This window comes from Coregonus lavaretus (genome assembly GCF_964263955.1).
Source record: "Coregonus lavaretus genome assembly, chromosome: 20".
In the NCBI taxonomy this organism is placed as follows: Eukaryota; Metazoa; Chordata; class Actinopteri; order Salmoniformes; family Salmonidae; genus Coregonus; species Coregonus lavaretus.
This window is the reverse complement of record NC_140007.1, coordinates 2092556-2164644: the sequence shown is the minus strand read 5'-3', so window position 1 is coordinate 2164644 and position 72089 is coordinate 2092556. Positions and strand designations below refer to the sequence as shown.

The 72089-nt window shown below is 42.1% G+C and overlaps 1 protein-coding gene across 1 annotated transcript; it reads left to right on the top strand.

The window, feature by feature from the left end:
- Positions 1-45015: 45015 nt before the first annotated feature.
- On the top strand, positions 45016-67628 carry LOC311148047 (solute carrier family 26 member 6-like; the record flags this gene model as incomplete). Its single annotated transcript, XM_084184935.1, has 19 exons — positions 45016-45155; positions 51357-51496; positions 52221-52343; positions 52466-52806; positions 52917-53069; positions 53842-53924; positions 54794-54941; positions 55407-55520; positions 55630-55707; positions 55793-55888; positions 56031-56137; positions 56621-56690; positions 57143-57235; positions 60945-61055; positions 61142-61273; positions 64045-64251; positions 64716-64770; positions 66460-66608; positions 66765-67628. 19 exons carry the CDS (start codon positions 45016-45018, stop codon positions 66789-66791), a joined length of 2367 nt encoding a protein of 788 aa, XP_084041061.1. The 3' UTR covers positions 66792-67628.
- Positions 67629-72089: the final 4461 nt, after the last annotated feature.

Here is a 72089-nt window from a genome sequence, read left to right as displayed (position 1 = left end):
TGTTAACAATATGTGTTAACATACAGTATATGTTACGGGAGCATTATTTCAGTGATACTTGTAGTAATGGTAATAAAACAGAACAAACAACACAAAACAGCAAAAACTAAATGTAATCCTATTAATTTAATTTTTTTCTCTCATGGCTTCTCAATTCAGCCATTTTACTGTTTTAAGCGGTTCCCACTTGTCCCGTTGTTGCAAACGGGAAGCGCTTCATGACAGCATTTATGGAGTGAAGGCAACAAATATATACTTAACAAAAGTATAAACGCAACATGCAACAATTTCAATGATTTTACTTACTTTCAATGAGTTACAGTTCATATAAGGAAATCAGTAAATTGAAATAATTTCATTAGGCCCTAATCTATGGATTTCACATGACTGGGAATACAGATATGCATCTGTTGGTCACAGATACCTTAACAAAAAGGAAGGGGCGTGGATCAGAAAACCAGTCAGTATCTGGTGTGACCACCATTTGCTTCATGCAGCGCGACACATCTCCTTCACATAGAGTTGAACAGGCTGTTGATTGTGGCCTGTGCAATGGTGTCCCACTCCTCTTCAATGGCTGTGTGAAGTTACTGGATATTGCCAGGAACTGGAACACGCTGTCGTACACGTCGATCCAGAGCATCCCAAACATGCTCAATGGGTGACATGTCTGGTGAGTATTCAGGCAATGGGAGAACTGGGTCATTTTCAGCTTCCAGGAATTATGTACAGATCCTTGCGACATGGGGCCATGCTTTATCATGCTAAAACATGATGTGTTATGGCGGATGAATGGCATGACAATGGGCCTCAGGATCTCATCACTGTATCTCTGTGCATTCAAATTGCCATCGATAAAATGCAATTGTGTTCATTGTCCGTAGCTTATGCCTGCCCATACCATAACCCAAGCCACCATGGGGCACTCTGTTCACAACGTTGACATCAGCAAACCGCTCGCTCACACAACGTCATACACGTGGTCTGTGGTTGTGAGGCCGGTTGGATGTACTGCCAAATTTTCGCCTGCCCAGGGCACCCGCCTGATCCACCACCGGCTGTCCGTCGGTGGTTGTTGATTGCTGTTCCCAGGTTGTTCAACTTCTCCCTCGATTTTTCCATGCAGCTAACCAGCTAAAGATAGCCAAGCTCGCGAGTTGCTGTTAGCTAGTTGACGTGCTGATCCCACCGCTGTCACCAATTTGTAACGAACCTGTAAGGCCACCGAAACTCGCACGTAGTTTGTTGTCTGGCGTAAACAGTCTAGGACACTGATTTCCCATGAAATAATCAGGTTGTATTTTATTTGGATGAACACAGACAGTGCACCCCAGCACTGACCCGCCACACAAACGCCTTCCCAAAAACTCTCCCTCAGCATGCCCCAGCATCCTCACATACGGCAACTCATTTGCATAACATTGTGTGATAGGCTGAGAGACTTTCGAATGTGTAAAACATTACAATATTTCACAGCGGTTTAGATGGTAAAATGATTCTCTACACTATACTTGCTTGTTTTGTCACATAAACTGAAATTAGGCAAACTATCAGAATTTTAGCAACCAGGAAATGGCGGGACAGTAATCTGCACCGCTCGGTCATGCTGTCAACAATGCATGGTGCATAATCAAGAAACATACAACATTTATTTTTCATAAAATATGTTTGAATTTTTTTATTAGTTTTCATTGGGAAGGCAGATAAAGTGTTTTTATCAAAAGCAATCCATTTTGCATGTGAAAACAGAATCCTACTCATTACTCCACATGCTTAATTACGTCACTTTTTTGATCCGACTTCGGTGCTTTGAATGGGGCACCTGGCTCAAGCCCTGGAGGCAACCCGGTTCCAAAACTAATGCAATCAACTTGAACCTGGTACAAAAAATGCCTCAATGTAATTGTCTGCATCACTTCCAATCCCCCATATGTTTTTTTTCTTCTCGCAAATATATATATATATATATATATATATATATATATATATATATACACACACATATACATATATACATATATATACATACATACATATACACATACATGCACATACACATATACTTTTAAAAATATATTTCCCTTTATTACTTTCCAACCCCACCACCCCTTCCCTAATTGGAGTAAACTAGTGAACAACAATGCTTAGGCCTCTACTTCCAGCTTATACATACAGTGGGGAAAAAAAGTATTTAGTCAGCCACCAATTGTGCAAGTTCTCCCACTTAAAAAGATGAGAGAGGCCTGTAATTTTCATCATAGTTTGAATTTATTTGCAAATGATGGTGGAAAATAAGTATTTGGTCAATAACAAAAGTTTCTCAATACTTTGCTATATACCCTTTGTTGGCAATGACACAGGTCAAACGTTTTCTGTAAGTCTTCACAAGGTTTTCACACACTGTTGCTGGTATTTTGGCCCATTCCCCCATGCAGATCTCCTCTAGAGCAATGATGTTTTGGGGCTGTCGCTGGGCAACACGGACTTTCAACTCCCTCCAAAGATTTTCTATGGGGTTGAGATGTGGAGACTGGCTAGGCCACTCCAGGACCTTGAAATGCTACTTACGAAGCCACTCCTTCGTTGCCCGGGCGGTGTGTTTGGGATCATTGTCATGCTGAAAGACCCAGCCACGTTTCATCTTCAATGCCCTTGCTGATGGAAGGAGGTTTTCACTCAAAATCTCACGATACATGGCCCCATTCATTCTTTCCTTTACACGGATCAGTTGTCCTGGTCCCTTTGCAGAAAAACAGCCCCAAAGCATGATGTTTCCACCCCCATGCTTCACAGTAGGTATGGTGTTCTTTGGATGCAACTCAGCATTCTTTGTCCTCCAAACACGACGAGTTGAGTTTTTACCAAAAAGTTATATTTTGGTTTCATCTGACCATATGACATTCTCCCAATCCTCTTCTGGATCATCCAAATGCACTCTAGCAAACTTCAGACGGGCCTGGACATGTACTGGCTTAAGCAGGGGGACACGTCTTGCACTGCAGGATTTGAGTCCCTGGCGGCGTAGTGTGTTACTGATGGTAGGCTTTGTTACTTTGGTCCCAGCTCTCTGCAGGTCATTCACTAGGTCCCCCCGTGTGGTTCTGGGATTTTTGCTCACCGTTCTTGTGATCATTTTGACCCCACGGGGTGAGATCTTGCGTGGAGCCCCAGATCGAGGGAGATTATCAGTGGTCTTGTATGTCTTCCATTTCCTAATAATTGCTCCCACAGTTGATTTCTTCAAACCAAGCTGCTTACCTATTGCAGATTCAGTCTTCCCAGCCTGGTGCAGGTCTACAATTTTGTTTCTGGTGTCCTTTGACAGCTCTTTGGTCTTGGCCATAGTGGAGTTTGGAGTGTGACTGTTTGAGGTTGTGGACAGGTGTCTTTTATACTGATAACAATATCAAACAGGTGCCATTAATACAGGTAACGAGTGGAGGACAGAGGAGCCTCTTAAAGAAGAAGTTACAGGTTTGTGAGAGCCAGAAATCTTGCTTGTTTGTAGGTGACCAAATACTTATTTTCCACCATAATTTGCAAATAAATTCATTAAAAATCCTACAATGTGATTTTCTGGAAAAAAAATGCTCAATTTGTCTGTCATAGTTGACGTGTACCTATGATGAAAATTACAGGCCTCTCTCATCTTTTTAAGTGGGAGAACTTGCACAATTGGTGGCTGACTAAATACTTTTTTTGCCCCACTGTACTATATACATTTTATGGACACAGTCAATTTTACAATAATTATATTTTGTTTGTTTTTACTCCTGAACTTCCTCTACCCTCAACCTCTCCGATCATTTGCATGATGTCCATCCGGTTTGCTTCTATATGCCATATATTTCTAACTGTGCTCTTTCAAAAAAAATCTATAAAGTTAATTGCCTTTATAGTACAAATAATATTATAGCATTGATATTATTGTTAACAGCTTTCAAATGAATGATTATTAGATAGTTATCATGGTAACAACAGTAACACAAATAACAAAACATTATTTACACTCCTACTATTAATAATACTACTAATAATATTAATAATAATAATAAATCAACTTTTGAAAACATTTTAAAATCACATTGTTAATTAGCCCAATCTTATTGCACAATGTTCAGTACATTTTTCATATTGGACATACTGCACCATGGTACATATTTTCCTGTACATTGTGGTGGATATTTTAATCAATAATGAGGAGAGACAAGGTCAACCACCAATCAGGATATTAACTTTATTAACCTCTACGGGATCGGTGTCTTGTATACGGGACAGTTGAGCTAACGCGTGCTAATGTGATTAGCATGACTGTTGTAAGTAACAGCAAACTTTCCAGGACATAGACATGTCTTATATGGGCAGAAAGCTTAAATTATTGTTAATCTAACTGCACTGTCCAATTTACAGTAGCTATTACAGTGAAAAAATACCATGCTATTGTTTGAGGAGAGTGCACAACAACAAAAAACGTATCACGGCAACTGGTTTGATACATTCACCTCTGAAGGAAAATAATGTACTTACATTGATATTGTGGACCTAAAAATGCTTAGTCATGGCTGGTTCCACCCCTCCCCGGCAGATCAGGAGCTACCTTGTTTTCTTCTTATGGCTATGTGTATCGGGTCATAGCGCACAAACAAGTGATAACGGGGTCCCGAGTGGCGCAGTGGTCTAAGGCACTGCAGCGCAGTGCTAGCTGTGCCACTAGAGATCCTGGTTCGAATCCAGGCTCTGTCGTAACCGGCTGCGACCGGGAGACCCATGGGGCGGCGCACAATTGGCCCAGCGTCGTCCAGGGTAGGGGAGGGAATGGCCGGCAGGGGTGTAGCTCAGTTGGTAGAGCATGGCGTTTGCAACGCCAGGGTTGTGGGTTTGATTCCCACGGGGGGCCAGTATAAAAAAATAATGTATGCATTCACTAACTGTAAGTCGCTCTGGATAAGAGCGTCTGCTAAATGACTAAAATGTAAATGTAAAATAACCTTAGTTCCGTTTCTGCTCATATCTCCACACAGCTGTGCCCTTGGAAGATAGCAAAAGACAGGATGAACTTAAAAACTGTGGTCACTCTGAAGCTCTTTGTCTTATGCCATGTAACCTGGTTACTCAGAAGCAAAGAGAAATTGAAACAATACAGGTCTATCTGTTCCTCAAGTTTATCTCTATCCCATCTCCTTGACTACACGCCCAGACCAGCTGCAGGGAGTGAACGTGGAAGAGATTAACCATCCTTTCTCAGAAGCACAGCATTGGCACTTAAAGAAATGTCTCTACTATTGTTAAGCATATAAAAAAATTGAAAACCTTCCAGATGTAACATATGAAATGTATATCATCCTTATGAGGAACAACCCTTCGGGCTTCTGAGTCTCAAACCTTTTACCTTCTACACATATACAGTTATAACTTGCCAGTGTCTGCTGATGATTAGGTATAACAAAGATAGCCAAGTGGATTCTTTCTCAGTAAAGCGTTTGCTCCAAGAGTGCGGCTGCTCAGGAGAGAACACCTGGCAATCACAGTGTCTGGGCGTTCAGCCAGTATTCCACTCCTACTGAGCTGACCTTGTGAGCAAACCTCTGTCTACAACAGGCTCATTTCTAAGTATGCAACAGGTCAAACATCACTGACCTCAGACATTATTTAAAGACATTTGAAACATTGTGTACCAGGTTTACACTGGGTTATTCAGTACATTTGTTATCAGGATAATTTACATGTGTGCAACCAAAACTCTGGCAATAGAAAATTCAGAAAATGTCATTTATGTGCCCTTTAAGGTGTATCATTTCCAACCTGTGAAAAATACACTAAAACCAAAATAAAAAACACACAATAAATCAAACACGGTATTAACACCATTAACAAATATTCATAACATAAACATTTCATTAGTTTTACCTTTGCTAAATCTTAATCAGTCCAAATCATTTAAAATGTGAATTCTTACTCTAATTAACTTCACCTTCATATGGTGCAAAACATTTTTAAGGGAATCATTTAAACAATTAAGAAGTTATACAGAAGGAAACTCTTCATCTGTACAAAGAGGACAATCATCACGTTGATGAATCGATCTCAGTCTTCTTAAACAATGGGGCGGCTATTGTTTGCTGGACTCCTGTCCTGAGCCTGCTGTTGGCTCGAGCTGGAGCGGCGGGACTATGCTGGTATTCTTCAGTTGCATTGTGGCCACTTCTCCCAGGGCCCATACAACATCTGCAATGAGAAGACTGACCACGAAAACAACAAACATGATGCGTTGAGGCCGGTCCTGGTCCTTCCATGGCCAATGGGGTCGCCTATGACGATTCATCGGCTGGTACATCTTCATCTGGGTTGTGGGGCACCTTCCTGCAGTGGCTGGCATCAACCCACGTTGACCTCTCTGCAACCGTCAGGAGCACCTGGAATGGACCAGTCCAGCGCTGTTGGTGCCAAGTCTTTCTGTGGAGGTCCTTGACGACCACCCAATCTCCTGGCTGCAATTTGTGGAGTGTCCTCCCTTTGGTTCAGGCAAAGACGCTTTTATCCTGGGGAGAATAGACTTCAGAACACTGTAAAGTGCAGCACAGTAGCTTACCATTTCATCCTCGCAACCCATCTGTGTCAATTTGTTCTGTGGAAAAGGGGGGTTTACACATTTTGCACAAAATTGTGTATGTACATTTCGTGTTTCAGAGACAAAATTCCACTGGCCCTGCAGTAGACTGCAGGTCAGACACATCCTGTAAAGAAAAAAACATGTTTTTAACAGAGACAGGAAGTGCAACAAAATAGCCTCCAACAAGTTTTCAACCAATTTAGAATGTGAAATTGTCTCACCAGATGAGGTGAGGAAACCATACTGCTTCCAGAGTGTACCGAAGTCATGCACAACCCCAAATGCATACCTGCTGTCAGTATAAACCATAACAGTTTTATCCTTAGCCAAAATAAATGCTCTGGTAAGAGCAAACAATTCTGCAGCCTGAGCTGACAGATGGGGTGGTATTTTAGCACTTTCTAAGATAGTGGCAGCCGTGGTTATTGCATAAGCCACTAATGGTTTTTCTTGAGGTGATTTTTGAGTGGAACCATCAACAAATAGTTCCAAATCAGCATTAATTAAAGGCACATCTGATAAATCGGGGCGTGGCTTACATACCTGGTCAACTAGGACAGCACAATCATGGGGCTCACCCTCATCGTCAGTTGGTAGGGACATGGCACATTGACATTGCTACAGCTCTGAGGCAACGCACCAACCCTCTCTCCACACTGTCAAGTCTCTTAGAGTAGTATGCAACGGGCCGCTGCTTCCCACTGTGATCCTGTATAAGGACAGAGGACGTAAAACCATTTTATTTTTTTCAAACACCAATAGATGAAATGGTTTAGAATGATCCGGCAAACCTAAACAAGGAGAAAAGGTTAGCAACTGTGTCAAATTTTGTCAACTGCCTGCAAACCCTCAGGGTCCACTTTATATTGTCCTTCATCGCCATCTTGTGGCCATGAGTGAAATCAGAAAATGGTTGAGTGATTTCAGCCATTTCTGTAAGTGTCAACATGTGTTAAACAGTTCAAACAGTTCATCATTATGCAATCATTCATTCACAATAATTCTGTTATTGCATGCGTCCACACATTAATTCATAGGGGCACCCCTCTTTATTAGTTTAGTTCTCTAACGGTATCTACATTTCTTAACTGCAGTCAAATGTTAGATCTATCAGTTAACTAATTCCAGGCCTATTTTAAATTAAATTAGGTTAACTTAAATTCAATTACAAAGATCAGTCAACACAATTCTCACTACTTAAACTCAGTTCCCGAAAGTACAGGTATTCTTACTACACGTATCAACTCACTTGAAAACCAGGAATCGGTTACATCAAGAACACCTTTTTCAAATTTTGTACGCAGGCCTTCTCTACACTAGACTCAAAGCATTTAACTTATAAAACTTAGAATTCTAAAGTCTTCACCGGTAGTGCTGTGAAAGCAAAGGCTAGCGTTTACAACACTGCTACAACTAGCAGGCAGACAGAAAATGGTATTGTTGGAAATCAATCATAACTCCTTCAGTCAGTAACTTAGTTATAATTTTGTAAAACTACAGTCTACCGCAATTGTAGATCTTATAAAATGTAGGAAGATCTAAAGGAGTCCACGGAGTTAAAGGTACTCATTCATTCCAATACCAAATTAATTCCCCTTTAAAAAAATCATATATTTCAATGCTAATTTTCTAATAATCTTCAAATGTATAATTTCAAAACAATTCAAATCTTTCTGGGCCATCAATCTTAAATAAAAACAACAGCAGTAAATGCTTTTCAAGCAGTACATTTCCCTTACAAAACAATCATCAAAAGAAATCACATTTAAAGCAACCTTAAACAACTATAAACCGCTAATTTAACCGACAAATAATTTTCCCAGAGCAGTAATTTTTCTACATACCATCGCCATTAGTTTTTTTCATCACAACGCCCACACATTTTTTTACGTTTCCTAAACTTAATCCAGCCAATTCCGTCTGTCACCTTGTAATTGTAAATGGTGTCCACACGCATCCCAGTTAATGAGATACAGTGCCTTGCAAAAGTATTAATCCCCCTTAGCGTGTTTCGTTTTATGTTGCATTACAACATGTAATGTAAATTGATTTTTATTTGAATTTAATTTAATGGACATATACAAAATAGTCCACATTGGTGAAGTGAAATGAAAAAAACTACTTGTTTCAAACAATTCTAAAAAAAAAAAAAACGGAAAAGTGGTGCGTGCACCACCTTTGCTATGAAGCCCCTAAATAAGATCTGGTGCAACCAATTACCTTCAGAAGTCACATAATTAGTTAAATAAAGTCCACCTGTGTGCAATCTAAGTGTCACATGATCTGTCACATGATCTCAGTATATATACACCTGTTCTGAAAGGCCCCAGAGTCTGCAACACCACTAAGCAAGGGGCACCACCAAGCAAGCTGCACCATGAATACCAAGGAGCTCTCCGAACAGGTCAGGGACAAAGTTGTGGAGAAGTACAGATCAGGGTTGGGTTATAAAAAAATATCTGAAACTTTGAACATCCCACAGAGCACCATTAAATCCCTTATTAAAAAATTTAAAGAATATGGCACCACAACAAACCTGCCTAGAGCGGGCCGCCCACCAAAACTCACAGACCAGGCAAGGAGGGCATTAATGAGAGAGGCAGCGGAGATTGGAGTATCTGTCCATAGGACCACTTTAAGCCGTACACTCCATAGAGCTGGGCTTTATGGAAGAGTGGCCAGAAAAAAGCCATTGCTTGAAGAAAAAAAATAAGCAAACACGTTTGGTGTTTGCCAAAAGGCATGTGGGAGACTCCCCAAACATATGGAAGAAGGTACTCTGGTCAAATGAGACTAAAATTGAGCTTTTTGGCCATCAAGGAAAACCCTATGTCTGGCGCAAACCAAAACACCTCTCATCACCCCGAGAACACCATCTCCACAGTGGAGCATGGTGGTTGCAGCATCATGCTGTGGGGATGTTTTTCATCAGCAGGGACTGGGAAATTCTTGAGGGAAACCTGTTTCAGTCTTCCAGAGATTTGAGACTGGGACGGAGGTTCACCTTCCAGCAGGACAATGATCCTAAGCATACTGCTAAAGCAACACTCGAGTGGTTTAAGGGGAAATGTCTTGGAATGGCCTAGTTTGAATAGTTATGCAAACTCAAGTTTTCAGTTTTTTTGTCTTATATCTTGTTTGTTTCACACAAAAAAATGTTTTGCATCTTCAATGTGGTAGGCATGTTGTGTAAATGAAATGATACAAAACCCCAAAAAAACAATTTTAATTCCAGGTTGTAAGGCAACAAAATAGAAAAAATGCCAAGGGGGATGAATACTTTCGCAAGCCACTGTAAGCAGGGCTTGGTTAAAACACTGGATGGGAGACCAAATAGATAGCAGTAGATAGATCAATTATCTAGTAGGAGGTGCTGTCAAGCCTTTTTTTCTTTCTGATAACGTTGTAGAGCTGACGTTTCAAACATTCAAATTCAACACATTTTATACAAGATTTGTCTATGTTAAAAATAGGTAACCATGATGACATAATCCTATGGTTGAAATTTCACCCCCATAAAACAACAGTCTACATTGATGTGTTTTTGCAAATCCAATGTATTTTACACGAATCCACATCACAATACGTTGACAAATTTAATTGAAACAACATCAATTCAACCAGTTTGTGCCCAGTGGGCTGTTACTATCTTACCTGAGGGAATCTTTCAACCGCTCCTTCAGGAGAGGTCTGATGGAGTGAGTCTGTCTTCTGGCCAACTCGTCCAGGAAAAGCTCATTCATAACATCCCTCTCCACGTAAAATTCACCAGCTTTCTGCTCCTCAACTCCCATGGCTGTCTTCCAACACTGAATGTCTGTGTGTTTATTGCTTTGTGTGTCTCTCTCTTTTCTTTCTGTCTATGTCTCTTTTCTGTCCTTCTAGTCTGAAAAAGTGTGCAGAGGAAAAACCTCTTGGTCCAAAACAACAGAGGTCTCACAATTATCAACACACTGTCAAACACCCTGATAAGATTTACAAAAAAAAAGAAGCTACTCTATGTTCCAAGCTAGTCTGAGTGTACTCCTGGCTGTGTCCATGTTTGTGTCTCAGTTTGGACCTTCCTGATATCTGGGTGAAGGACACAATCCCTGATATTCTGGTTCTCACAGAGAATTTGCTGAATGATTCGGTCTCGGATAAGGACATTGAGATTTGTGGTTAAAATATCTTCAGGTGTGATATATTCCAAAAAGGGAAACGAGTGGCTATTTATGTAAAAACAAAACACATGGCATCATGTTGTCTAAATATGACTGTTCCCAAGAAAATTGGCTGGTTATAGATAAGCCCAAATACGCATGTATTTGTTGCTGGGATTTACCACTGTTATTAATGAAAACAGAGGATGGATCAACAACATTGTAGGTAGATACAGTATAGGATCTTAATTTGTGCCAGGAAAATAATCCTGCAGCAACAGGAAATGTGATTTATTATGTGGATTGTAATTAATGGACATTTTTGTAGGGGTTGATACATTTTTCGTAAGGGAAAATCAAGTCTGAAATTTCTAAGTGTAAATTATAATCTTCAGAATACTTTTTATACCTCAAATACGCTACACATTTTAAATTTCCTGCATTGCAGGAAAGGTCTCCGGCATCAGGGTGATCAAATTAACAACGGTTAATGTAATAGCTTTTCTAAATGTAATAACTTTTCAATTATTTTTTATAATAAAACCGGTTAATGTAATAACATGCCGGATAACGTAATAAAATGTTGAAAGGTTGACAAAATAACTTTTCCTGCTAAATGTAATACGTTATTACATTAACCAGTGGTTATTACCTTAACCGCTGAGTAACAACCATTTTGATGAATAATGTAATAACTTCAACCGATCATGTAATAAAATACCAAAATCAATGTTTATGTACTATTTCCCTCAATTTGATACACATAACACCACCCACAAACAAACTCATGCATATCATACAGTAATACTCATACATTCAGTATAGACATTCACAAGCACACATTGGAATGTACAAACATGCAGTGGCGATTTTAGCATGTAAATCATGGTGGGGCAAACCCCCCCCAAAATTGGGGGGATGCATGCCAGCAAAGCCACTACACAACACTAAACAATACATTAATTGCACTAGAACGGTGACAAATGGTGCCCACAAACTGTTAGGGCCTACATAAAGCTGTCCCAACAGCAGAGTCCAAACAGCAGTCCCAAGACCTTACCACTGCTACACCTGGCTATCAGCGGTGCCTTGCCTTGCAGCGAAACAGTTAATTCAGCCTAATTTACTGTCTTTAAAAAAACATAGCTGATATGACTGACCTGCTTAAACAAATGTGGTTTCTACTGACAATCGAGATGTACAAACTTTGGCATAAGAGGATGACAAGCGGATAAGAGGCAATCCGTAATTTCTATTAAGACATTAATGAGCGACGTAGTCAATATTACTATTTGTTCAGCACTTTTGAAATGTACAGCGACAGAATTCAGAACATGGGCCATTCTTACAGTGTTCTCCCTGTACACCAAGTCAGAACCGTAGGATAAATAAAGGGGTCATAGAAGCAGACAATGAAAGCTCTTACAATATTCGATGATTACATTTCTCTAAAACAGGTTATAGGCTACATGTGCACCAACAAGTCAGAACAGTAGGCGAAATTAAGAGGGGAAAATAGACAAAATTATTAGGGTGAGGCAAATGGGCCACTAACAGCTTACTACACAGCATACACTTAGTATTACTTTCTTAGCTGCAGTATGCATATCTCCCTGGCACATTACATAATTTATGTAGCAGCATACAATACATTTTTGGACTCACCTTGTTGTGCTGTGCTCACTTGAACAGGAAGGTGGGCACGGGGGTCCTTCGTGGGCAAATTTTGTCATCAAAGTCTGACATTCTCTGGGTTTATGGTGCTTTCAAGACAACTGGGAACTCGGAAAAAAACAAGGTTGAATCATGATGACGTCAGTGATCTTCAGATCGTAGCGCTAGAAAGAGGCCTGAGTTCCTGACTTACAATTCCAAGTTGGATGACCGTTCAAAACTTATTTTCCCAGTCGAAGCTTGTTTTTTTCCCAAGTTCCCTGTTGTCTTGAACTCACTGAAGTCAGATTGTTTTGAACGTGGCAGAAATCATGCTGGATTGACAGCATGGCCAATGTTGAATGTTTATCATTTTAAGTTTGGAAAAGATAACCTTAAACAGAGAATTGGGATCACACACCCACTCCACTGAATAGCAGGCTAGTGATTGCTTTGCAATGCTTGCAGTTAGCCACTGATGCCTTCCAAAGCACTCATTGTTGAATTTGCGATGACCAACTTGTTGAGTAATGTTTTTGTCCAATACATTTTATCTATAATTTCTCTTCACTATTTATCTTCATATGACAAGGATTAAAAGGGATTTGCCAGTAGATTGTCGACTTGATTCATGATGATGACTGCTAGCTAAGATTTTGAAAGTATGATGTTTACATGATCAGTCCAATCAAAGCTACTGTAGATATAACGTGATTTGACGTCATTTTATCTGTGGCCAATGACTTTGAGCCTTCTTGGATGGGCACTTCTAATGTAACTCCATGGCAGCACCCAGGGGGCTTGAATTTTCGAGCTCTACCCTTAGATTTGGCAGTGATGTAGTGTCCCCATGAGTGTAGCTGCCCCACCACCACAGAAAGCACTGAGGTAGGCTGAAACACCTGCATTTTGGAGCTGCCTTACTCAAGAAAGCAAAAATTAGACCATGTTTGTATGGAGGCTTTATTAACTTCATTATTTTTATTTCTTTTTTACATTGTTTGTAAACTGATATGTGACACGTATTAATGCCAAAATAACATGCAAAACAGGCTCTGCCCCACCTGCCCTGAATGATGGGTCGCCATGGCACACATGCACAGTCATAGAAACACACACACACCAAAGTAATGGAATACTCATTCACTCATACAAGACACACAAGTGTGGTTCACCAAACCACAATGAAATGTATACACACACACACACACAGTCGCCTGAGCAATGGAGCAAACGGAGCAGCTGCATCCCCACTTTCAAAATAGGGGTGTAAATGTGTTTTTGCACCCCCACTTTTTTACCAGAAAAGTATCATTATCCATTGGGTATTTGTCATTTTCAATGATTAATAATGTTTTGAGCTAGTCTGTATTCAAATAGATATGACCATTTTATATGTGATATAATAATTAACAGATTGCATTTTGCACACCCTCCCCCTGTCGCATCAAGATGAATGGAAAGTTTTGCTTCCTTAGTGCTCCACTGTTTTGGTTCTGCACAGTTAGGAAGTACTAGTTGCAAATAAAAAAGCACCAGCAAAATAAAAAGTTGTTATATATCATTTGAGAGGCATTCACCATGAGCAAATTTGGTCATTTCACTTTGCCTGTAAGAACCATGATGAGCACAGGCATGTCTGAGTAGGCTTTGCTGTTTCGCCTAATATTACATGATTAAATCTGTGAATTATTTTTATCTTCAAGCTGTTTACAGGCATTTAGTACCATTCTGCATTTTGCCATCTTTTTTCCCAACATTAATCAGTTAAATCACATTGCTAAAATGTTTCATTCAGTTACAAAACTAAGTCCTGGCTGAGCCCCATATGCAAGCGCATTGTGGCCACTTGGCGGTTACAATATAGCCACGCTGTATAGTGTGTGCCTATGCACAAAATGAAAAAGCACAGGATATTTGTACCTCTATAAAACAGCTCTGCTTTGCTTGGTAAGTAATATCAACCAAATAAAACACTTTTACACTCAATGGATCAAATATGTTTGTTGCTGAGACAAGTTTTTAAAATGTTCATGGTGATACCGTGACAGCGCTTCAAACAAAACAAAAAAGTCAATTTTAGAGGTAGGGAGGGGCATGAGTCTCCAAGGAAAACAAAACTCTATCTTAAACCAGAGATCACACATTTTGTAATGTCTTGAAGACCACGTTAATTTGCTTTGACTTGTGTTCCATAGGCCTACATGCGCATTTGCTGGGCACAACAAAAAAGAAACCATTCCAAGTTCTTCTCCGTAAATTCCCTTTCCCCTCTGTGTCTCACTCACTCAATTGTGTTCTGACCACTCCCTCTACACACGTGTCCTGAGTGTGTGCACAAGCTCCCAGTAGGCATACAGAAATAAATGCCTTATCACGTTTCAGGAGAAGACTCAGATGCAGACAGTGTCGAAGTAACAAAAGTTTATTACAAAAACATGGGGCAGGCAAACGACAGGTCAAGGGCAGGCAGAGGTCAGTAATCCAGATCAGAGTCCAAAAGGTACAGAACGGTAGGCAGTCTCAGGGTCAGGGCAGGCAGAAATGTCAAAAATGGGAAAACTAGAATGCGCATCACTTTGCACTGCCGACTTTTTTCATTTGAAAAAATATTCTGTTATATTTGATTCTGTTATATTACATCATATTCTTTACTATAAAATAGGTGTGTCTTGACTGTGATAAGGGTTTTGGAAATAAGGAGCATTAACTAAACAATGCTATGTCATTGCACAGCCATAGGCTTCTACAAGCAAGAGCCACTGCTGAGGTTACTACCTTTTTGAAGATTGTGTTCCACAATATAATGTAACCAGTTGATATTACTGTTTTAATAAATCAATCTTGAATGGCATATGTTTTATTTTTTACTGAATATACAGTATATGGGGCAATTTAGCAATTAGGATTTGTTATCTGTAATCGTAATGAGATATTAGGCATTGTTGTGCACTGTTACCATATAGATAAATGCACACATATTTTTTCCTGGACTATATATATACAGTTGAAGTCGGAAGTTTACATACACTTAGGTTGGAGTCATTAAAACTAGTTTTTTCAACCACTCCACAATTTTCTTGTTAACAAACTACAGTTTTGGCAAGTCGGTTAGGACATCTACTTTGTGCATGACACAAGTAATTTTTCCAACAATTGTTTACAGACAGATTATTTCACTTTTAATTCACTATCACAATTCCAGTGGGTCAGAAGTTTACATACACTAAGTTGACTGTGCCTTTAAACAGCTTGGAAAATTCCAGGAAATGATGTCATGGCTTTAGAAGCTTCTGATAGGCTAATTGACATCATTTGAGTCAATTGGAGGTGTACCTGTGGATGTATTTCAAGGCCTACCTTCAAACTCAGTGCCTCTTTACTTGACATCATGGGAAAATCAAAAGAAATCAGCCAAGACCTCAGAAAACAAATTGTAGACCTCCACAAGTCAGGTTCATCCTTGGGAGCAATTTTTAAATGAAGGTACCATGTTCATCTGTACAAACAATAGTATGCAAGGATAAACACCATGGGACCACGCAGCTGTCATACCGCTCAGGAAGGAGACTCGTTCTGTCTCCTAGAGATGAACGTACTTTGGTGCGAAAAGTGCAAATCAATCCCAGAACAACAGCAAAGGACCTTGTGAAGATGCTGGAGGAAACAGGTACACAAGTATCTATATCCACAGTAAAACGAGTCCTATATCGACATAACCTGAAAGGCCGCTCTGCAAGGAGGAAGCCACTGCTCCAAAACCGCCATAAAAAAGCCAGACTACGGTTTGCAACTGCACATGGGGACAAAGAGCGTACTTTTTGAAGAAATGTCCTCTCGTCTGATTAAACAAAAATAGAACTGTTCGGCCATAATGACCATCGTTATGTTTGGAGGCAAAAGGGGTTACTTGCAAGCCGAAGAACACCATCCCAACCGTGAAGCACGGGGGTGGCAGCATCATGCTGTGGGGGTGCTTTGCTGCAGGAGGGACTGGTGCATAAAATAGATGGCATCATGAGGAAGGGAAATGATGTGGACATCAGTCAGGAAGTTAAAGCTTGGTCGCAAATGGGTCTTCCAAAAAGACAATGACCCCAAGAATACTTCCAAAGTTGTGGCAAAATGGCTTAAGGACAACAAAGTTAAGGTATTAGAGTGGCCATCACAAACATATTTTGTCATTTGACTACTCCAGTTCAATATAACTTATTGTGGCAGAACTTAAGAAAAATAGTTGTGTTCTGTTCATAAATATGGATTCCACCTGTGAAGAAACAGTGTAGAATTGCAGGAAATGGTTTAACATTTAAAAAATATATATATTCTGAAGTGTTTAATTCTATATAAAAAAAAATAACGTTTGCAGTTTTAAAGCACATTTTCTTGCAATTCTATACATTTTGCAATATCTAATGTCTATTCTTGAACAGCTGCGCCCCCCCTGCTGACACCTCGGCACACCCCGCAATTTGGGAACCACTGTGCTGCAGTACTGTAAATTATAGTACATTACACTGTTTTCACATATGCAATACACTTGCACTACATCAAAATTGACTGAAAATCTAATTTCTATAATTTCTATCCCATGTGTGATCAAAGGTGTGATCATTGAAGACATATTTCAGAATCACTGATGCAAAAAAATCTATATATTGTTCAGTTTGGTGAAAAACTGACTGTATGATGTTGTGTGTTGTACTTAGTCAATTGAAAATGTGCTTAGAGTTTTGAAACAACTGCCTTTTTGATTATCTGTTTTGAGTTTTGTACTAACCGTTGTGAAAATGTACCACATACTTGTGAAAATTGCACAAAAGCAATTGAAAAAAAAACTGTAAATACTGCAGATGTTGGCTCAATCCTTTAAATGTCAACCGCGCTACAATACGGATCGGAATTGAATCCTGGCCTTAGCCACTGTTCAACTGGAACTTTTTTTTTGCTGTCACAGTACCCAACCCCTGACACGCCATACACACAACAGGATGTATATCATGATGAGTAACCTTGCTTGAGACCTTGTGGTAGACCGGGTTAGAGAGACCCGGGTTACAATCCAGTCAGTGCCCAGATGGGTCTAAAAGTGTAATAGAGGGTGGTTTGGTAATTTGGTTAACCGTACTTGTATGTTGTGTAATTTTGTGTGGGACCAGCAAGCCTCCATTTGCCGGTTCACATCCACCAGATTTTTCCAATCAGACCCAGGATTCAAACAAGCAACCCTCCGGTATTTAGGCTGCCCCTCTAACCTCTATGCTACATAGTTCAGCAGGGTAAAAAGTGCCCCAGGTACTGGTCCTAGTACTCCTGTATATACTGTAGCTTCATTGTTGTGTATTTTATTCCTCGTTTTACTATTTTATTTAAAATAATTTTTCACTCTTCATCGTTAGTAAGTGCTCGTAAGCAAGCATTTCGCGCTAAAGTCGAGACCCGCTGTATTTGGCGCATGTGACAAATAAAATGTGAAATTATTTGAACTTAGTCGATAACACCAGCAACTTTCTAGCTCACACCCGCCAGATTTTTCCTGACAGCCCTTGGTTTCAAACCGACAACCTTCCAGTTACTGGCTTGCCACTTTAACCTTTTTAGGTATAAAAAAAGGTTTCTAAATACACAAGCATGGTTTACAGAACCACCTTTGTTACACTCCACCACCCATATTTCACCTCCTCACAGATACCTATCCAGGTCACAGCACCAATGGGACAAACTGGTTTCTAACCTAGGTCTCCTGCAGGCCACAAGACTGTGTTACCCACCTACATTACTTTTCAAGTGCTATCCCCTACTGCCTTGGTGGCCATGAGTAAAGCACTTTGCCCCTAAACTGATGCAAGGGCAATGCTGACCCTCTTCTCTTGCTGTACAGTATCCTTGGGTTTCATGCTTTAAATCCCATCTATTATTATTTTTATTATTATTATTACTACAGTTTTTCATAATCGCATACAAGCATATCTTGGAACAATGTTGTCGATTTTCAAAACAGTGTTCTCAAGACATGGTACTCTGTGGCCTTTTGCAAAACAGTAAATGCGTTTTTCAAAATGCATTTTCCTTCACAAAACATAAATACATTCATAAAAACTGTACATTAATCAAAATAACAGTTCTGTCTGCAAAAAGATGAACACAAACATTTAGTCTGTCCTTTTTTAAAAATTAGATCAATGGGATTTTGTTTGCAGTCACTAAATCATGCTGATACACATTTTAAATACAACTATCAAAAGGTGCAGAATTATGGGAAATTGCTCTCCTTTTATGCATATTTAACCAAACAATTTCATACACCAAAAATCTAATATAATTCCTGATCCAAAAGAAAATGGAAAATACGAACATTGTGTGCAGGATTCGCATCACAATCCAATTCCATGTATTCAATATGTCACGCTCGCCGGGAACAGAGGACCAATGCGCAGCGTTATTTGCGAACATATTTATTAAATAAAGATCACACGAACAAAAACAACAAAACGATAACGTGACGTCCTTGGATCAAACACAACCTACTTGGAAAAAGATCCCACAAACACTGTGGAAAAACAGACTGTTTAAATATTGTTCCCAATCAGAGACAACCAGCCACAGCTGACACTCGTTGCCTCTGATTGAGAACCACTCTGGCCAACATAGAAACACAATACAAGAACTCTACCCTAGAAACACAAAACTAGAACATAAAGAACACTCACACCCTGGCTCAACATACAAGCCTCCCCAGAGCCAGGGCGTGACAGTACCCCCCCCAAAGGCGCGGACTCCGACCGCGCCAACAGAACACCACAGGGGAGGGACCGGGTGGGCACTCCGCCTTGGCGGCGGATCCGGCTCTGGGCATGATCCCCACTCCCTCTCTAACCCCCCACAGTACCCCTGGTCCGGTCTGGCCCTGCTGGCCAGAGCTGGACTGAACACTGGTGGAGCGGATTGCTCTAGCTCCGGCGTGGAGCAGCTGACCGGTACCGGACCAGGCACCGGTGGAACAGGCACGGGCTGTGCCGGACTGACGACGCACACCACTGGCTTGGTGTGGGGAGCAGGAACAGGCCGAGCCGGGCTGGCGACGTGCACCATAGGCTTGGTGCGGGGAGCAGGAGCGGGCCGACGAAGCGCACCACTGACTTGGTGCGGAGAGCAGGAATGGACCGGGCCGGGCTGGCGTTGCGCACCACTGACTTGGTGCGGGGAGCAGAAACAGGCCGGGCCGGGTTGGCGACGCGCACCATAGGCTTGGTGCGGGGAGCAGGAACAGGCCGGACCATGCTGGCGACGCACACCATAGGCTTGGTGCGGGGAGCAGGAACAGGCCGGACCGGGCTGACGAAGCGCACCATAGGCTTGGTGCGGGGAGCAGGAACAGGCCGGGCCGGGCTGGCGACGCGCACCATAGGCTTGGTGCGGGGAGCAGGAACAGGCCGGGCCGGGCTGGCGACACGCACCTTAGGCTTGGTGCGGGGAGCAGGAACAGGCCGGGCCGGGCGGGCGACGTGCACCATAGGCTTGGTGCGGGGAGCAGGAACAGGCCGGACTGGGCTGGCGACGCGCACCACAGGCTCGGTGCAAGGGACAGGAACAGGCCGGACCGTACTGGGGACACACGCCACTGGCCCTACGCGGGGATCAGGAACGGGCCGGACTGGTAACACACCCCAGTACCTCTCGCCGTGCCTCTACACTTTCCTTCCCCTTTGTGACCAGTGGCCCCCTTAACCTGGCGGCCTCCTCTGCCAACCCGCTGGACCGCTCTATCGCGGCCTCCTGCTGCCCCGTCGTCCACGGTGTGAGCCCCCCCCCTAAAAATGTTTTGGGTGTCTCTCCTCCCCGTGGACCAAGCCTCCCTATCTCTCGCCAGACTCTTCCTCCACTGCTCCAAAGTCCAACCTCTCTGCTCTTCACTTGGCTTGACCCAGTCGAGACTCTTCCTCCACTGCTCCCAAGTCCACCCTCTCTGCTCTTCACTAGGCTTGACCCAGTCGAGGTTGCCACGGAGATCCGCTAGCGATTCCCCTGGCGATGGCTCCTGGACACACTGCTTGGTCCAGTTTTGGTGGGATCTTCTGTCACGCTCGCCGGGAACAGAGGACCAATGCGCAGCGTTATTTGTGAACATATTTATTAAATAAAGATCACACGAACAAAAACAACAAAACGATAACGTGACGTCCTTGGATCAAACACAACCTACTTGGAACAAGATCCCACAAACACTGTGGAAAAACAGACTGTTTAAATATGGTTCCCAATCAGAGACAACCAGCAACAGCTTACACTCGTTGCCTCTGATTGAGAACCACTCTGGCCAACATAGAAACACAATACAAGAACTCTACCCTAGAAACACAAAACTAGAACATAAAGAACACTCACACCCTGGCTCAACATACAAGCCTCCCCAGAGCCAGGGCGTGACACAATACAAAGGCTGGTCTACTCATAGGTTTGTAGAATTTCCATCGGCAAGCATAAACACAATCTCCAATGGAAATAAGGGAACACAACTGATATGAATGTATAGGCCTCAACTACACCAAAGCAAAGCTCTGTAATGGAAGGTCACAATGTTGAAGATGATGACTTACAGATGCCCTATCTTAATTTGATGATTCTCTTCTTGCAGGAATTTGAAATTCAAACTTGTAGTGTATACATGGTTTAAAAATACTTCTAAAGTTTGTAATTTCCACTTTAAAATTTCAGACTTGATTTGCCCTAACGAAATGTATCAACCCCTTCAAAAAATGTCCATTAATTAAAATCCACATAACAATTCACATTTCTTGTTGCTGCAGGATTATTTTCCTGCTGTGTGAAACTGGCTCAAATTAAGATCAGAGTAACCCAAAGTTACTTAGAAGTAGAAACACCTTTGGCAGTGATTACAGCCTCGAGTCTTCTTGGGTAGGACGCTACAGGATTTGCACACCTGTATTTGGGGACTTTCTCCCACTGTTCTCTGCAGATCCTCTCAAGCTCTGTCAGGTTGGATGGGGAGAGTCGCTGCACAGCTATATTCAGGTTTCTCCAGAGATGTTCGATCAGGTTAATGTCCGGGCTCTGTCTGGGCCACTCAAGGACATTCAAAGACTTATCCCGAAGCCACTCCTGCATTGTCTTGGCTGTATGCTTAGGGTCGTTGTCCTGTTGGAAACTTCTTCCAATTAAGAATGATGGAGGCCACTGTGTTCTTGGGGACCTTCAATGCTGTATAATTTTTTTGTACCCTTCCCCAGATCTGTGCCTCGACACAATCCTGTCTCGGAGCTCTACGGACAATTCCTTTGATCTCATGGCTTGGTTTTTGCTCTGACATGCACTGTCAACTGTGGGACCTTATATAGATAGGTGTGTGCCTTTCCAAATCATGTCCAATCAATTGAATTTACCACAGGTGGATTCCAATTATGTTGTAGAAACATTTCTGCCCTGCTAGAGCTGCCCCGGTCAACTGTAATTGCTGTTATTGTGAAGTGGAAACGTCTAGCAGCAACAATAGCCCAGCCGTGAAGTGGTAGGCCACACAAGCTCACAGAAAGGACCGCTGAGTGCTGAACCACGTAGCGCATAAAAACTGCCTCTGGAAGCAACTTCAGCACAATAACTGTTGTCGGGAGCTTCATGAAATGGGTTTCCTTGGCCGACCAGCTGCACACAAGCCTAAGATCACCATGCGCAATGCCAAGCGTCGGCTGGAGTGGTGTAAAGCTCGACGCCATTGGACTCTGGAGCAGTGGACACGCATCTGGCAGTCCGATGGATGAATCTGGGTTTGGCGGATGCCAGGAGAATGCTACCTGCCCCAATGCATAGTGCCAACTGTAAAGTTTGGTGGAGGAGGAATAATGGTCTGGGGCTGTTTTAAATGGTTCGGACTAGGCCCCTTAGTTCCAGTGAAGGGAAATCGTAACACTACTGCATACAATGACATTCTAGACGATTACGATTCTGTGCTTCCAACTTTGTGGCAACAGTTTGGGGAAGGCCCTTTCTTGTTTAACCATGACAATGCCCCCATGCACAAAGCCAGGTCCAAACAGAAATGGTTCGTCGAGATCGGTGATGAAGAACTTGACTGGCCTGCACAGAGCCCTGACGTCAACCCCATTGGACACCTTTGGGATGAATGGGAACGCTGACTGCGAGCCATGCCTAATCGCCCAACATCAGTGCTCGACCTCACTAATGCTCTTGTAGCTGAATGGAAGCAAGTCCCCACAGCAATGTTTCAACATCTAGTGGAAAGCCTTCCCAGAAGAGTAGAGGCTGTTAGGGCAGCAAAGGGGGGACCAAATCCATATTAATGGCCATGATTTTGGAATTAGATGTTCGACGAGCAGGTGTCCACATACCTTTGGTCATGTAGTGTATTACCTGCACTTTTTAGTTATTCAAAAAAACTAACAGTCAGGTAAGTTCAGCATTGGTATTTTAACCCAGTCTTGTGACTAACATACTTAGCTCATGTGTAATTTCCTCCTATGCATCATTTCTTAATTGTATGAGCACCTCAAGTTTGTTTTCAGGGTCGCCTTTTAGGCATTATTTGTGTCATGTAATGTTAGGTACAAACCATTGAGGTCATATAAGTAGTCATAGATACAGTATACCTAGACCTTGTTTGTATCGATTGCCCCTTCCTGGCCTCTTCACCCCACTGCCCTCCTGTTACATCTCAAAATGTACTAGCGAAAACTTTTTCACCATATCATTTAGCAAATTACATATTCAGTAATGAATATTCTGACAGAGCAACATTATTTCTCCACTGCAACAATACAGTTAATAACTATACTGTAGTAATATTTGTCATTTCTTTTTAGACCCCAAAAACTATTTATATGCAATGTAGCCAAGAAAGAGGCAAATAATGTGGACTCAAAACTCAACAACTTTCATAACAGAGAAAATTATTTGGATTATGGGTTCCAGTCGGGTGCGCCGAGCTGAACAAAGGGCTATCCAAATTCTGGGGAGTAACCTCAGGCTGAATGCCAGAGTGTCCTGGTTTGGACAAGGTGGCATGTGCTGGAGTGGTGTCCTTCCAACATTCAGAAGGCAGCTCCTGCAACAGCCTGCTCCTAACATCCTGGTTGTACATGTACATGCAGGGGACAATGATTTAGGAAGGCTTAAGCGTGTGGAACTGGTTAGTAGAATGAAGAGAGACATGCAGAATCTACGTTCAGAGTTCCCCTCAATCCTCTACTCCTGTATCATTCAACGTGTGAATTGGAGGAATGCTCATCCAGTGAGATCAACAAGGCACGGAACTGGGTAAACAAGGTGATGACTGTCTTTGTCAGGGGATTTGGGGGAGCAGCAACAAAGCAGCGCACGGACATTAAACACAGCCACCCAGGGCAATATTTTAGGGATGGGGTTCACACACACACACACATACACAGAGAGAGAAAGGTGTCTTTGTTTCTTCTGTATACCGGTAGTATTTATTTGGATTGTGGTTATTTCGTAGGACAAGGCTCTAAGATACATCTGTGAAATACTTTTTATTGTGATGTTTTATTACAGACGAGATATTGTAATAAAGACTATTTATGCATATGCCGGTGTTCTTCATCTCAACCTTGTTTCATCCAATTTAACATGGCTATAGCATGGAGGTTTAAAAATAATTATAGTCTTAGTCTAGTGCATTCAGTAGCCTATGGTCTAGTAGTGCAGTTTTCAACTTGGCTATTAGCCCTATACTCCACATTGCATGACATTGCAGGAACACATAATTTGCTCAGTATTGGTATTTTCACACTTTTTTCTGTATAAATAGATCAAATGAAAAATAACACGAGTGCATTAAGATAGCTGAGCAGACAAAATTATCTGTTAGGCTACTAGACAAAACTGGACCAGATCGCTATTATATCACCAGACACTATACAAAAAGGACGTTAATAAATTGTATCCAAATGATCTATACAGCAACATTTTGCAGGAGAGAGTCATTGTAGTTATAAATTATGAGGGATTAGGTACATAAGACTATAGGGCTAGTTTAACATTAGGGGAAGCATGAGGATATAATATCGTTAACTGAGATCCTTTTCACAAATAAACTGAAAACCAAAAACACGAGACAATATAGGATCTAGCTAGATGTTTTTATTAATGTTAAAGCAGGTAACATCTGTTGAACAATGTAACTCAAACCGCATCCGCATCTTATTCCAATCACTCTTTATTGTCCTCGGCCTACTCACAGGGATCCTGTCAGGATCCCTCGCCCTGGACCCATCTTCCTCTACTACTCTCTTCACTGCCTCTGCATACGCACCTTCTGTACTACTCTGATCCTGGGAACCTTAACCTGTCTTTCTCTCATCGGACACTTCTGATCTCCAGCACCATGGGTACAACTACAGTTAACACACATAACTTTTTCCACTGACACTACACTTTGCTTTGTCTCATGCCTTCCTGCACACTTCTCACATCTAGGAATCTCCCTCCTACACACTGCTGCTACATAACCATAAGCTTGGCACCTAAAACACCATAATGGATTCCGGACAAAAGCTCTCACGGGATAACTGACATATTCTAACTTTACTTTCTCGGGTAAAGACTGCATCAAAACTTAGCAGGACAGACAGTGTCTTCTCTGTTTCACCACGCTCTCCACCGGGTCTGCGTCGCACCAAACGGCGGGCGTTTCATACTCCGGGAATCTTTCATTTTAGTTGATCTTCCTCAACACTTAACGCCACCCCAGTTATCTCTCCTTTCAATGTCGCCCTCCTCCGGAGAGCAAAGCAAGTCACAGTTCTTGTCCCTAGGCGCATGGTTCGGTAAATTACAATTATTTTGAACACCAATGTATCCTTAACTAAAACAACATTTTCAGTAACGGTTGCAGAGACTGTGATGTGTTTATTTTTATAAACGGTGGAATGCACTGACAGTAAGTTGCTAAGCACAAGAGTGACCACTAAATTACCTAAATGTAAATGTAAAAAGGAAAATGTTCAAAGAACACTGGGTAATAAGTCGCTGCATGGGTAATTCCAATAATATGCTGTAAATTAGATTACAGTAACATTTATGGTACCGTAAAATGGATTACTGTAAAATGGATTACAGTAGCTGTACTATAAAATCAATTACAGTATCTTTTTACAGTGTACCAAAATCAATGTTTTTATGTACTACTTCCCTCAATTTGATGCACATACCACCCCACAAAACCAATTACAACACAAACAAACTCATGCTCTCATACAGGAATACTCAGAGACATTCACAAGCACACATTGAAACGTACACACATGCACAGTCACTCACATGCACATATGCACGCACACGCCCACACACAAACTAAAGTAACTGAATACTCATACCTTGAGACACACTCACAAGCACACATTGAAATGAGATTGGCATTTATAAAACGTTTATGAAACCATTCGACATCAGTGGAATGTGATTTTCAAGATAAAAGCCGCAATAGAAAACACCTTAACTTAGGCCAGGATTCAATTCTATAATGTAATAAATTGTTCAACGGTTAATGTATTACCTATTCTCAGTTATGATTATGTTATCCGGTGGTTATTACGTTATCAGGTGAGTAGCTACTTTCTTGATGAATAACGTAATAACTTCAACCGATCATGTAATAACATACTAAAATCTATGTTTTTATGTATTAAGTCCCTTATTTTGATGCATATAGAATAGTCCCAAAAGTGCAGAACCCATCAATCTGGCACACCAGGCAGCCCCAAGCAAATTAGTAACCTTGCCGGAAACCTGAAACCTTGCATTAGCTACTCAGTTTACATCTTGGCTTAAGCTCAGCAGAGTCTATCAAAGTCTTTTGGTGCACAGAATTAACCTTGTCAGTAACACCAGCAATTATCCAACTCAGTCCCACCAGATATTTATACCACACAATAACTTGTAATACTGTATGAAAACAGGCCTTTTGTTTAGAAGATTACATGTGATTGATTTTGTTTGATTGTGGTATGAGGGTTATTATGAATGATATAGTATTGCAACATTCATGAAGGGGTTATGAATGATTTCATAAAGGTCTAATGAATGCATTATGGTATACCCCCTTCGGTGTTGCCAAAACACACTGGTATATACCCACACATACAGGGTGTGCATGTGTATAATGGAAACATGTATTTTTGATGTCACCGTACCCAACCCTATGACACACCAAACACAGAACATTAATAATAATAATACCATTTTCGATCACATACAATCACTTCCTGGAACTGTAGTTGAAAGTACCAATAACAGAACAACAAAGATCAAATAAAAATTGAAAACATAATTTTTTCACACTTTAGTGTGTGTACTTTAGTGTATTTATACTTGGGACAGGAAAAGTAGAAAAATCACTGGAGTACGTCTTTAAATACATTTGCATAATGTCTGGTAATTTTCTAATTTGTACCTGGATTGCATATCTTAGACCCACTTTTGCAAAATTCTGAATACAATTAATTGTGAAGTGTTTTGTTCACAGAACATTAACACTTAGTTTTCATCAGAATAGTTTGCAAATGGGTTCACTGTTTATGGCAATCAGTAAATACTACTACACAAAATTGAGAATGGCTTTATCAGTAGTCAATCAGGTACAATATAGGGAAAGATCTGGGCAACGGGGACTTTCGATTTGTATGATTTTGTTTACAACATTGTGGACATGCAGAGATGCAGAGAATGAATTACTTCTACTTCTAAGTAACTTTGGGTTACTCCTACATATGTCAGATCTTCATTTGAGCCACTTCCACACAGCAGGAAAATAATCCTGCAGCAACAGGAAATGTGAATTGTTCTGTGGATTATAATTAATGGCATTTTTTTTAGGGGTTGATAAATATTTCGTTAGGGCAAATCAAGTCTAACAATTTAAAATGGAAATTGCAAATTTTACAAATATTTTTAAACCATGAATACACTATAAGTTTACATTTCAAATTCATGCAGGAAGAGAAGGATCAAATGAAGATAGGGCATCTGTAAGTCATCATCTTCAACATTGTGACCTTCCATTACAGAGCTTTGCTTTGGTGTAGTTGAGGCCTATACGTTTATATCACTGTAGTCACCTTTCCTTATTCGTATTGGGGATTGTGTTTATGCTTGCCGATGGAAAGTCTACAAAACTATGACCAGACCAGCCTCTGTATTCAATACATGGAATTCAAATCAAATCAAATCAAAATTGATTTGCCACATGCGCCGAATACAACAGGTGTAGACATTACCATGAAATACTTACTTCCAGCCCTTAACCAATAATGCATTTATTTTTAATAAAAAAGTAAAATAAAACAACAACAACAAAAAAGTGTTGAGAAAAAAAGAGCAGAAGTAAAATAAAATAACAGTATGGAGTGTCAGATATGTGCTGATGTGGATGCGGTGGTTGAGTCAATCGCAGGACACAGAGGATAAGTCAAGACAACTTTACTAATACTTGTAAATAGACACAAAATAAACGGCCTCAAACACTGGAGGCGAACAAAATACGCGCAGTGCGTAAAACAACAACGAGAGTCGAAATACGCGTAGTGCGTAAAATACTATACAAAGCCAAGGCACCGAACCCATCAACACACGTCATGTGGAACAATAACACACAACTACAAAACATAACACAGGGAAACTTATAGGTGACATAATCATGACAGAATACGGAACAGGTGCACTAAACTAGACATGACAAAACAAACATCGAAAACATCAAACGGTGGCAGCTAGTACTCCGGGGACAACGAACGCCGAAGCCTGCCCGAACAAGGAGGAGGAGCAGCCTCGGCGGTATTCCTGACAGTACCCCCCCCCCTTGACTCGGGGACGGCCAGGAGGACGCGGAGCAGGGCGCGTGGGATGATTATGGTGGAACTCCGTCAGGAGGGAGGGATCTAAAATGTCCCTCCTAGGCACCCAGCACCGTTCCTCCGGACCGTTCCCCTCCCACTCCACGACATATTGTAGACCCCCCATCCGACGTCTCGAATCCACGATGGACTGGACTGAGTACGCCGGAGTCCCCTCGATGTCCAGTGGGGGCGGAGGAGTCTCTCTTATCTCACTGTGCTGGAGTGAGCCAGCTACCACCGGCCTGAGGAAAGACACATGGAACGAGGGGTTAATGTGATAATCATTAGGCAGTTGTAACTTGTAGCATACCTCGTTCAATCTCCTCAGGACTTTAAATGGCCCCACAAACCACCGATCCAGCTTCCGGCAGGGCAGGCGAAGGGGCAGGTTTCGAGTCGAGAGCCAGACTCGATCTCCAGGTGCGTACACTGGACCCTCACTGCGGTGGAGATCGGAGCTCGCCTTCTGTCTACGGATAGCCCGCTGCAGATGGACGTGTGCAGCGTTCCACGTCTCCTCCGAGCACCGAAACCACTCATCCACTGCAGGAGCCTCGATCTGGCTCTGATGCCATGGTGCCAGAACCGGCTGATACCCTAACACACACTGGAAAGGGGTCAGGTTAGTAGAGGAGTGGCGAAGAGAGTTCTGGGCAATTTCTGCCCAAGGGATATACCCCGACCACTCCTCCTGCCGGTCCTGGCAATACGATCTCAGAAACCTACCCACATCCTGGTTCACTCTCTCCACCTGCCCATTACTCTCAGGGTGAAAACCCGAGGTAAGGCTAACCGAGACCCCCAAACGTTCCATGAACGCCCTCCAGACTCTAGAGGTGAATTGGGGACCTCGATCGGACACTATATCCTCGGGAAACCCGTAGTGCCGGAAGATCTGGGTAAACAAAGCCTCAGCGGTCTGTAGGGCAGTAGGGAGACCCGGCATTGGGATGAGACGACAGGCCTTAGAGAACCGATCCACAACGACCAGAATAGTGGTGTTCCCCTGGGAGGGGGGTAGGTCAGTGACAAAGTCTACCGAGAGGTGAGACCACGGCCGTTGTGGAACGGGCAGGGGCTGTAACTTCCCCCTGGGCAGGTGTCTAGGCGCCTTACACTGAGCGCACACTGAGCAGGAGGAGACATAAACCCTCACGTCCCTAGCCAATGTTGGCCACCACTACTTAACACTAAGGCAGTGCAGTGTCCGGCCTATACCTGGATGTCCAGAGGAGGGTGACGTGTGAGCCCAATATATGAGACGATCACGGATCTCGTACGTCCGCCCTACTGGACACTCCGGAGGAGTAGGGTCGGTGCATAATGCCCGCTCGATTTCCGCATCGATCCCCCACACCACCGGTGCCACCAGACAAGACTCTGGCAGTATGGGAGTGGGCTCAATGGACCTCTCCTCTGTGTCATACCGCCGGGACAGGGCGTCTGCCTTACCGTTCTGGGACCCTGGGATGTAAGTAAGCTTAAAAACAAACCGGGTCAGAAACATGTTCCACCTAGCCTGACGAGGGTTCAGTCTCCTAGCTGCCCGGATGTACTCCAGGTTACGATGGTCAGTCAGAATGAGAAAAGGGTGTTGAGCCCCCTCAAGCCAATGCCTCCACACCTTTAGGGCATGAACTACGGCTAGCAGCTCCCTGTCCCCTACGTCATAATTTCGTTCCGTTTTAGAATAAAAAGCACAGGGCCGGAGTTTAGGAGGCGTGCCTGAGCGTTGAGACAATACTGCCCCAATACCGGCCTCTGACGCGTCCACCTCCACTTGGAACGCTAAAGCGGGGTCCGGATGCGCCAGCACCGGAGCCGAGGTGAACAGGTCCTTCAGTTTATCAAACGCCCTGTCCACCTCAGCCGACCACTGCAAACGCACCGGGCCCCCCTTCAGCAAGGAAGTGATGGGAGCTGCCACCTGTCCAAAACCCCGGATAAACCTCCGGTAGTAATTGACAATCCCAAAAACCGTTGTACCTCTTTAACAGTGGTTGGAGTCTGCCAATTACGCACGGCTGACACACGGTCAATCTCCATCTCCACCCCTGACCCGGACAACCGATGACCCAAGAAGGAGATGGACTCCTGGAAAAACAGACATTTCTCTGCCTTGACATACAAGTCATGCTCCAACAGCCTACCCAACACTCGGCGTACCAGGGCTACATGCTCGGCTCGTGTAGAAGAGTACACCCGTATGGCATGACGAGATACTCATAATGACCCGAGGTGGTACTAAATGCTGTCTTCCATTCATCTCCCTCCCTAATGCGCACCAAGTTGTAAGCGCTCCTGAGATCCAGTTTTGTGAAGAAACGCGCTCCGCGTAATGATTCCGTCATACTCGCAATCAGAGGAAGAGGATAACTGTATTTAACAGTGATCTGATTGAGATTACGGTAATCTATACACGGGCGCAACCCTCCATCCTTTTCCTTCACAAAGGAAGTGGAGGACCGTAGGGGAAGTGGAGGACCGTATGTATCCCTGTCTCAGAGACTCGGCTATGTATGTCTCCATAGCCGCCGTCTCCTCTTGAGACAAGGGATACACATGGCTCCGCGGAAGTGCCGCACCTGCCAGGAGGTCTATCGCACAATCTCCCCGTCTATGAGGTGGCAATCGCGTCGCCCTAGTCTTGCTGAACACGAGTGCCAAATCCTCATACTCGGGGGGATTGTGCATTGCGGGCACCTGGTTCGGACTCTCCACCATGGTCGCCCCTACGGAAACACCTAAACATCGCCCGACACACTGGTCAGACCACTCCTTGAGAGCCCTCTGTTGCCACGAAATGGTGGGATCATGAGCAATTAACCAAGGAAGCCCCAGTACCACGGGATACGCAGGAGAGTCGATCAGATACAACTGAATAATCTCTTCATGACCCCCCTGCGTCCTCATCTTAAGTGGCGCTGTGACCTCCCTAATCAACCCAGATCCCAACGGACGGCTATCTAGGGCATGGATAGGAAAGGGTGCATCAACGGGCAGGAGGGGAATCCCTAACCTCACACAAAATTACGATCAATTAAATTCCCAGCTGCGCCTGAATCGACTAGCGCCTTATGCTGGGACTGAGATGCAACCTGAGGAAATACTACAGGTATACAAAAGTAAACAACAGAGAGCTCTGGGTGAGTTGGGCGCCTACTCACCTGGAATGACTCCCCAGTGCGCGACCTGTTGCCTCGAACCCCTGGAGACCCTCCCCAGCACCTAGCCGCAGTGTGTCCTCTACGACCACAGTTGGTGAAGGGGACGGCCTCCCTCGGAATCTCTCTCCTCCTCTCTCTAGCGCCAGCACCCCCGAGCTCCATAGGGCTCGGCTCGGAGGTGCTGGGGGATGGATTGGACGGCCCCAACTCTGGACGTCCGCGAGTGGCCAGCAGGGTATCCAGACGGCTTGACATGTCCACCAACTGGTCGAAGGTGAGATTGGTGTCCCTGCAGGCCAACTCTTGTCGAACGTCCTCACGCAGGCTGCACCGATAGTGGTCGATGAGGGCCCTCTCATTCCACCCCGCATCCGCCGCTAGAGTCCAGAAGTCCAGGGCGAACTCTTGTGCGCTCCTCTTCCCCTGTCGAAGGTGGAACAGACGCTCCCCCGCCGCTTTACCCTCAGGGGGGATGATCGAAAACAGCCCTGAAGCGGCGGGAGAACTCCGCGTAGCTGATGGTGGCGGCGTCTATTCCCCTCCATTCGGCATTGGCCCACTCCAACACCTTGCCGGAGAGACAGGAGATGAGGGCGGAAACGCTCTCGTATCCCGAGGGCGCCGGGTGTATGGTTGCCAGGTAGAGCTCCACTTGAAGGAGGAACCCTTGACACCCGGCTGCGGTGCCATCATATGCCCTCGGGAGCGAGAGCCGAATCCCACTGGAGCTGGTATGGTGGGGCTGGCCGATGGTGGTGGTAAGGTAGGAGGAGGTGTGGGCAAGCCTCCTCTCTCCCATCGGCACAGGGTGTCCATTACTTCTTGCATGGCGGATCCGAGATGCTGGATCCTGGCGTCCTGGCAGCTGACCCGATCCTCCAGCGACTCAGTTCCCACCGCTGCTCCTGCTGACTCCATAGTGTAAAGGTGTGTTATTCTGTCAGATATGTGCTGATGTGGATGCGGTGGTTGAGTCAATCGCAGGACACAGAGGATAAGTCAAGACGACTTTACTAATACTTGTAAATAGACACAAAATAAACGGCCTCAAACACTGGAGGCGAACAAAATACGCGCAGTGCGTAAAACAACAACGAGAGTCGAAATACGCATAGTGCGTAAAATACTATACAAACCCAAGGCACCGAACCTATCAACACACGACATGTGGAACAATAACACACAACTACAAAACATAACACAGGGAAACTTATAGGTGACATAATCATGACAGAATACGGAACAGGTGCACTAAACTAGACATGACAAAACAAACATCGAAAACATCAAACGGTGGCAGCTAGTACTCCGGGGACGACCAACGCCGAAGCCTGCCCGAACAAGATGGAGGAGCAGCCTTGGCGGTATTCGTGACATGGAGGCTGGTACCGGTGCAGAGTCAATGTGCAGAGGCACAGGCTTGTTGAGGTAGTTGAAGTAATGTACATGTGGGCAGAGATAAAGTGACTATGCATAAATAATTAACAGAGTAGCAGCAGCGTAAAAGGATGGGGTGGGGGGGCAGTGCAAATTGTCCGGGTAGCCATAATTAGCTGTCTTATGTCTTGGCTTGGGGGTAGAAGCTGTTGAGAAGTCTTTTAGACCTAGACTTGGCACTCCGGTACCGCTTGCCGTGCGGTAGCAAAGAGAACAGTCTATGACTAGGGTGGCTGGAGTCTTTGACAATTTTGAGGGCCTTCCTCTGACACCGCCTGGTATAGAGGTCCTGGAAGGCAGGAAGCTTGGCCCCAGTGATGTACTGGACAGTACCCACTACCCTCTGTAGTGCCTTGCGGTCGGAGGCCGAGCAGTTGCCATACCAGGCGGTGATGCAACCAGTCAGGATGCTCTCGATGGTGCAGCTGTAGAACTTTTTGAGGATCTGAGGACCCATGCCAAATCTTTTCAGTCTCCTGAGGGGGAATAGGCTTTGTCGTGCCCTCTTCACGACTGTCTTTATGTGTTTGGACCATGATAGTTTGTTGATGATGTGGACACCAAGGAACTTGAAGCTCTTAACCTGTTCCACTACAGCCCCGTCGATGAAAATGGGGGCGTGCTCAGTCCTCTTTTTTTTCCTGTAGTCCACAATCATCTCCTTTGTCTTGGTCACGTTGAGGGAGAGGTTGTTATCCTGGCACCACACGGCCAGGTCTCTGACCTCCTCCCTATAGGCTGTCTCATCGTTGTCGGTGATCAGGCCTACCCCTGTTGTGTCGTCTGCAAACTTAATGATGGTGTTGGAGTCGTGCCTGGACATGCAGTCATGGGTGACCAGGGAGTACAGGAGGGGACTGAGCACGCACCCGGAGGGGCACCCATGTTGACGATCAGCATGGCAGATTTGTTGTTACCTACCCTTAACACCTGGGGGCGGCCTGTCAGGAAGTCCAGGATCCAGTTGCTGAGGGAGGTGTTTAGTCCAAGGATCTTTAGCTTAGTGATGAGCTTTGAGGGCACTATGGTGTTGAACGCTGAGCTGTAGTCAATGAATAGCATTCTCACGTATGTGTTCCTTTTGTCCAGGTGGGAAAGGGGAGTGTGGAGTGCAATAGAGATTGCATCATCTGTGGATCTGTTGGGGCGGTATGCAAATTGGAGTGGGTCTAGGGTTTTTGGGATAATGCTGTTGATGTGAGCCATGACCAGCCTTTCAAAGCACTTCATGGCTTCAGACGTCAGTGCTACGGGTCGGTAGTCATTTAGGCAGGTTATCTTAGAGTCCTTGGGCACGGGGACTATGGTGGTCTGCTTGAAACATGTTGGCATTACAGATTCAGTCAGGGACATGTTGAAAATGTCGGTGAAGACACTTGCCAGTTGGTCAGCACATGCTCGGAGTACACGTCCTGGTAATATGTCTGGCCGTGCGGCCTTGTGAATGTTGACCTGCTTAAAAGTCTTACTCACATCGGCTACGGAGAGCGTGATCACATAGTCATCCGGAACAGCTGGTGCTCTTATTTATGCTTCAGTGTTGCTTGCCTCGAAGCGAGCATAGAAGTGGTATAGCTCGTCTGGTAGGCTTGTGTCGCAGGGCAGCTCGAGGCTGTGCTTCGTAATAGTTTGCAAGCCCTGCCACTTCCGACAAGTGTCAGAGCCGGTGTAGTACGATTCAATCTTAGTCCTGTATTGACTCTTTGCCTGTTTGATGGTTTGTCTGAGGTTATAGCGGGATTTCTTATAAGCGTCCGGGTTAGAGTCCCGCTCCTTGAAAGCGGAAGCTCTACCCTTTAGCTCAGTGCGGATGTTGCCTGTAATCCATGGCTTCTGGTTGGGGTATGTACGTACGGTCACTGTGGGGACGACGTCATCGATGCACTTATTGATTAAGCCCGTGACTGATGTGGTGTACTCCTTAATGCTATCTGAAGAATCACGGAACATGTTCCAGTCTGTGCTAGCAAAACAGTCCTGTAGCTTAGCATCTGTGTCATCTGACCACTTTTTTATTAACCGAGTCACTGGTGCTTCCTGCTTTAGTTTTTGCTTATAAGCAGGAATCAGGAGGATAGAGTTATGGTCAGATTTGCCAAATGGAGGGCGAGGGAGAGCTTTGTATGTTTCTCTGTGTGTGGAGTAAAGGTGGTCTAGAGTTTTTTTTCCTCTGGTTGCACATTTAACATCCTGGTAGAAATTAGGTAGGATGGATTTAAGTTTCCCTGCATTAAAGTCCCCGGCCACTAGGAGCGCTGCCTCTGGATGAACATTTTCCGGTTTAGTTATGGCCTTATACAGCTCATTGAGTGCAATCTTAATGCCAACATTGGTTTGTGGTGGGAAATAGACAGCTATGAAAAATATAGATGAAAACTCTCTTGGTAAATAGTGTGGTCTACAACTAATCATAAGATACTCTACCTCAGGCAAGCAAAACCTCGAGACTTCCTTAGTATTTGATTTTGTGCACCAGCTGTTGTTTACAAATATACACAGACCGCCACCCCTTGTCTTACCTGAGTGAGCCGTTCTATCCTGCCGATGTAGCGAATAGCTCGCTAGCTGTATGTTGTCCATGTTGTCGTTTGCCACGACTCAGTAAAACATAAGATATTACAGTTTTTAATGTCATGTTGGTAGGATAACCGTAATCTTAGGTCATCTAATTTATTTTAAAATGATTGAAGATTGACGAATAGGATTGATGGAAGAGGCAGTTTACTCGCTCGCTGTCGGATCCTTACAAGGCACCCCGACCTACGTCCACGATATCTCCGTGTCTTTCTCCTGCGAATGACAGGGATTTGGGCCTTGTCGGGTGTCTGTAGGATATCCTTCGCGTCCGACTCGTTGAAGAAATAATCTTAGTCCAAAAACGAGGTGAGTAATCACTGTCCTGATATCCAGAAGCTCTTTTTGGTTATAAGAGACGATGGCAGAAACATTATGTACAGAATAAATTACAAATAACGCGAAAAAACACACATAATAGTACAATTGGTTAGAGTGCTCTGAAACGGCAGCCATCTTCTCCGGCGCCATCTCAATCTTGAATTGTGATGAATGAATCCTGCACACAATCTGCTTATTTTCTTTTCTATCAGGAATTATATTAGATTTTTGGTGTGTGAAATTGTTTTGGTTAAATATGCATAAAAGGAGAGTCATTTCCCATCATTCTGCACCTTTTGATAGTTGTATTAAATTAAAATAAATTAATATTACTTATTAAAATGTTGATTATCATGATTTAGTGACTGCAAACACAATATATTGATCTAGTGGAATTTTTAAAAGGACAGACTAACTTTCTGTTTTGTCAGCTTAGACTCAAGAGAACAGGGTCAGCATTTCCCTTGCAGCAGTTTAGGGGCAAAGTGCTTTACTCATGGCCACCAAGGCAGTAGGTGATAGCACCTGAAAAGTGATGTAGGTGTGGTTAAACTTGTCTGAGACCTGAACACTTGTGTAAGTTCCCTGATCTAATGCATATGCTTAAGCTAAGCAGGGTAACACACTTTTGTGGCCTGCAGGAGACCTAGATTAGAAACCAGTTGGTCCCATTGGTGCTGTGACCTGGATAGGTATCTGTGAGGAGGTGAAATATGGGTGGTGGAGTGTAACGAAGGTGGTTCTGTAAACCATGCTTGTGTGTTTAGAAACCTTTTCTGATACCTAAAGAGGTTAAAGTGGCAGGCCAGTAACTGGAAGGTTGTCGGTTTGAAACCAAGGACTGACAGGAAAAATCAGGCGGTGTGATTTAGACAGTTGCTGGTGTTATTGACTAAGTTAAAATCAAATCACATAGCATTTTACTTCTCAAATGTGCCGAATACAGCAGGTCTCGACTTTACCACTAAATGCTTGCTTACGAGCAATTCCTAACGATACAGAGTATAAAATTAATACAAATAGAATAGTAACACGAGGAATAAAATACAGAAGAATGAAGCAACAGTATATACAGGGAGTACTAGGACCAGTACCTGAGGCACTTTTTACCCTGCTGAACTATGTAGCATAGAGGTTAGAGGGGCAGCCCAAATACCGGAGGGTTGCTGGTTTGAAACATGGGTCTGATTGAAAAAATCTGGTGGATGTGAACCGGCAAATGGAGAGTTGCTGGTATCTAATTCTAGATTCCATCTCCTGCTGTTGTGCCCTTGAGCAAGGCACAACTACAAAACAGTTCCAAGGTGTAATCGTCATCTCTATCTCACGGGAGCTAATGCAAATCTTCCGGTCCCACACAAAATTACACACCATACAAGTGTGGTTCACCAATTTACCAAACCACCCTCTGTTACAATTTTAGACCCATCTGGACAGAGACTGGATTGTAACCCTGGTCTCTCTAACCCGGTCTACCAAAAGGTCTCAAGCAAGGTTACTCATCATGATATACATCCTGTTGTGTGTATGGCGTGTCAGGGGTTGGGTACTGTGACAGCAAAAAGACAAGTTCCAGTTGAACAATGACTAAGGCCAGGATTAAATTCCGATCCGCATTGTAGCGTGGTTGACATTTAAAGGGTTGAGCCGACATCTGCAGTATTTACTTTTTTTTCTCCAATAGTTTTTGTGCAATTTTCACAAGTATTTGGTACATTTTCACAATGCTTAGAACAAAACTCAAAACAGATTATCAAAAAGGCAGTTGTTTCAAAATTCTAAGCATATTTTCAATAGACTAAGTACAACACACAAAATCATACAGTCACTTTTTCACCAAACTTAATCAGTGTTTCATCTAGAAATACGTTTCACATTGCAATACATTTTCATATTAAGTGCATGCTTTTCACAATGTAATGCTCACATTACTTTTGATATGATTGTCTACTCATTTGTAAAAACAAAAAAATACATTTTACTATTCATCCGAGTGCTCTTAATTGATAATCACTGAACCGTTTGGTATACATTTGAAACTGGTTGGAGAACAACATCATGAACATGTTTGTTTGTAACTATAATAATAATAATAATAATAATAATAATATGCCATTTAGCAGACGCTTTTATCCAAAGCGACTTACAGTCATGCGTGCATACATTTTTTTTGTGTATGGGTGGTCCCGGGGATCGAACCCACTACCTTGGTAGCGCCGTGCTCTACCAGCTGAGCTACAGAGGTTCACACTGCTTTACTAAAATTGCATTGGCCAAAACAGTACTGTATTACCGTAATATATGCCATTTGCGTAGCAGACGCATTCATCCAAAGTGACAACAGTGAGTGCACACATTTTCATATATGACCCCAGTGGGAATTGGACCCACAACTCTGGTGTTGCTAGTGCCATGTTCTTACTAACTGAGCCACAAAGGACCACTTCAAAATGTAAGTACAATACAAATACTGTAATATACAATACATGATTACAAGAGAATGCCACCCTCCTGCAATATGAATGAGAACCTACAGCCAACTGCTCAAGACAGTTATGATGCAAACTAGTGCCTGCTAAACGTTATGTTTCATTCATTAATTTCATGTTTATTTGATTACAGTACACCTATGTTGTAATTATAGAGTATCTGAAGAATACATTAATTTTTTGCATCAGTGATTCTGAAATATGTCTTCAATTATCACACCTTTGATCACACATGGGATAGAAATTAGAGAAATTAGATTTTCTGTCAATTTTGATGGGTAGTGCAAGTGTATTGCCAATGTGAAAACAGTGTAATGTACTGTAATTTACAGTACTGTAGCACAGTGGTTTTCCAAATTGTGGGGTGTGCCCCCTCTGGGGGTGGGGGGGGGGGGCAGGGGGGGTGTGGGGTCCATGAATGCACATTAGATATGGGAAAATGTATAGAATTGCAAGAAAATTAGCTTTAAAACTGCTAAATTTTCTTTGCACCCCATGACAAAATGTGTAGAATTGCAGGAAATAAGCTTTAAACCTGCAACATTCTCTCCACCAACAACAGGGGTGTGACCAGTTTGTGTCATGAACAGTACTTGTGCCCATAGAAATAGACGTGGCTTGTGTGCAGGGGCGTGGGATGTCACCCAATGCTGGAGTGAAAAAAGTCTGGGAACCCCTGCTGTAGCAGATTACATTCATAGGAACATTTTGAAACATGTATCTACCATTTTTTACTATTGGATTAACTGGTTGTTAACTAAATGTAGAAGATATAATTATGTTGTGTTTTGGTGATTCAATCAATGTTTCCATGGTATTTCACAGTAAACTTATATTTTGGATGAATGGTTATGTGGAGAAAGATGTCTCCAGACAAAATGAATGCACAATGAAAGGTTCTGAATATCAGACTTGCTGCGCTTCAAGTGTTACCCGCTTAGAATTTTGTACTACGTTTTGAAAATTCACCACATACTTGTACTTTGAATGTGATCTTCGCGACAGGGGTAACATTGCCTTTAAATGGTGCATAGCCGAAAGGTGGCGATGGGATTGAATCCTGGCCTAAATAAAGATGTGTTCTATTGCAACTTTTATTTGGAAAATTACATTCCACTGATATCATGAATGGTTTTGTAAAGGTTTTATAAATGGCAATCTATAATCAAGTAAAGTGTTACCCGGGTGTGTGTGTGTGTGTGTGCATGGGTGCCTGACTTTGTCTGAAAGTGGAAAAGTGGAGGTGTATTTTTTTAAATATAGAATTAAACAGTTAATAACAGAATAATTTATTTTTTGAAAATGTTAAACCATTTCCTGCGATTCTACACTGTTTCTTCACAGAAGGAATCCATATTTATGAACAGAACACAACTTGTTTTCTTAAGGTCTGCCACAATAAATTATATTGAACTGGAGTCCTCAAACAAATAATAAAAATTCCAGAAAAAATTATGTGTGCATTTATCTATATGCCAACAGTGCCGACGATGCCTAATTTCTCATAACCATTACAGATAACACATCCTAACAGCTAAATTGCTCAATATATTGTATATTCAGTCAAGTGCCATTTAAGATTGATTTATTGAAACCGTAATATCAACTGGTTATATTATATTGTGGAACACAATCTTCAAAAAGGTGGTAACCTCAGCAGTGGCGCTTGCTTGTAGAAGCCTATGGCTGTGCAATGACATAGCCAGCCTTGTTTTGCTCCTTATTTCCCAGACCCTTATCACAGTCAAGACACACCTACAGTGGGGAAAAAAAGTATTTAGTCAGCCACCAATTGTGCAAGTTCTCCCACTTAAAAAGATGAGAGAGGCCTGTAATTTTCATCATAGGTACACGTCAACTATGACAGACAAATTGAGAAAAAAATAATCCAGAAAATCCCATTGTAGGATTTTTAATGAATTTATTTGCAAATTATGGTGGAAAATAAGTATTTGGTCACCTACAAACAAGCAAGATTTCTGGCTCTCACAGACCTGTAACTTCTTCTTTAAGAGGCTCCTCTGTCCTCCACTCGTTACCTGTATTAATGGCACCTGTTTGAACTTATTATCAGTATAAAAGACACCTGTCCACAACCTCAAACAGTCACACTCCAAACTTCACAATGGCCAAGACCAAAGAGCTGTCAAAGGACACCAAAAACAAAATTGTAGACCTGCACCAGGCTGGGAAGACTGAATCTGCAATAGGTAAGCAGCTTGGTTTGAAGAAATCAACTGTGGGAGCAATTATTAGGAAATGGAAGACATACAAGACCACTGATAATCTCCCTCGATCTGGGGCTCCACGCAAGATCTCACCCCGTGGGGTCAAAATGATCACAAGAACGGTGAGCAAAAATCCCAGAACCACACGGGGGGACCTAGTGAATGACTTGCAGAGAGCTGGGACCAAAGTAACAAAGCCAACCATCAGTAACACACTACGCCGCCAGGGACTCAAATCCTGCAGTGCGAGACGTGTCCCCCTGCTTAAGCCAGTACATGTCCAGGCCCGTCTGAAGTGCATTTGGATGATCCAGAAGAGGATTGGGAGAATGTCATATGGTCAGATGAAACCAAAATATAACTTTTTGGTAAAAACTCAACTCGTCATGTTTGGAGGACAAAGAATGCTGAGTTGCATCCAAAGAACACCATACCTACTGTGAAGCATGGGGGTGGAAACATCATGCTTTGGGGCTGTTTTTCTGCAAAGGGACCAGGACGACTGATCCGTGTAAAGAAAATAATGAATGGGGCCATGTATCGTGAGATTTTGAGTGAAACCCTCCTTCCATCAGCAAGGGCATTGAAGATGAAACGTGGCTGGGTCTTTCAGCATGACAATGATCCCAAACACACCGCCCGGGCAACGAAGGAGTGGCTTCGTAAGAAGCATTTCAAGGTCCTGGAGTGGCCTAGCCAGTCTCCAGATCTCAACCCCATAGAAAATCTTTGGAGGGAGTTGAAAGTCTGTGTTGCCCAGCGACAGCCCCAAAACATCACTGCTCTAGAGGAGATCTGCATGGAGGAATGGGCCAAAATACCAGCAACAGTGTGTGAAAACCTTGTGAAGACTTACAGAAAACGTTTGACCTGTGTCATTGCCAACAAAGGGTATATAACAAAGTATTGAGAAACTTTTGTTATTGACCAAATACTTATTTTCCACCATCATATGCCAATAAATTCATTAAAAATCCTACAATGTGATTTTCTGGATTTTTTTTTCTCATTTTGTCTGTCGTAGTTGACGTGTACCTATGATGAAAATTACAGGCCTCTCTCATCTTTTTAAGTGGGAGAACTTGCACAATTGGTGGCTGACTAAATACTTTTTTTCCCCACTGTATGTTATAGTAAAGAACATGATGTAATATAACAGAATAAAATTGAACAGAATATTTTTCCAAGTGAAAAAAGTTGCCAGTGCAAAGTTATGTGCATCTCAAAGAGTGATAATTTGAAACGGGACTCAGTTTGGCAAATTGAAAGACAATTTTTCCAGGGTTACAAAACAAAATCGGTCTTATTTTCTATATACAGATGTTTGATTTATTTTATTCTGCCTGTTCTTTGGAATTTTCTAAATGGGCAATTCCACATTTAACACTACATGGTGATGAATTACGGCCACAGCATCTGTTTGGCAAGGAATGTAGCTTGTGTATCCCATCAGTTAGATCAGTTTTTTTGGCATTTATTTCTGTATGCCTACTGGGAGCTTGTGCGCACACTCAGGACACGTGTGTAGAGGGAGCGGTCAGAACACAATTGAGTGAGTGAGACACAGAGGGGAAAGGGAATTTACGGAGAAGAACTTGGAATGGTTTCTTTTTGGTTGTGCCCTGCAAATGCACACGTAGGCCTATGGAACACTAGAGTCAAAGCAAATTAATTTCAAAATGTGTAATCTCTGGTTTAAGACCGAGTTTTGTCGTCCGTCAACTCATGCCCATCCCTATCTCTAACATGGCATTTTATTTCATTTTAAGCTCTGTCACAGTTTCACCATGAAAATGTTAATAACCTGTCTCAGCAGCATACATATTTGATCCATCTAGGGTAGAAATGACTTATTTGGTTGATATTACTTACCAAGCAAAGCAGAGCTGTTTTATCGAGGTACAAATATCTTGTGCTTTTTCATTTTGTGCATAGGCTCATACAGCTTGGTTACATTGTAACCGCCAAGTGGCCACTGTGCGGTTCCATATGGGGCTCAGCCAGGACTTACTTTTGTAACTGAATGAAACATTCTAGCAATGTGATTTAACCAATTGATGTTGGGAAAATAGATGGCAAAATGCAGAATGGTATTAATTGCCGTAAACAGCTTGAAGATAAAAAAAATTCACAGATCTAATCATGCAACATTATGCTATACAGCAAAGCCTAATCAGACATGCCCGTGTTCATCATGGTTCTTAGAGACAAAGTGAAATGACAACATTTGCTCATAGTGAATATATATAACAATGTATTTTTTTTGCAGGTACTTTTTCATTTTAAACACCAGCAGTGCAACTAGTGCTTTCTAACTGCGCAGAACCAAAACAAAACAGTGGAGCATTTAGGGACGCAAAACTTTCCAGTGGGCAAAACCATTCATCTTGAGGCGTCAGGGGGAAGGGGTGAAAAATGCAATTTGTTAATTATTATATCATATGTAAAATTGTAATGACGACTAGCTCAAAACATTACTAATCACTGAAAATGACAAATTACCCAATGGATAATTATACTTTTCTGGTAAAAAAGTGGGGGTGCAAAAATAAGTTTACACCCCTATTTTGAAAGTGGGGATGTAGCTGCTCCGTTTGTTCCATTGCTCAGGCGCCTATGCGTTTGTGTGTGTGTGTGTGTATGTGTGTGTGTGTGTGTGTGTGTGTGTGTGTGTGTGTGTGTGTGTGTGTGTGTGTGTGTGTGTGCGTGTGTGTGTGTATTTGTGTGTGTCTACATTTCAATGTGGTTTGGTAGTTTGGTGACCCACGCTTAAGTGTCTTGTATGAGTGAATTAGTATTCTGTTACTTTGGTGTGTGTGTGTTTCTATGACTGTGCATGTGTGTAGCCTACATTTCAATGAGTGCTTGTGAATGTCTATATGTATGAATATTACGATATGATGTGCAGTAATTTGTTTGTTGGTGGTGTTATGTGCATCAAATTGAGGGAAATAGTACATACAAACATTGATTTTGGTATTTTATTATATGATCTGTTGAAGTTATAACATTATTCATCAAAACAGTTTTTACTCACTGGTTAAGGTAATAACTACTGGTTGATGTAATAACTTATTACATTTAGCGGAAAAAAAGTTATTATATAAACCTTTCAACATTTTATTACGTTAACCGACAAGTTAATATATTAACCGGTTTTATTACTAAAAAAATTGAAAAGTTATTACATTTAGAAAAGTTATTACATTAACCAATATCAATTTGATCACTCTGATGCAGGACACCTTTCCTGCAATGCAGAAAATGTAAGACGTGTAGTGTATTTGAGGCTTAAAAAGTATTCTGAAGCTTGTATTTACCACTTTGAAACGCCTACAAAAATGTCAAATTTTATTTTATTTTATTTTTTTATAATTTTTTATTTATTTATATTTATTTTATTTGTTTATTTTTTATTTTTATTTTGGGGGGAATGGATCAGCTTAATATTGCAGATAGATTGTATCTTCTATCAATGTAATTGTCTGCATCACTTCCAATCCCCCATGTTTTTTTTATATATATATATTTTTTTATATATATATTCCCCTTTATTACTTTTCAACCCCACCATCCTTTCCCTACTTGGAGTAAATTAGTGAACAACAATGCCCAGGCCTCTACTTCCGGTCTATACTTACTATCTACACCTTATGGACAGAGTTAATTTTACAATAATTCTATTATATATATATATATATATATATATATCTTTTATTTATTTATTTTTTGCTCCTGAACTTCTTCTACTCTCAACCTCTCTGATCATTTTCATGATGTCCATCCGGTTTGCTTCTAAATGCCATATCTTTCTAACTGTGCTCTTTCCCAAAATGTCAATTTATTACAATCCACATAATAATTCACATTTCCTGTTGCTGCAGGATTATTTTGCTGGCTCAAATTAAGATCCTATACTGTAACTAACTATAATGTTGTTGATCCATCCTCTGTTTTCACTAATCACAGTGGTAAATCCCAGCAACAAATAAAGGTGTATTTGGGCTTATTTGGCTTATCTATAACCAGCAAATTTTCTTGGGAACAGTAATATTTAGACAACATGATGCCATGTGTGTTGTTTTTACATAAATAGCCACTCCTTTCCCTTTTTGCAATATATCACACCTGAAGATATTTTAACCACAAATCTCAATGTCCTTATCCGAGACCGAATCATTCAGCCAATTCTCTGTGAGAACCAGAATATCAGGGATTGTGTCCCTCACCCAGATATCAGGAAGGTCCAAACTGAGACACAAACATAGACACAGCCAGGAGTACACTCAGACTAGCTTGGAACATAGAGTAGCTTCTTGTTTTTTGTAAATCTTATCAGGGTGTTTGACAGTGTGTTGATAATTGTGAGACCTCTGTTGTTTTGGACCAAGAGGTTTTTCCTCCACACACTGTTTCAGACTAGAAGGACAGACAAAGCGACATAGACAGAAAGAAAAGAGAGAGACACGATAAGCAATAAACACACAGACATTCAGTGTTGAAGACAGCCATGGGAGTTGAAGAGCAGAAGGCTGGGGAGTTTTACGTGGAGAGGGATGTTATGAACGAGCTTGTTCTGGACGAGTTGGCCAGAAGACGGACTCACTCCACCAGACCTCCCCTGAAGGAGCGAGTGAAAGATTCCCTCAGGTAAGATAGTAACAGCCCATTGGGCACAAACTGGTTGAATCAATGTTGTTTCAATGTAATTTGTCAACGTATTGTGATGTGGAATTGTGTAAAATACATTGGATTTGCAAAAACGCATCAATGTAGACTGTTGTTTTATGGGGGTGAAATTTCAACCATAGGATTATATCAGCATGGGAACCAATTTTTAACATAGACAAACCTTGTATAAAATGTGTTGAATTTGTACGTTTGAAACGTCAGATCTACAACATTATCAGAAAGAAAATAAGGCTTGACATCACCTTCTACTAGATATTTGATCTATCTACAGCTATCCCTTTGGTCTCCCATCCATTGTTTTAACCAAGCCAAGCCCAGCCATGCTTAGCTTTGATATATGTAACTGACTATTAACAATGTGTTATCGTGAGAATGAGTGTTAAGAGGTCTCCACTTAAAAAGTAAATAGATTCACTATTGCAATCGAAGTCATGTCAAAGGGTAGATTTAACAGAGCAAATGAAAGGTAAATAAACTTTATCAATCAAATATCATCAATGATGCTATTTAGGCCTAAGTCTTCAACAGCTATCAATTCAATTCAACCCAGGATTCAACAAAAAAATAGAAAATAGGCCTAGGATTTCAAGCTTTGGTTGATTTCACATTTAATCTACAAGTTAATAATTAATTTATCAAAGTTAAAGAATAGGACTAAATCAAATCAAACTTTAAATTAAGTTTGATCTGATTTGGGGCTTGATTCAATCTGTATCGTAGAAGTTCAGCATTATAGTGCAATTTAAATTTAAAGTCAATGTTCCTGTGTTTGCGGAGACTGCATTCATGGTAAATGCTGCATATGTCGGCTCAATAGGAAATTACCTTTACATTTCAATTATGCTATAGCACTGAACTTCAGCGATATGGATTGAATCAAAATCAAATAAAATGAAATTGTATTGGTCGTATACACATATTTAGCAAATATTATTGCGGGTCGAGCGAATTGCTTGTGTTCCTAGCGCCAACCGTGCAGTAACATCTAACAATACACAACAATGCAAACAAATCTAAAAAGTAAAATAATGGAATTAAGAAATACATCATTTAGCAGATGCTCTTATCCAGAGCGACTTACAGGAGCAATTAGGGTTGTGCCTTGCTTAAGGGCACATCGACAGATTTTTCACCTAGTCGGCTCGGGGATTAGAACCAGCGACCTTTCGGTTACTGGCACAACGCTCTTACCCACTAAGCTACCTGCCGACCCCATATATAAATATTAGGACAAGCAATGTTGGAGTCCGCATGCAAAATCTTTTCATCCTTAGTGTGTTTGGACCATTATAGTTTGTTGGTGATGTGGACACCAAGGAACTTGAAGCTCTCGACCTGCTCCACTACAGCTCCATTGATGTGAATGGTGGCGTGCTCTGCCCTCCTTTTCCTGTAGTCCTCCTATGTAACTACTCATATGAAATGGGTAAAACAGTATGTAAACATTATTAAAGTGACCAGTGTTCCATTATTAAAGTGGCCAGTGTTCCATGTCTATGTACATCGGGCAGCAGCCTCTAAGGTGCAGGGATGAGTAACCGGGTGATGACAGTGACTAAGTTCAGGGCAGGGTACTGGGTGGAGGCCGATTAGTGATTTAACAGTCTGATGGCCTTGAGATACAAGTCTCTCGGTCCCAGCTTTGATGCACCTGTACTGACCTCACTTTCTGAATTATAGTGGGGTGAACAGGTCGTGGCATTGGTGGCTGAGGCCCTTGATGATCTTCTTGGCCTTCCTGTGACAACAGGTGCTGTAGATGTCCTGAAACGCAGGCATTGTGCTCCCGGTGATGCGTTGGGCTGACCGCACCACCCTCTGGTGAGCCATGCGGTTGCGGATGGTGCAGTTGCCGTACCAGGCTGTGATACAGCCTGACAGGATGCTCTCAATGATGCATCTGTAAAAGTTTGTGAGGGTCTTAGGGGCCAAGCCTAATTTATTCAGTTTCCTGAGGTTGAAGAGGCCCTGTTGCGCCTTCTTCACCACTCTGTCTGTGTGCGTGGACCATTTCAGATTGTCAGTGATGTGTGCGCCCAGGAACTTTAAGCTTTTCACCATCTCCAATGCGGCCCCGTCAGTCATTTTTACATTTACATTTTAGTCATTTAGCAGACGCTCTTATCCAGAGCGACTTACAGTTAGTGAATACATATATATGAATGTATTTTTATTTTTTATTTTTTATACTGGCCCCCCGTGGGAATCGAACACCAGCGGAACCCATCCAACTTGAAGGAGATGGAGCAGTTTTGCCTTAAAGAATGGGCAAAAATCCCAGTGGCCAAATGTACCAAGCTTATAGAGACATACCCCAAGAGACTTGCAGCTGTAATTGCTGCAAAAGGTGGCTCTATCAAGTATTGACTTTGTGAATAGTTATGCACGCTCAAGTTTTCTGTTTTTTTGTCTTATTTCTTGTTTGTTTCACCCCAAAAATTATTTTGCTTCTTCAAATTGGTATGTATGTTGTGTAAATCAAAAGATACAAACCCCCAAAAAATCTATTTTAATTCCAGGTTGTATGGCAACAAAATAGGAAAAATGCCAAGGAGGGTGAATACTTTTGCAAGACACTGTACATTGTTTATTTTGCCACATAAACTGAACTTAGGCGAACTATTAGAATTTTAGTAACCAGGAAATGGCGGAGCGATTTCTGCATATTGCACATTTAATGTTTGAAAGAGTGAATACTGTATGATCGGTTTAATGTGTCTCGGTTAATGTAATATGTCTTCAGATTTCATAACTCCTTTTTACTAAGGAATCACGAAGAGTCTCCTCATACATAAAATAAACTATAAGATATGTTAGCGATGGCAATATTACTGTGCAACGTAGACATTCTATTTTCTCCCGAGATTGCAAAACAATTTGTACGTTGATGTAGTGCCCATCGGTTATGAATGTTTCAACCTCTGTGTTGAGAAGTCGTGTTTTTACTGTCAGTTGCTGGTTTCACCCAAAATTACACTAAACATTAGCTTTTTAGCATTTCTGAGTCTGTTCTAACGTGTCCACCTGCAAATCCGAGGCCATGATTGTGGCTGTATCGCATTAGTGGAAACCAAGACTGTTCTCAGGCCAGGTCTGCCAGTTTTGACTAGCAGAAGTGACTTTTTGTTAGGGTAACTTATGCAGCAGATTAGAATAATTAACGTGGTAGGTTAGGAGAATTCATGTGGCAGGTTAGGAGAATTAGGTTAAGGTTAGGAAAAGCTACCCCGGTTAGGGTTAGCTAAAATGCTAAAATTGTCCCAGACGTGACTTGAACATATCTAGCTACAACCAGGCCTGCCCCGAGAACAGTCTTGGTTTCCGCTAATGCGATCCAACATTATTTTGCTTCCGTTGTGGGTGTGGTAGCAAATCAACCTTTATTTAGAATAATAAAACTATGGGAGTAATCTAGAGTTGTGCTTTGCTTTCAGCAAGCACACCTAATAACATGAGTATGTAAGAAATCTAGAGGGTTCTTGCCTTCAGCAAGCACACTAATAAATACTGTTACATTAGTTTGTAAGATAGCATTAACTTTGGCTATTTACTGTATTAAAAAAGTAATAGTCTCGCCCACGAGCCGGCTCTTCCTCTGTCAAGACGTCTGGTTTCACAATGCCTCTAAACGGGACTTGACCGGGAGTCTGTGGCAGGAGCTGCAAAAACAGTCCCTGGTTTTAATTGGCTGATATCTAAGTTCATCACCATGTAGTGCATCCCTTAGAACAGGGATCATCAGCTAGATTCAAGCCGATTTTTATTTGAGAGTATGGTCAGGAGTCTGTAACATAATTACAAATCAATTTGACTGCAAGAATGACAAACAGATATACACTGCTCAAAAAAATAAAGGGAACACTTAAACAACACAATGTAACTCCAAGTCAATCACACTTCTGTGAAATCAAACTGTCCACTTAGGAAGCAACACTGATTGACAATACATTTCACATGCTGTTGTGCAAATGGAATAGACAACAGGTGGAAATTATAGCCAATTAGCAAGACACCCCCAATAAAGGAGTGGTTCTGCAGGTGGTGACCACAGACCACTTCTCAGTTCCTATGCTTCCTGGCTGATGTTTTGGTCACTTTTGAATGCTGGCGGTGCTTTCACTCTAGTGGTAGCATGAGACGGAGTCTACAACCCACACAAGTGGCTCAGGTAGTGCAGCTCATCCAGGATGGCACATCAATGCAAGCTGTGGCAAGAAGGTTTGCTGTGTCTGTCAGCGTAGTGTCCAGAGCATGGAGGCGCTACCAGGAGACAGGCCAGTACATCAGGAGACGTGGAGGAGGCCGTAGGAGGGCAACAACCCAGCAGCAGGACCGCTACCTCTGCCTTTGTGCAAGGAGGAGCAGGAGGAGCACTGACAGAGCCCTGCAAAATGACCTCCAGCAGGCCACAAATGTGCATGTGTCTGCTCAAACGGTCAGAAACAGACTCCATGAGGGTGGTATGAGGGCCCGATGTCCACAGGTGGGTGTTGGGCTTACAGCCTAACACCGTGCAGGACGTTTGGCATTTGCCAGAGAACACCAAGATTGGCAAATTCGCCACTGGCGCCCTGTGCTCTTCACAGATGAAAGCAGGTTTACACTGAGCACATGTGACAGACGTGACAGAGTCTGGAGACGCCGTGGAGAACATTCTGCTGCCTGCAACTTCCTCCAGCATGACCGGTTTTGCTGTGGGTCAGTCATGGTGTGGGGTGGCATTTCTTTGGGGGGCCGCACAGCCCTCCATGTGCTCACCAGAGGTAGCCTGACTGCCATTAGGTACCGAGATGAGATCCTCAGACCCCTTGTGAGACCATATGCTGGTGCGGTTGGCCCTGGGTTCCTCCTAATGCAAGACAATGCTAGACCTCATGTAGCTGGAGTGTGTCAGCAGTTCCTGCAAGAGGAAGGCATTGATGCTATGGACTGGCCCGCCCATTCCCCAGACCTGAATCCAATTGAGCACATCTGGGACATCAGGTCTAGCTCCATCCAACAGACTGTCCAGGAGTTGGCGGATGCTTTAGTCCAGGTCTGGGAGGAGATCCCTCAGGAGACCATCCGCCACCTCATCAGGAGCATGCCCAGACGTTGTAGGGAGGTCATACAGGCACGTGGAGGCCACACACACTACTGAGCCTCATTTTGACTTGTTTTAAGGACATTACATCAAAGTTGGATCAGTCTGTAGTGTGGTTTTCCACTTAAATTTTGAGTGTGACTCCAAATCCAGACCTCCATGGGTTGATAAATTTGATTTCCATTGATCATTTTTGTGTGATTTTGTTGTCAGCACATTCAACTATGTAAAGAAAAAAGTATTTAATAACATTATTTCATTCATTCAGATCTAGGATGTGTTATTTTAGTGTTCCCTTTATTTTTTTGAGCAGTGTACTATTAGACTAAAACATAATAATTTCAAACCTTTCTTGCATTTTTATATGATCACGTCTCTCTATTATCCGTGGGAATACCTGGGAACAGATTTCAAAAATTAAGATAACTTGGAGCTGATTTCCTGGTGTTTTTACAGTCTTTTGTGTCCAATGACATAAGACAATTTTGGGTGCCAAATAATACCATTTGGCCGACCTCCCCCTTACATTGTGGACTTCAAACCGCAAGTCATTTCAGAAAATGTGAACGTACACATCTTATAAATAGTTTGATATGCTCAAACTCAGAATCAATTGTGCTTCCCCAAAATATATGGTCAATGTGATAGAACATTTTAATTGCAGATTTTCGCCCTTTTTTCAAAATCCTGTGTAAGCTTACTCCCTCTCCCGCCTCAATTTTACCTACAGCCCTATCAATGCCCACTTTATGGCACAGTAGTACCAGGCTCTATGTGCAACTAAAGTAGACGAAACCTGGTCCTGAATGGCCACAGTGTGTGCTGGCTTATGTTCCAGCCTAGCTGTAAGACTCCCGGTTAGTTTAATTAGATTTGGTAGAGCTGGAATGGAACAAAACCCTGCACCCACTGTGGTACTCCAGGAGCCGAGTTGCCTGCATGCCCTATCCACCAACTGCAACACACAGCAAACACATATCCACTGTCATAAATGTATAACAAAAATGTATTCTTCTTTTCTCCACCTCTCCAACTCTCCACCTCTCCACCACTCCAACCCTTCCCCCTGGTCTCAGCTGTTCAGTGCCCAAGCTGAAACAAACTGTGCTGAGCTTTATACCTATCCTGTCATGGCTGCCTCGTTACTCAGTGAGACAAGATGCACTGGGAGACCTCATAGCTGGCTTAAGCGTTGGCATCATGCACCTGCCTATGGGTCTGTAGTACCTCTACTGTTTGAACACACACACATGGCCCAATCCTAACTTGAAATCGACAACACATGGTGGGAAAAGTACTAAATAGTCATACCTGACTAAAATGTATAGAAAATGACTCAAGTAAAAGTGAAAGTTAACCAGTAAAATACTACTTGAGTAAAAGTCTAAAACTATTTATTTAAAAATGTACTTACCATAAGTACAGTGGTGGGAAAAGTACTCAATTGTTATACTTGAGTAAAAGTATAGTTAAATGCTATGAATCAAATACCTTATATTGAGCCAACCAGACAGCACCATTAAAAAAAACTCCAACAATCAGACATAATTTACAAATGAAGCAGTTGTGTTTAGTGAGTTCACCAGATCAAAGGAAGTCATTTAAAAATAAATACATATTAAACTACAGATAGGCTTACCCAAATAAACTCCTTAAGTAGTACTTAAAAGTATTTTATTAAGTACTTTACATCACACACAAGTATTTCTATTTAGTTACTTTAAGCCACTGCATGTAACCACATGCAAATCTTTCATTGATACCAATGATTGAGGTATGTGAAAGCCTGATTTACACAAGTTGATCTCAAGTTAGTGTTGCATCTCTTTGGGCTGTTCAACTCCTGATAGCTGCATGACCTACCTGAGAATACTATATGATAACTGTCTATCTATTTTGTGAAGACTACGAAGACTGACATTTCTGTAACGTTTCCCCAGGTTTGGCCTATGCTCTCCTGGCCTCTGTGCCCCCAGTGTATGGCCTCTACACTTCCTTCTACCCTGTACTCGTCTACTGCATCTTTGGCACCTCCAAACACATCTCCGTAGGCAAGACAGAGTGTGGAAAAGGGGGAAGGAGAAAGAGAGAGTTTTAATGTTTTAATATCATTAGGTCAAAGGAATATGCTAACGATTTCACTAATATGATGGTGTGTGTGTGTAATGTGTGTGTGTTCCCTCAGGCACATTTGCTGTGACCAGCATCATGATAGGCACCACGACAGAGAGGCTTGCCCCAAACAGTGACTTCACGTTTCTAAATGGAACCAATGGGACTGCATTTCTAAATGTAGCAGCCCGCGATGCCTACAGAGTACAGATAGCAGCCAGCACCACTCTACTGAGTGGGATCTTTCTGTTTCTGCTGGGCATGGTGAGGTTTGGTTTCATGGTGACATTCCTGTCGGATCCCCTGGTACGTGGTTACATGACAGGAGCAGGTATACAGGTGGTACTTTCCCAACTCCCAAGCCTCTTTGGGATCATCACTGGACGCTTCACCGGACCACTGTCTCAGATCTATGTGAGTGCACACAACACATCCACACACACAAACAGATGATTCACACATTCAAAAGTTGTAAATGTTTTCCAACTACTGAATGTATGCAGTAACTCTCTCTTTCTCTCTAGCTCCTAATAGATATCTGTAGACATTTGCCACAGACTAACATTGCGGCCGTGGTGGTAACTCTAGTGGCCTTGGCGGTCCTCATAGTGGTCAAAGAACTCAACATTTACTATGAGAAGAAGATGCCTGTTCCTATTCCAATAGAACTCTTAACGGTAAGTCCTCTACACCAGGGTTAACCAAACTCGGTTATATAAATCAGTTGTGTAGTGCTAGGGCAAAAACCAAAACGTGCAACCAGGAGCGGGCCCGGGACCGAGTTTGGGAAACTCTGCTCTACACCTAACACCTCTCTGCGTGTTTCTGTTTATTTGTCATACAATCATCCTCAAGTCTTTTGCTCGTCATTCCTCTCTCTCTCTGTTTTGGTCTCTTGAACATGTTCTACTGAATACCATTAGAGGGCAACCTGTCACCATGGCTGATTGGAGAGTAAGGCCAGAAAGTGGTTAATCTTATTTTCAGTTTCATGTTCAGGTTTAATGTTCCATATTTGCACATAATTTTGTAATTTCATCAAGAGGAGTGTATGTGTTTCTCTGTGTGCATGTGTGTGTGCCCAGTTATTAACATTGATCCAATTATATATGGTAAAGTGATTAGTTATTTTAAATGTGGTCCTCTGTAGCTCAGCTCGTAGAGCATGGCTCTTGTAACGCCAGGGTAGTGGGTTCGATCCCCGGGACCACCCATACACAAAAATGTATGCACACGTGACTGTAAGACGCTTTGGATAAAAGCGTCTGCTAAATGGCATATTATATTATAAATAGTTGGCCTGTATTTGTGCATGGATTCCAAACACAGCAAAGCCACACAGGGTCTGAAATAATGATTTACTCACAAATACACATGCATACAACGGGTCAGGCGATGTTGTGTTTTTGCGAGCATGGTAATTTATGTGTGTCTATGTGTGTGTTACAGATTATAGGAGCGACACTCATCTCTTACTACTGCAAACTGAACAGCCAATACAAAGTGGCCGTCATCGGAAAGATCCCCAGAGGGTGAGTGTTTATGAGTGGGAGTTCTAAGATCAGTTGAGTCCACAGGGGAGGAAGAGGGATGATAGCGGAAGGTGATATGGTCAGAGTGTACAGTAGCTCATTGGGAAAGAGTCATCCTATAGATAAAAATGTCAAAGTCAGATAAGGAAACACACAGATACAGTGAGCAGAGAGAAGTGTGATGACAGTGAAACAATTATCAACAGCCAGTAAATGTCAACCTGTGTCATCAAGATTTGGTAAGCCAGTTCTGGACATGTGTTTTAGCTGATTCTGTATGGTCTTCAGATTGAAGAACTGCCAAAGAAAAAAGCTACAGTAAGACGTGGGTACTGCTACTGCTCAATATCAACTGTTGTTTGCAGCTTATTTGAATGGAGGAGACAGTATTCATAAGCTTGATCATGTTGTCACCAGTTTAAATTGATCATTTAATTCTTTCAAGTTTCAAATCATTTTCTTCATAACAATGCTTTACCTCAGGTAGCCTACATGTCCTTTATCACTTTGTTTATCATTTAGGTTGCTTTGAGCCATCATAACATAGCCTGTGCATTGATACACAATTAAACCCCAAAGTGATTATTTGTTTGTGTACATGTTTCAACACTTGTTACCAGCGGCAGTAATCAAGGGGATGTGTTGAAGAAGGAGGAAGGGTCTGGACAGACGCAGTAATCAATGAGATACATTTTTACAGTGTTGAAGACAGGACCGTTTGGAAATTCACTAGATATCGCTGTCCTTGACCCACATAATTATTCTCTATCCCTCCTTCCCCTCTGTCTCTCTCCTGTCTCCCTCTCCTTCTCTTCCACTCCCTTTCTCCCCACTCCTCTCTTCTCCCCCCCTTTCCTCTCTATCCTTAGACTACAGCCTCCCAGTTCACCTAACAGCAGTCTGTGGAGTTCGGTAGTTGGTGATTCGTTCGCAATAGGCATAGTGGGATATGCCGTTAACATCTCCTTGGGCAAAATCTTCGCCCAAAAACACAGCTACAAAGTGGACAGCAACCAGGTGGGACATGCACGCACGCACGCACACACACACACACACACACACACACACACACACACACACACACACACACACACACACACACACACACACACACACACACACACACACACACACACACACACACCCCATCAGAGGCATGCTCTTGGGGTTGTTTTGCTCTGAAGGAGTGAGACAGGCAGGGAACACACAGTGACTGTACCAGCTTACAGCTCTCTGGTCCTGAATGTTTAATGTCCGACACGTTCTGCTCAGTCAAGTATGAAGGAGAAGTACACCAGGAGCAGTGAACAAAATACTGAATATACCACTGAATAAGCACTAGGTCTTATTTACTTGTGGTGGCCAAAGGATAGTCATTAGTGTATCCTCTGGCCTCTGCATTCCTCTAATCTCCCCCCTCTCTTTCAAACTCTCTTTCTCTTTTTCTCTCTCACTCTCTCGGTCGTCTTTCTCTCTCTCTAGGAGATGGTGGCTATTGGTCTCAGTAACATAGTGGGAGGATTCTTTCAATGCCACGTTGTCGCTGCTTCTCCACCCCGAACCCTCCTCCAGGATAGCACTGGGGGCAAGACACAGGTAACACACACAGACATACACTCACGCATGCACATACATGTATCTCCACCTGCTAATATTTACACACACGTACAAACTAACTGATGTGTGTGTTTATACATTTTGTCAGCTTGTGGGGGTGGTTTCTTCAGTACTTGTGCTGATCTTCATTCTGCAACTGGGGTCACTGTTTGAGGAGCTACCCAAGGTATATATCTCTCTATCACCTGCCCTCCATCCAAACACACACAACACCACACCACTGATCTGATGAGTGTTTGTGTGTCCCCTAGGCTGTCCTAGCCTGTATAGTGCTTGTGAACCTGAGAGGCCTTTTTGTGCAGTTTAAAGACATTCCTGACCTCTGGAAGAGCAATAAGGTTGACCTGGTGAGAGCTACACATCTATACACTTCATATTTATGTCCTAAGACCTGCATCCTAACTTGAGATTAACGTATATGACTCAAATTGGGTTTGGGAAACCTGGGTATTCCCCATATTGATTACCTGTGTCTCTGCTGTCCCCTAGCTGGTGTGGTTGGTAACGCTGGTGTGTACTATTTTACTGAACCTGGACATCGGCCTGGCTGCATCCATCGCCTTCGCTATGCTCACTGTCATCTTCAGAGCTCAACTGTGAGTCTGAGTGTGTTTGTGTGTGTGTTTGTGTGTGTGTGTGTGTGTGTGTGTGTGTGTGTGTGTGTGTGTGTGTGTGTGTGTGTGTGTGTGTGCATGAGCACACGTGTTTGTTTTGTTTTAAGAGAGATTAAGTAAGAATTTCACAGGGACCCCACCCCAAATATGATGATACAACCTTAAAATCGGTACATGAAAATATTTACATCAACAAATAACCTTCATTACATTTTAATCTTTTACCGAAATGAAAGAAACCAGTAAATACATAACCTCTATTTTTTTTCATCTTCTAATTATCTTTCTCAAAAACGTTTGTATATTGTCCCATACAAAAATCTGTACTCGTATTATTATAATTTTTTGACTGACCCCACTGGTCTCGACTCAGACTTTGAATACCACTGTTCTAAAGTATTGTGTTCCTCTTTCTTCTTAAAGTTCATAACATCTGTTCTCTCTCGTGCGCACTCTCTCTCCCAGGCCGCGATACTCTATCCTGGGGCATGTTCCTGGGACTGAGCTCTACCTGGATAGAGACACATATGAGGAGGTGAGACGGAGGAGTTTACATGTTTTTTTTTATTGCTTTGGTGCAATTTTCACAAGTATGTGGTACATTTTCACAACTTGTAGTACAAAACTCAAAACAGATCCTCAAAAAGGTAGTTGTTCCAATTACCAACTACAACACAAAATCATACAGACCCTGTTTCACCAAACCTAATCAGTGTTTCATCTAGAAATATGTTTCACATTACAACACATGTTCATATAAAGTATTTGCCTTTCACAATGCAATACAGAGTTCACACTGCTTTACTAAAATTGCATTGGCCAATACAGTACTGTAATATATGCCATTTACGTAGCAGACCCTTTTATCCAAAGTGACAACCACACATTTTTGTTATGTGAACACAGTTGGAATCGACCCCACAACTCTGGTGTTGCTAGATGACCATATATTGAAGCACCCTGTTTGTGTGTTGGTTTGTCCCACAGGCAAAAGAGATACCAGGTATCACTATCTTCCGTTCATCCACCACAATGTACTATACCAACGCTGAGCTATACGTGGACGCATTGCAGGAGAAGGTAGTATGTGTGCACGCGTGTGTGTGTGTGTGTGTGTGTGTGTGTGTGTGTGTGCGCGTGTGTGTGTGTTAGTGATGTGCGGGTTGACTCATAACCCATGATTATATTCGCAGTGCTAGTGGGTTTAATGAAATATTGTGTGGATGAAGGGTGGGTGGCAGGTGGATTGAATAAGTAGAAAACAATGCATTAAAAAAATCCATAAATCTATAGGCTACATCGAGCTTTTTCTTTCATTATTTTTATCTGCCATTAACGTGTCAGCCTTAGCTTTAGAGCCTAACTGTAGGCGCTCCGACTGAAACCTGGCACAGTGGATGCTATTCTGTTTCTCAACAGTGCTGCAAAAGAAAGGAAAACAAATTAGGCAATATTAAGCCTCATATTTCTAAACATTGTAAAGTGTACAATTACTACTATAGATTATGAATAATCTCTAAAGTAGGTTATGCTCAATTCAGATTTTTGGAATTGACTCCCATTGAGTTGAAATTAGAATTGAATTAGCCACACCCCTCAGGATGTAGAATTTGCATTTGAGTGACAGGAAGTAGAATTTAATTAAGTGCAATTCAAATAAATTCCACTCAGTCATAGAACATGATGGTTTCATTGAATCTGACTGGTCACACTTCCAGATACCATAGAATATATCACTTTTCTCTGGAAACAATGTTCATATACTCTTTTAACCTTAGTGCCAATTATATTTTCTCAACAAATAATGCAGTTATTTTAGACCCTACCTTATACAGTATATTGTGTTTTGTATTAAAGCCACAATCCGTGATTGGTCGAAAAGATTTTGGATATAATGTAAACCCATTGATTATTGGAGAATATCACTCATACTATATACACACCTCATGAGCATAGAACTACTTATCATCCCCATTATAACCCCCCAAAATAACGAATAGTAGGCTTTTGTTTAAATGTTTACAAACAATACAAATGTGAACAACCCATTTAAAACAACTGTGACAATTGGTCTGTCACTTAGCATTAGCCTTAGACTTGTTTACAAAAATGTTAGCTAAAACTCAGCTTGATGCTTAACACGCTGCTGAGCTAATGACAGACTAATTGGGCTCAATAGTCCTTGCATTCAAAGCCCTGTTAGTGAATTTGATGGTTGTAACCCAGTACTCATTTACTGAGAGCGGCGTCTATTGGATGTCGTGTTTTGGTCCAGATTTGGTCCGGACGTCTTTTCTTTGGTCTTTTTTTTGTGTAGTCCGGACCGGCCTTGATTTCAACGTCTGGACCAAATCTGAACCAATCATAGCCATTTATGTTTCACAGGTTTGGACAGCACAGTACAGTACAGTAGAGCACCGCAGAGTATAGTACATTACAGTACAGTAAAGAAAAGTTGAGTATAGTACAGTACAGTATAGTAAAGAAAAGTATAGTGTACTGTAAAGTACCCTACTTTACTGTAATGTACTCTACTGAATTAAACTGTAATGTACTCTGCTGAATTAAACTCTACTGTACTGCACTCTTCTGAATGACATTATACTGTATTGACCTGTGAAACATAGCCTAGCCTAGATGTCCATGATTCATTCAGATTTAGATCGGGTCCACACCGACCAAATGTGTTCTTGTTTAGGGGCGGAGCTGATTAGAATAATACCCAGCATGCTTTGCAAGTGTTTGCTGAATGACCAAAATGTAAATGTTAAAAAACATACACTTTTATCCAGAGCGACTTACAGGTAGATAGACAACAAATCACAGTCATAGCAACAACAACAAAAACTGTAACCGTTATTGAGAATGTTATTGTAGTTGAAGTGGTCTTTTGGTATATTCTGTGGGCTAGACTATTTTGAACATCATCACTGCCAGTTTTAAAGCTTTTAAAAAAGCAAACATAAGTTCATGTGACAGACGGGAGCAATAATAAATATTCTGTAGCAAGCAATCCTCATTTGGGTCCTCTTTCGTCCGGAAAATACATATTTTGTACATCTGGAAAATATGTATTATCACCTTTCATTCGGTACTTAAAATGCACCTGATTTCAGCGTCCAGAAAATATGTTTTCAAAGTCCGGAAAATACATATCTTTGACATCTGGAAAATATGTCTTGTCACTTTTTGGAAGCACTGGATCTTTTAGTCTGTGGGCTGAAGATCCCGAAAAAGTTGGATCCACAGCCACTCCATATTTTTTATGACCGGTAGACACCCACACACATTTTTATGACCTGTATATGCGAACACCATTCCAACACAGAAAGCTGCTTTTTAACATACTTCATAAAACAATTCTGAAGGAAAACGATTTCACTCATATTATATTTAATTATAGGTAATATTTCATAGAAATCTGGAAACACTGGGCAGTTACTTTAAATACACACATCAGTAGTTATATGATCAGTACAATTAGCCAATTGGAAACTTGCTTGACTACAAGGGCAATATTGGTCACACCTGTGACAAAACACTGGATGTTATATTATTTTTTACAGTTGTTATTACTCGTGGCCTATGCTATTTAATAAACTGTAGTATCAATCCACAATGGAACACTTCAACTGAAGAACCACATCTCAATTTTGGAACATTTTGGTGATATGGTATAGTTGTAGTATATTCGATATGAATCATCCAGAGTCTTGATATTACATACAGACTATAAGCAAGTAGCCTAGCAGTTAAGAGCGTTCGAAACCCCGAGCCAATTAGGTGAAGAATCTGACGATGTGCTCATGAGCAAGGCACGTAACCCTAATTGCTCCTGTAAGTCACTCTGGATAAGAATGTCTGCTAAATGACTTAAATGCACAATACATTTATGTCAGTTGAGAACTTTGAACATTCCAGTAATAATAAGATACAAAATCAGTACTCATCTGAAGAAAAAATATGCACATATATACAGTTGAAGGGTTCTACTAGGAATATTCAGAGTTGATGACAACGCAAAGACTGTCAATTAACTTCAGACAATGGCATGCGGTATTAGGCTGGCTTCACGTGCTCGTGGGAAGTCGTAAGTCTGACATTAATGTTTTCAAGTGATTTTGAACTCGGAACAATTCTTCATCCAATAAGATTTTAGATAGCTTGATAAGCTTGCTAAAATTACTAATAATTAAGTGAGCTAGCTTGCTTAACATTGACAATATGGTTAGACTAGCTTATTTATATTGATAAGTAATTCTAAGAAAACTGATTTGTTGTCATCTTTTGGTTGAAAGGGTAAAAGGTCAGTCGTGAAACGTCACAACTCGGCAACTCAAATATAAAAAAAAAAATCTGAGTTTCCAACTTGTAATTCTGACTTGGATTTGGGGTCATGCAAGTGAAATTTCCCACTGGAACTAGGAGCTTCTGATAACTCCGATAGCACGTGAACACAGCATTAGGCCATGAAACACGTTGCTTGGCCAGTGGCCAAGCCCTCGTCACACTTATTATTTATTTATTCATCAAAACCCAGTCCTTTTGTACCATTGCCACCTATTGTGCTCATAATTCCCACTGTGAACATAGCACAAATATTTCTGACACACCCATGGTTGAAAATGGGTTATTAGCAATTATAGGTGGGTGCGGGTGAACAAACAGCTGACCCACGCATCACTAGTGTTTGTGTGTCATTCTCTCAATAGCCCTCTTTCTCTGAATTGCTTTCTCTCTCTCAATCACTCTCTTTATCTCAAGCGCTCTATTTCATTTTCTTACACAGAGTGGAATTGACATTGGGAAGCTGCTGATGAAAAAGAAGAAAAGAGACGCTGAACAAAAGAGGAAAGACAAAAAAGAACAAAATAAAGCCAAAAAGGAGGCAAAGAAACAGGTGCGACACACAGATGTCAAACACAGGTCTAACAAACACACACAAAAATTACACTGTTAGTGACTTTATTTCTCTTCCCTTCCCAGAAGGGTGTGAATGGATACCTACCCAACAGTACAGTCCATCCAGAGGACAAGGGGGATGTAGAGAATGGTTCCCCAGACCTGAAAGGGAACCAGATGGCCATTTCCCTAGTTGACAAACCCACCAACGGACAGGTGTGTAGTGTGAAGTACTACAATATAGTGAGGCATCTAAGCAAAACAATCGTGCATTTTGTGATTAAAGCAGCAGATTTGGCACATATGTAGATGTATGTACCCTGAAAAGATTCAGATATGGACCCACCCCGGATTTGGCCCCTGGGGGTGTGGCAGACATTTTTCAAAATGTCAGCATACGGTAACATTATTTTACATTTAAGACTGATTGTTTTGAGATAAACACACCAAATCTGGCACATAGGTAGATTTATGTAGCATGAACATATTTACATCCGGAGCCACCACACATTTGGCACCTGGGGGCCATGGTGACCATCTTACAAAATGGCCACTGTCGGTAAAACAATGTTACAATTCTGATGGCATTTTTTGAGATAAACGCACCACATTTAGCACAGAGGTAGATTAATGTACTCTGGAAAAATGTAGAGATTGAGCCACCACATATTTAGCCCCTGGGGGCCGTGACAGCCATCTTTAAAAATTGCCACCAGCAGTACCATTATTTTACAATTCAGAAGGACTATTTTAAGATAAAGGCTCCACATTTGTGACAGAGATAGATTTATGGACCCTGAAAAGACTTAGATATTGAGCTGCCACATATTTGGCCCCTGGGGGTCATGGCATTTTACACAATGGCCACTGTTGGTAATACAATAGATAAACGTACAAAATGTGGCACATAGGTAGATTCCTTGGGGCATGCAGGTGGGGCAACCCAGCTAAATTGTGTGCAAGTAAAGAGAGCTCCACATTATTATTATTATGAGATGGATTCTATGGAGGCTGTGCTGTTTCTTTGTATACATGTGTTTTTTTGTTTCGTTTTTGACATTTGTTTCTAAACCTTTCCCTTGGGAAATAATTTTTTAAAAGGTGTGAAGAAAATAGTGTTGGGGAGAGAGTTAAATGATTGACAGGCTGGCTGTGCAGTCTTGCTGATCTACTGGTCACCCTTGTGGCGGGTGGATGGGCTAGACGGCCCGGGTGGCTTGGGCTGGTGGCCCGGGTGGCTTGGGCTGGCGGCCCGGGTGGCTTGGGCTGGTGGCACGTCTTGGACCCTCCCATTCCTGACCAGTGTCATATTGTTGGATTCATTCTGGTATGTGTGTGCACGGGGGTGTGTGTAGGGGGTAGACAAGTCTCTAGGTGCTTGTCCGCACGCATAAACATGGACTGAGTATGCTCGAGGGTAATGTGGCTCCCTGTGTCTTTGTGGCAGCCGTCTTACAAAATGCATTAGACCCCAATTAGGCTAGATGTTTTACTGTATGTTATAGTGAAGAGACCATTGTGTACATCTCCTAATGTTTTTGTAACATGCCTGCCATTGGTTGATATATGGCATTGGTTGATGTACAGCATACACTTGAATACAGGGATTCAGATCAGGTCCAAGGCCATGAGTTTATTTTGCTTAGTAGCCACTAGTAAATTAGCTTGTTAGTGTCGGGGCTTGTGATGCTGTACTCATCTCTTTCTGTTCTGTGTATGGCTCTACTGACCCAGTAATTATTGTTTTAATGATGATTTTAGAGGACCCTGAGGGTGCAGGAAATACACCTTCACCTGATGCTGTCTCAAATCAACAGAACACCAAAATCCATGTCATACTAAAGCCTTTAATTTCTTCCAATTGCGGAACATTATATTCAGCTAAAATTAGAAAAACTAGTGTCATACTTTTGTTAATGAAACTGGTTGAAATTAGAATATTATGTTTGACAGGCACAGTTCTGACTGAAACACAGCCTGAGATAATTGTCCACAGCAATTGTGAACTATTCCACCTCAATGGCTAGAATAATTTCCAAAATAGCTTTAGTAGCCATTTGTTACATGCTCATGTGGTACGATGTGAACCCTAGTCTCCCGCTCCGGGACCAAACGTCTTAAGCATTAGACTAAAATAATATTCTGTCTTTGGCCAAGGGTGGTTTTATGTCGCAGGCAGAGCTACCTCATCACTAGAGTGTGTTTTAACTCACCTCCGCTACACTCATCCCAGAAAATATAATTTTTTCTACAATTTGGCCTACTGTAATATACTGTGTTACTGTTACAACTTTTGGTTTTCAGGTGATCCAGGGCAAGAAGTATAGGCCAGAAATCTATAAATCAAAGAAGTATAGGCAATACATTTTTGTAGATTAAAGGTTTGTAAAGTAGTGGTACAGTCTGCAGCCTTTTAGTAAAATGGCTGACACGGTCTATATCTAAATATTTTCAGGGTACATGTATCTTCCTCTGTGCCAAATTTGGTGTGTTTATCAAAAAAATGCCTTCAGAACTCTAACATTATATTCCCGACAGTCGCCACAGCCCCCAGGGACCAAATCTGTGGTGTCTCCATATCTAAATATTTTTTCAGGCTACTTAAATCTACCTTTGCGCCAAATTCTGTGTGTTTATCTCAAAATAGTCCTTCTGAATTGTAAAATAGTGTTACCATATGCGGCTATTTAAAAAAATGTCTGCCACGCCAGGGGCCAAATCTAGGGAGGCTCCATATCGAAATCTTTTCAGGTTACATAAATTTACCTCTGTGCTAAATTTGGTGCTTTTAGCACAAAATGCATTGTTCCAGATTTTTCAGCTAAGGAACCCCACTAGTACTACAGGAAACACTCTGGACTCTAGTTATAGCCTACAGTCAGTAAAACCTCCAGGTGCACCTAGGCTAGCCCATAATGCTTTTTGAAATATGTGTATTTTATCATAGCAGTGTAAAGATTGAAGCTCTGTCTCTCTGTCAATCTAAGGTGAACTGGGCATTTGAGCAGCAAGGTACTGGGTTCGACCGGGGCTCTGAGACTGGTTTTCATGGCGATGATCACATAACCCAGATGTCCAATACCGGAGGAGAAGGAGAGATGGGGAAGAGCTCTGTCAATGACACACACACCATCATCCTGGACCTATCCACAGCCAGCTTTGTTGACATGGCCACTGTGAAGACGCTGAAAAATGTATGTGTATGTGGGGGTAGTGTGTGTGTGTGTGTTTTTGAACGATGGGGATGAAGGAGGATATAAGTATGAAAGACGGAGAGGGGAGTTTGAGCACAGAGGGGATGGAGAGACAGGGAAAGTGAGAGGGAGAGAGACAAAGAGAGGTTAGGTTACCAGATGTTTTCAGAAATGTGTTATTAATAGTTTCTTTGCATCCAGTCTTCTTTTGTAACATTGTTTGCAGTCGCACTCCTGTGTGTCCTTGTTCTCCAAACAAACAAAGGTATTGTGTTCTGTGAGTAGGCAGGCCTAAATTATATATTTTTGTATGTCAGGAAGAGGCACTGATAGAAAGAGGAGGTGGAGATAAAGAGGGATGGAAGAGAAAAACAAGATAAATCCAAACTGGTGTAACAAAAACAGTCCCTGAGAGAAACATGGCCTTCTTATTTGACCTTCTCTGTCTCTCACTTTCTCTGCAGATATTCCTCAACTGTAGAGAGATTGACATTGACATCTATATAACTGGATGCCAAGGTGAGTATATGTCAGTGGAGGCTCCTCAGAGGAGAAAGGGGAGGACCATCCTCTTCAGTGAATTTCTGAAAAATAGAAATAGTGAAACATTAAAAAAGTTAGCCTTTTTATATACAACTATACTTAATATATTCACGTCACTAAATAATTGATTAAAACACACTTTTTTGCAATGGTCTACAGTAGCCTCAACATCACTCTCTAGGGTAACACCATTGTTTAGCCGGAGGACAGCTAGTTTCCATCCTCCTCTGGGTACATTGACTTCAATACAAAACCTAGGAGGCTTGTGGTTCTCACCCACTTCCATAGACTTACACAGTAATTATGACAACTTCCGGAGTACGTCCTCCAACCTATCATAGCTCTTGCAGTATGAACTGACATGTTGTCCAGAGAATGAATTTATTTTTATTTATTATTGTATTTATGAATCTAGTACTGAAAGCATAACTACAGCTAGCTAGCAGTGCATAACATGTGGTGAGTAGTTGACTCAAGGAGCGAGAAAGACAATAGTTGTACAGTTTTGAACTAATTAATTTTTCTTTAAAAATGAAGGAGATGCAAGAGAGAGAGAGAGGTTTAGACTTTTTTTTTTACTTTAACTTTCACTTACTTAGCTAGAGAATGCAGCTAGCTAGTTTAGCCTATTCAAACACCTGGCTCAAACTCAAACAGAGAGGGATGCTATGTTAGCTAGCTGGCTATGGCTATCCAACACGGAAACTCTTCCGAGTCAAGGTAAGCTTTTGGTTTTATTAATTTATTGCCACCAGGACCCACCGGTGTAACTGCTCAACTGCTTGCCTCTGACTGTACACTGTACTGCATGATTGTAGTGGGTTTAATAACGCATTAGATCTAGCAGCTATGTTGACTATGATGTTAATATGGTGACAACGATGTAGGCTGTGTGTTGCGGTTAGCGGTTATTATATTAAGATTTGACTTGGAAAGGTTTTTTCGCATGGTCACATAGAGCTGATGTGTTGTTACTGAAGTCCACAAGCGAAGGGAAAAGGTGAGTGGAGGAAAGCGCGTAGATGCGAGAAGGAATTATACAACAATCAAAGGGATCATGCTGTTTGTATGTGGCTGATATGAAAGTTAAATGTGTTCGCTTTTGATCAGGGGTGTATTCATTCCGCCGATTCTGAAAAAATAATAATTCTTAAACGGAAGTAAACGGAATGAAACAGGGATAAACATAACTGAATTTGTCAAATAGAAACTATCATTTGCAACTGTTGGATTAATGAATACACTCTAAATCAGCTAGATGCAGACAAGAGTGTGCAAGTCGGTGTTGAATATGTCAATGTCTTTCACCTTGATTACAAAAATGTATCTCAACCTGTGCACCTACATTGTAAACTTTCATTCAAATGCTAGGTTGTAGCAAGCTCATGATGGATATAGGGACAATTTGAGTATCATGTAGTAGCCTAAACCTACCGATGTTACGTTGAGCTGGGTGAATGGAATATGAATGACAATCATCCAATATGCTGTAGTAGAAATACTCTAAGGCCATGCTCATAAAAAAAAAAAATCGTCCTCCCTCATCTTAAACGGCACCGACCGCCACTGGTGTGTGTGGTAATTAAGGCTCGTCACACTGGCCTTAGCTTGTTTGTGTTTGTGGTTCACGTGTGTATTGTCTAACCTGGTTTGTCTTTCCTCCAGTCTGTGTGGTGGAGCAGTTATCGATTGCAGGCTTCTTCTCTGAGTCCATTCCTAAGAGCCGTCTGTTCCCTACGATTCATGACGCGGTGCTACACAGCCTCCGGCTGCATGGGGCCTCAGACGTACCCATCATCTACGAGTATGCTCTGGTGAGTGGAGCAGACTATACATATATTTTTTTTATGAGCTACTTTCTTATTATTATTATTTCTTAAGCGATACCAGGAAATGTATTAATTAATTAATTCATATGGTCACAGAATCGTATGTTATGTTCCTTCTGACACTATCTCCTCTTCTATTAGGACTTGACCTGCACTACCAAGATGTAACCAACAGGGGTCACTTTGTTCCCCTTCCACTCCACCTTCCTCCTTTGGAATAACTTTAGCTTTAGCCAAGGGGAAAATGCCAAGGGGAAAACATACAATGGGTTATTTCTTAAGCCTCACTGCTGATGATGTAATCATAATGATGTTGCAAATTATGTAAATCATTTTTCCTAAATCAGAAACATGGTAGTTCAATATCCACTGAATGAGTATGAATAGCAGATATTCACTCTGTTATCCAAAGGTTGAGTGTTCAAATCACATCACGGACAACTTTAGCATTTTAGCTAATTAGCAACTTTGCAGCTACTTACCTCATTTGAGCTACTTTGCAAAAACTTAGCATTTTAGCTAGTCCTTCCCCTAACCCCTAGCCTAGCTAACGTTATCCACCTAGCCATCTAGCTAACGTTAGCCACAACAAATTGGAATTCATAACATATCATACTAAATGACCGGAGACAGATTTAAATGTTCTACCACTGAGTCCAGGTTGGCATCACATAGCCTTGACCCACATCTATACATCATCATGTATTTCAGGGTCAAATCAATGCCAAAGGGAGTATAGTTCTCCCCTAGTTTGAACGCTGTTATAGAGCTAATTTTTCTGTATCTTTCTGTATTTTTCTAAAGAGGATGTGAATAATTCATGTTAATGTTTATTTTGATCATTTTACTAAATTGTTCATTTTCTGATCTAAGTTAATCTACTTTGAATACATTGAATACAATTTTTTATTTTCTAGAATTGATTGACCACACACTCCAATATCTTAAAGTAAACAATTCTTGTTTCTGAGTACATGGCTAAATAAACGGCAGTAAAGTGACCAGATCTATTGGGTGATATTGTGTATCTGTTTCATATTCAGCACTTGTATGATTGAATACACTTCTGAAGCATAGCAGCACTCTTCATTCTCTCCAAAATAATATCCTACACATTTCATCATTATTTACACATTTTCCTAATCTATACCTGTATGTTTGGGATGGGACTTTCTATAATGCAAAACCTTGTACTCAATGAATGTCAGGTCCTAGGGTCAGAAGATAGCCTAGCATTTAAGAGTGTTCGAATCCCCGAGACAACTAGGTGAAAAATCTGTTGATGTGTCCTTGAGCAAGGCACTTTACCCAAATTGCTCCTGCAGTTGCTCTGGAGATGAGTGTCTCCTAAATGACTAAAATGTTCATGTAAATGTGTTAGCCTGGTCCCAGATCAAATCTATATGTCCTTTAAACATCTCTCCTGACTATACATGACATGTAGTTGGTTCAAGACCAAAACGATCTGAGATCAGGCTATGAATGTGTGACTCTCTGATAGTAACCGTCAGAGGTGATTGAGCTTTGAGAGTATCTGCAAATACATATATTTGTTTAAGTGATAATGCCTGAGAAGCCGGTGTTTGGAGGATATATTGGCACAGGTGTTGTTAGGCCCGAGACAAAGTCGAGGGCCAGCAAACCGTGCCAATATATCCTCCAAGTGAGAATGCTTCGAGGGCATTATCACTTTTATACAACGGGTTACCAACATATTCAAATAATGATTGAGATATTTTCATTAATTTGTTCATTCTATTTCATCCTTCCACAAGATAAAGTCCCAGCACAAATCTAGGGTTGCTACCCAAGCCGGCTGGTTGTTCGTTCTATCGGTTCGGTTGCAGGTCGTTTAGTCTTTTTGTTCTGTATCTATGGACGTGACCCAGTCGTTCGTTCTAAATGTTCCATTGCCATACTCACTGGCAACGTTCGTATCCCTTGCTTGCTAGCTAGCCAACTACGGCTAACTTACAGTCACGTCAAAAAGTGCAGCAAGAATAAAAGCAAAATAGCCACATTTGCATTTGTTTAAGGTGTTTTCTAGTGACATTAATTTGGATACATCCATAACAATGAGCTAAGGAGGCGCGATTTCGCCTAGCATAGAAAATGTGCTCACTCGTCAGGACACTGTTGTTCTGAGGAGCTAGCCAACAACACAGCTAACACAATCACTTCAAACTGAACTGGAAAGACTGCAAACTAGCTGCACTTCGCGTCGTTTTAAATTTTTTAAATTTAAATTTATTTGTATATATCCATGAAAATGATGCCGGCTGATTCATGATTTCGACTGGCTGAGAAACGCTGCCTGCCTGTCTGTCTCGTCCCGACTCCCGACACGTTCATTAATATGGGACAGCTGGAGATCGAATTTGAATATTGAACAATGTTGCAAATGTCGCAGAGACAGACAGCAAGGTTTATACAAATCTGTTGAAAACTAAATGTTAGTCTAAAAGAAATGTGAGAAAATGTCTAGATGCTTTTTACTGTGGAGATCAAGTTTATAAAGTGCCTGGCTGGGCTGATGAGACCGTGGATTGTGCAGTCAGATGGAACAGAGTAAATAGGCATTTTAACGTCATAGATTTAGCCGGTGGTAACTTGTGGAATAGACACCAGCTGGGATGCGGTTTTAACCAATCAGCATTCAGGATTAGACCCACCCGTTGTATAAATACATAATATTGCTTATTTAAATAAAGAGACTAAAGAATAAAGCGTTTCCATCTTGTCTTTTATTGCTTCTCACTTGGCTTGGCATTAAGACACATTGCTCTCTCGCTCCCTCCCTCCCACTCCCTCTCTTTCTTTCTCAAATCGGTAGGCTTCTCTCTCTCACACAAGGTGGAAATATTGATAACGATCCCCTCCCCAATATTAACAATGATTCACACTCATACAATACTCAGGACACATATTAGTTAGTTACACAGGAAGTGGTGGTGTTTTTTTAAATTTTATTTTACAGAGGGAAGTTTCTTTACAGTTTGATAGATGAGGGAGGATAGAAAATGGCGGTCGGGTGACAGGTTGAGCTCAGAGTCAAAGGCGAACACAGACAAAACACACAGAGAACAGTACATCTCTTCCTAAGTCGCATGCACACACACACACAGACACACGCTCACACACATAAATGGTCACATCTACAGTAGACAGATAAATGTTTATCAGTTTGGGATCAGTAACATTAATTCAGCACCCTCAACAGGGAATGTTGGGTTAATACAAAGACTGGGTCAGCAGTGCTGAACGGCCCCACAAAATCCATTACACAGGAAGGAAAGACACAAACACGCACACACAGGAGAGAGGACAAAGGGAGAGACACAGTGGCAATAGAGAGATGAGATGGGGAGGCAAGATATCGCTAATGCGTTCGACATCACAACACAATCACAGAACGAGACAGGACCAGACAGCCCTGAGCCACAGAGCAGAGGAGGGAAAGAGAGAAAAATAAGGATGAGAAGGAGATAGCAGCCTAAGCAGAAGGAATGTCAGCCTGAATTGATTGTGTATTTGAGCTCTTGTCCCGTCTTTTCTTTGGTCCATTGGGCTGTTTAGTGTGTACAGTGTATGTATGTGTGTGTGTGGTTGATCTGTTTTGGAGTAGCCTGTGTGTGCATTTCTGGCTCAGCCAGGGCAGGGTGTGTGTATGTATGCGTGTGTTTGTTTGTGTGTGTGTGTGTGTGTGTGTGTGTGTGTGTGTGTGTGTGTGTGTGTGTGTATGTGACTAAGGCCATGAGTGTGTGTTTGAGACGGAGTGCTCTGATTTGGAGGGGAGGGGGTGGATTCTGTGGGGCTCAGATGGCCAGATGATGCTCTCATACAGCAAGGTGTTCATGGTCTGACCATTAGGGGGCAGCAGTTTAGCCTCAGACTCAGGAGACAGGTACTCCATGTGGTGTCAACCCCACACTTGGGTGGTCAGGTGCTGCCAATGCTATGGAGGGGGAGGGAGAGAGAGGGAGGGAGAAAAACAAAGTAAGGGAGAGAGAGAGAGAGAGAGAGAGAGACGGGGGGCAGAGACAGAGAGACATGGGAATAGAGAGGGAGTGAGAGATAGCAGGGGAAATCAAGAAGGAAGAGAGAACATGGTTGTGAGTAGAGTATGGTCTTAGAGTTGATTGGGTGCCAAACTTTTTCTGCATCTCACTTCCCTGCCAAGCAGTCCTCTGTTTTATTCTAGAATGGAGAGACAGTCAGCAACAGAGTGAAAGCCTACAAAGAGTCACAGACATATTAATAGGGCACGGTAGGAGCTAATGAGGGAAACACAGTTTCAACTGAGCTGTCTGATTCGTTGAGTGACACATATTCACTACCACATACCTGCCAACTTTTCAAAAAACCTTGGAGTGAGATTTTGTCCTGGGTCCGCCTGGGTCCTGCAGTCGTTGAAAAGCAATTGCACTGCCTGCGTCTCAGAACTGCGGCCGCCTTGATCTCATGAGGTTATCGTTGCCCATGTGTGCATGACGTCAGAGAAAGTCGGGATCAAGTCGGACACAAATCTAACCAGCATGCATTGGGCGGTGATCGCCGGTGATCGATTCTGCGCAGACGTGGCTCATCTCAAATGAGCCTCTTGTCTATGATCTGTCGGCATGGTTATACTGGCCTCTGGCCTTCTTGGAGGCCTTGATGATATCGGAGGGGGGCTCCCATTTGAAGCAGGGCTCCAGATTGGCCATCTTTATGGTCATTATTGAGGACAGGGTGCCATCCAATGCTAGGCTGTTTCTTCTCTTGGTTTTTATTTTTTATTTAATTTCACCTTTATTTAACCAGGTAAGCCAGTTGAGAACAAGTTCTCATTTACAACTGCGACCTGGCCAAGATAAAGCAAAGCAGTGCGATTAAAAACAACAACACAGAGTTACATATGGGGTAAAACAAAACATAAAGTCAAAATATACAACAGGAAATATATATAGTGTGTGCAAATGTAGCAAGTTATGGAGGTAAGGCAATACATAGGCTATAGTGCAAAATAATTACAATTAGTATTAACACTGGAATGATAGATGTGCAAGAGATTATGTGCAAATAGAGATACTGGGGTGCAAATGAGCAAAATAAATAACAATATAGGGATGAGGTAGTTGGGTGGGCTAATTTCAGATGGGCTGTGTACAGGTGCAGTGATCGGTAAGGTGCTCTGACAACTGATGCTTAAAGTTAGTGAGGGAGATAAGAGTCTCCAGCTTCAGAGATTTTTGCAATTCGTTCCAGTCATTGGCAGCAGAGAACTGGAAGGAATGGCGGCCAAAGGAGGTGTTGGCTTTGGGGATGACCAGTGAGATATACCTGCTGGAGCGCATACTACGGGTGGGTGTTGCCATGGTGACTGTCACGAATTCCGCCGAGACTGCTCCTCCTCCTTGCTCGGGCAGGCTTCGGCGTTCGTCGTCCCCGTAGTACTAGCTACTACCGCTTGATGTCTCGATGTTT